Source organism: Daucus carota, chromosome 2, assembly GCF_001625215.2.
Source record: "Daucus carota subsp. sativus chromosome 2, DH1 v3.0, whole genome shotgun sequence".
NCBI lineage: Eukaryota > Viridiplantae > Streptophyta > Magnoliopsida > Apiales > Apiaceae > Daucus > Daucus carota.
In genome coordinates this window covers 46,325,901-46,387,087 of record NC_030382.2, presented here as the reverse complement: position 1 = coordinate 46,387,087, position 61,187 = coordinate 46,325,901, and the positions used below count along the sequence as shown (strand labels likewise).

The window sequence follows — 61,187 nt, the reverse complement described above, 5'->3', positions numbered from 1 at the left end:
TACTGAAGTGGGCATTTCCACTTGCCAATAAAGTTCGTCATGTGAATTTGAGAACATACAATTTGCACTACAATCACAATATCCTCCCTCTGCAGTATCCAGGTTGCTCACATTTTGTCTTCACTAAATTCCTTATATTTTCTTATCCAATTTTCATTCTATTTTACATTTGTTTTATTAATGTGCCATTCCAACCTTAAAATACACTCCCTCCATCCCCGAGTTGTATACGCCGGGGACGTGACACACATTTAGTGCTCCTCTAAAGTATACAGAAAAGCATTAAAAAAATCTTAAAAATAAGCTATAAAGCTATATTTTATAAGAATGTCAAACTGCGTGCCGAATAGTAAACATATAGATTTAAATGAGACGGGTACTCATTATTGAAATAATGCCCCTGTTTGTTTACCAGAAACGGAAGCTACTTCTAGGCTTCTGCTTTGTGTAAATAAGTAAAAACATTCCTAAGAAGTTAAGAATGTTAGCTTTTCTCTCGGAACTTCTATTTCTTTTTCAAACACTTTGTTAACTTATTTACTTTTCACTTCTAATCTACTTCTTTACTTTAAGCAAGAAGTCACTTTTCTTAAGTTTGCCCAAACGGCCCCAATCACCTGACTATAAAGTCTTCAAAAGTCAGAATAGATGAAATGTGCACAACAAAATGCGAACTCTATTATTCTCCTATATTGCAAATGCTGGTTATGGAAATTTAATATTACAAGTTCAAATATTGAACCAAGCATGACCATACATGATGCACATTACCTTTACTTCATTAACTTTGGATATTATATAACATATATTACGCTTTTTTACAACATAAAATTACTATTTCATGATCGATTCACCCAATAGAATACTACAATTATGATATCTTGAAGGGGAAAAAAAAAATCTTTTAAGTCCTACAATTACGATTATTGAAAAAAAAATAAAAATCAGGGAACAAGAATGTCTCAATATGCACACATATTTCATATATTGTTTGGTTTGACTCTGCATGGTCCACACCAAAGGGAGAAATCACCAAAATTTTCCTATTTCTCAACATTTCAGCCTGTGAATATACAACTTGCGGAGATCCCTGCTGAAGGTAACAAAGTAAAAAAAAATAAAAATAAAAAAATTCATCTATGACATGAGATCTTTGAATGATGTACTAGTGTAACGTTTGTCGTGGCATGATTTTGCTTCTTCTCTTGTTACAAAACGACTTCCCATCTTGATCTTGTTATTGGAGTCGTACTGATAACATTACCTTCTGTTGCTGACAACTTAACTTCTATCCTAACTTTTGATTCGTCACCAGAAAGTTTATTTTCTCCCATGCCTATAGCAGCTACCACTTCTCCCTGGTAAGTCAAAGATGTAACAATGGTAATTAACAATTTTTAAGGAATCACAAATTTAAATTAGTTCCAGTAATCAATGTGTGTGTGTGTCTACATATATACAGGCAAATGATCAAATAAAAAATAAAAACCATCTAAATAAGAACTAAATGAAAACCAAAGGAAACTCCCTCTATATGACATTACTCACCCGGGGCCCACCCTCGGCCCTACTCAATCTATCCCAGGCCCACTAGAGCCTCACCAAGGCTCCAAACAGGCCAAGAGTCCCCGCCCCGATCCCAATAGACTCCAGTCCGGCTCCACTACGCCTAACCAAGGCCCACCTTGGGGTGCATCCAAGGGCTCCACAATCCTTCCCATTGAACAGTATCCCGATAAGAAAAATAACTATCTAAGGAACTGCTAAAATAAAAGACAGCATCTTTGAAGGAAGCATGATATAAATTGAATTTCTGCTCCAAAAAAATAATGAACTCTTGCCTATTTTAGATTTTTATGTAGATGCTGCTGATCATCCTTCCGAAAGCTTCTATCACTGGAATTTTCATCATCTTCCGTCCTCCGACTTGAAATATCCTGATTTTCCTTGAACTCTTCGGAGTGATTGTCGTTTATAGAAGAATTCTCAGTGGCCAACAAAGCATCAGCATGAAATGATTCCATTTTCCTATCTTCAAACTCAACTGAATTAGTTTTTGTCTCAAGTTTGCCATTCGTTACTGAAACATTATATTCTGCAACTATATCAGCTTTCATTGCTTCTTCCTCTCTTTGCTTTCTTTTCCTTGCCTCTTCCTCCTTTAACTGTTTAAATCTAGAAAAAAAAACACCTGCAAAGTTAACAGCTAACACATATCTGGATATTTAAAATGTAAATACTGTTTCTGGGGAAAAACTATTTACCTGTCACCAGGTCGGGGTCCTTCTGGAGTTTGCTTTTTTTCTTCTTTGATTGCCACCTTGGTTGTGGTCGTCTCAATTGCAGATATCTGATCTTTCAATAGCTCTTTTGTGATACTATCATCACTGAATTGACTCGCAGGGTTTCTTGCCCCTCCCAGTTTTTGAAGATATACTTGTTGTGCTGTGCTCAATATATTGTTTGTTAACCTGAACAGAAAGATGGTTTCTAATTCTTAAAATCAAAAGGAACAGAACCAACATATGAAAGGAGAAACAGTAGCTTATAAGAAGTGTATAAGCAGGACGAATGTTCTACTAATAACAACAGAGCACGCCCGTATTAACTACATCTATGCAAATGATAATTAGAGCAACCATAAATGGTTTCGACTTTCGAGGTCTTTTTTAAGAACATCTATTCTGTTACCTAGACATGATTTAGCTCCTTCCACTGATTTAACATTTCTGATTCATTTTTTTGCTAATTAACATTTCTGATTCATACATGCAGTGATGCAGAGAATAGAACCACTAACCAGTAAAGGCTTAGCCCAGAAGGAACTGAAAGAGCAAAATAACCAATCATCAAAGGCAGAAACTTTGTTATGGCTTGAGAAGTCTTCAGATTTGGGTCGTCACTCTAGAAGCATTATGAGAATGGCAGGTGGTCAGACAGAATCAAGTAACCAGCCTTATTAAAAAAGTGCAGTTCTACAGCTACATTTTGTGGAACCTGAATTGTTAAAACAAGCCAAAGGAATAACCTGTGATGTCTGCATCACTTGAACAGATATGTACTGAGAAACTACTAACAGGACAGGTAGGACAAGATACGCAAAGGTATCTGACCATCCAAGAGGCGGATGACCATCCTGTAAAGAGATTCAAGCACCTAAAAATGAGATAGAGATATACTTCCAGTGTTATACATAATTATATTTTTTACAGTGCAACTAATTTAAAATCAATTTACTGCACAAACCTTTAAAGTTCAGGAATGTCTCCCACATTTTTTTTTTGTCAAGGTCTCCCACTAAAAATTAGATGTTCATGATCTAGACTACTTATACACTGTAAAGACGGTGGCTTGCTATGCTAGTGAATCCAGTGTTAAAATATAATGCCTGTGTGCGCATCTCACACGAGATCTTTATCCAATAAATATATGTATATGACAAGATTACTGATCCCTAGTTGAAGATGTCAGATTAATAATGACAATACTCACTATGAATGGCAAGAGCCAAGAGATCCCACTTCCGTTTTGTCGAGCAGCAACTGTTGTTGGACCGGCAAGGGATGGTATCCAGAAAAAGCCCTCAGTCAGGAGTCCCTTCATATAAGAATAACCGTTCAATAAGAATCGCGAGATGACACCAGCATAACAGATTAAAGTAAAAGAAATGGCGTAACATGATAACATGAGGGACATACTTCATCAGCAACATTTGAAAGAGCTCTATATAGTCCTATCCATACAGGGATGGTGGCAAGTGTTGGAAGGCATCCTGTAAACAAATATTAGCAATTACTTATTCCCTACATTATGATAAAAACGAGCACACTATAATATAATAAGTGCATCTCCACAAGTCTGCAAGATGAGTTGAGCAATAAGAACAATTTGATTTTAGGGAGTTCATAATCAAAACTACTGTAAGGGCCAACTTATAATCTGTGGTTAAAATTTGCAAGTACATGATCACATAGAACATTTTCTCCCTCTTTAGACAATCTCCAACCCATGACACCATTTTGCACCTTTTACGCTATTTTGGTGTGAAAAATTACACCATTCACAAAAACTACTCCAACCGACTTGCACTATATATTACACCAAAAAGAGCCTTTTGTCTATAACTAAATATATTCCTTCGAAACTTTTCAAAAAAATTTGTATTGTTGTGATTTAATAAGATATAAATGGGACATAGATGGAACAAAACTGTTTCATTAACAAATATAAGGGTATACTTGGTATTTTGAAAAACTCTAAAATGGTGTAAAAATTACACCAAACGAACATTTGACATCAAATTTGGTGTCACACTATTCATGTAGTGTAATTTTTACACCATTTTGGAGATGCGTTGGAGTATTTTTTACACCAAAAGTTAATCCTTTTAAAGTTTTGGTGTTGGGTTGGAGATGCTCATAGAGGAAATGGTGCACAATCGTAGTGTTACAAAAATTTCAATTTAATTCATGATAAAAAATAATGGATAATGGATATTAGAACTCAAACTACTTATATGACACAATCAAAAGAGCCAAGCAAAAATGATCTAATACTATCACGTCGTCACCATTTGGATTGGTAATAACTACTCCTTCCGTCCCGCCAGGAAGTTTACGTACACCGTTTGCACGTATTTTGAGACTCTTGTAAAGTATAGTTCTATAATGTATTTTTAATTTTTTCTTTTTTTGAATAAAAGTTTAAACTTCAAACTTTTTTTCAGGAATTTTTAAAAAAATATATACAATGTAAGTATACTTTATAGGAGCTTAAAAATGCGTGTCAAAAAGTAACGTAAAAAAACTGGTGGGACGGAAGGAGTAACATATTAGGATTCAGGGTCATTGATTACTTTTAAAAGCATGACAACCAACAAATCTAATTTAATAACGACCAATCCCAACTATTTCCTCAGATTTCCCGTGCATTGAGTGGTAATGTTTCCATATGTAAGTGGGGACTTTAACATCTGGATAAAAAAAGGGTAATAATCTTACCTGCCAGGGGATTTATCCCCGCTGATTTATACAATCGAGCAGTTTCAATCTGAATTTTCTCCTACAAGAAGAAAAAAAGTAAATTCTTTGACTTTCAATGTCGAGAACTAACCAAACAAGAATTTTATTCATGACGTATATTTGTCCATCACTTAGCATAAAACACCAACCGAAGCACAGACATAAGCTTCTCGTGTGATTAACTAACCTAAAGTAAAGCTAAACCATTTAGGATCCATCATTTTAAAGAACCCTTATAAGGTATTTCTATATTTTCCAGATACACTCCTTTCAACTTGTGCATGTTTAAGTGACTAATGTGGTGCAAGCCTAAAGATCAAAAGAAAAAAAATAATAATTTCAATAGAAAACGAAAACAGAAAGTAACCTGATCACCAGCATACTTTTGCTGAATAGCTTTAATCTTAGGTTGAAAAGACCGCATCGCCATTGCAGACTCCACCTGTAAACTCGTTTCATATAATCTTATCAATAAACCTATGAACAAATAGACTCTACAGCATATTCCCGCAAAGCACTCTGAGGATCTTTCAAAACATTATCCACTCTTAAACGACGCAAAACGAACAAACAACCCCAAATTATGAAAAAGACATACCTGTTTCTTGGTTAAAGGAAAGGTAGCTGCTTTAACAAGTACAGTCAACAGAATGATTGCGAAACCATAAGCATAAGGAGCATGCACTGTAGATAGCCCACCTTTCAAAACCTAAATTCAGATCATTCTCACTAGTCTTAGATATTAAATACCTTAAAATCACATTTAAAGATTAAAAAAATAAAAAAAATTCAAGAATTAAGGCAAATTACAAAACCTTGAGAACAGTCTCCATGTAATTGCTAATCCCAGAAAACCAATCAGAGGTTTTGGATGACGTAGTAACAGGATCAGTGGTAGCCGGAGAGGCTGTAACAGCAGCATCAGCAAGTGTGTAAAGAAAGCCTTCAGCTTTGCCAAACAGGCCCTTAATTAGAACCTGAGCTGTTTCCGGGTCGGGTAGTTGACCCAACCCGAACTGAGACACACAGATAGTGCCGCGAGGAGAGGGTCTGTAAGGCGAGAATGACCCGAAACGGGTCCGGTGAGGGAGAAATGGGCGGATAGCGGATCGGGTTAGGGAAGTAGTGGGGGAGAGAGTTGGGTTAGGTTGAAATGATAGAAGAGATGTCATTTTGAGTTGATAAAATTAGGGTTTTTGAAAATAAATGTAACAAAATTGGGATTGTGAAAGGGGGGTTTTATTGGCAGCAGCACTAGAAGGTGGTCAAGAGTTGAGTGTTGTTTAGAGGAAATGGTGGAAGGCGCCTGACCAATAAGTTAGGTGATGTTACGCTTATTTTACTCCTGCCTGCAGTGTTTTTGTTTGATGATGTGCAGTTGTGCACGTTGGCGTTTACGATTTTAAATATCGAGGAAATGGAAGAAAGAAAAAACCGGCAGCTGTAGGATTAATAGCTCCGTCCCTGCCACCCGACACGAATTTTAATAAAATATAATTTTATAATTTATTTTTAAAATTATATACTTTACAATTAAATAAGATAGAGAGAATATTGAATTTCTGTATAATCATTCACAATTATTTTCAAATGAATATAATCTCAATTTAGGTTTAAAGGCTCAAAAAGATTAAAAACATACCTGGTCAGAATTAATCACGAAGTTGTGTTTAGGAGGAGAATAAAATTAATGATATTTATTCATTCATTCATTCGTTTGATATTTGAAATTCAGTTTAAGAACGGGTTTATGTGCAGCTGATGTGAGAAATATAGATTTTGAGTGATTTGAATATTTGATCGTCTTTGTTAGTTATGCACTATGCTCTTTAATGATTATTTTTATAAAAGGATTTTAAATCAATAAATTATATTTTACGAAAGATTTATAATACGAAAATTTATCATGGGGGTGATCGACTTCTACCCCCTACTTATATTTGCACCTTCCTAAATCTTGTTAGTGAGCAATTCCTTCCCGGTGAACTTCAAGTTATTTTTTAACATCAAAATTTTAATAATTTTATGTGCTTTGCCTTTTATATTATCAAGTCAAAAAATGAGAATGGATATTTTAGAAATGTGCAATGAAAGATTTTTTCTAATTAATTAATAATGAGATTATTTTTTTTTAAAACACAAATATAAATGCAGGTAATCACAAAGTTCTATGTTTCGATTTCCATAAAACTTATTAATCATAAAATAAACACCTTCTAAATTTGACATATATGAAATTTGATAAAACTTAGTAAAGTCCATTCTTATGTCATATTATAAGTTCGATTTTCACTCCAATTTATAATATTTAAGATATACAAGTAATTATTTAAAAAATCTTCGAACATTATAACTATCATAATAGTGTTTATTGTTTAGGTAATAATTTTAAAAATAACTTCGAACATAAAAATCATCCCACTAGTGTTTATTATTCAAACATGCAAACAAAATTTTACTTATCTTTACGCTTATCGAACCCGAATAACAAAACTTCGTTAACACAAAGGGGAATAGAACATTACTCTCCTCCGACTAAAGATTAGAATTCGAATTAGAATTAGTATTGTATACAATTACTCAACAGGACAAGCAACCAAAATGCTTTCAGATTAATCATGATTATATTAAACACTTCTTTTCATATGACTCAACTGCCACTAATCATATAATTTACCTCTACTAATTGTCAATTCACTCTACCATCATAATTCACACAACATTTGTCATGTTCATTCCATATCCAACAAATTGCAACACGCCAAGTGGCCTCTTGATATAGCATCATTATTCCTTAACCTCCTAGATTAAGGGGGCGCTAATCCACATCTAATCACCAATGTAGGATCTTTCCAGAGACAAATTCCAAGCCTTCTCTCCTCACCTTTAATCTCAACCAAAACTTCACAAACAAGAACCACTACTGCCTTGACTCCTCCTGCATGTCCACTTCATATTAGTGTAAATCTGTTCATGGAATGTGTATGATCATGCAAATGTTGCAGGAAGCATGAAACCGAATCAATCGAAACCGAAACCGAAAATATCCAGATGCTTTCTGTTTTCTCTTCTTCTGTCTTTGTTTCTTCTGTTTCTTGTTTCTATTCAGTATCACAGGCAACCTGAAACTCTGTTAGCTTTTACTTCCACCATTACAGGATCACAAAAACAGAATGCCACCAATCCTGATATACGGATCCGACCTGGATACGCCTCGTATGATGCCTATATCCAGCGTCAGCTCAACAAGACACTCAACCCTAAGCTCAGGAAGATATGGACCACTCGTGACTGGAACCGCAAGATTAACGTCTTCTCCAACTTCTTCTCTGAACTAAGAGAGAAGGGGTTCTTGTCCAACTCCACGAAGGCGCTCTGTGTAGGGGCTCGTGTCGGGCAAGAGGTTGAAGCTCTGAGACGGATAGGAGTAAGCGACTCAATTGGTATCGATTTAGTACCTTACCCGCCACTGGTTATTCGGGGAGATTTTCACAAGCAACCATTTGATGACCAGGTTTTCGACTTTGAATTCTCCAATGTGTTTGATCATGCCTTGTATCCAGATAAATTTGTAGGGGAGATCGAACGTACCTTAAAGCCAGGAGGGGTGTGCGTATTACATGTTGCATTGTCTACACGGTCGGATAAGTTCTCAGCTAATGATCTGTATAGTATTAAAGGGTTGATATCTTTGTTTCGGTCCTCAGAACTGGTTCATACTCGGAAAGTAGACGGATTTGGGTTGGATACAGAGGCGGTTTTCAGGAAAAAGAAGCTGAAACAGAGCTCATAAACTTTACTTTCTTCAGACATCCTCTTAGCTTGCTAAAGTTCATTAGTGATTTCAATTTCTAGATATTTGTTGTCCTGCTGTAAATAATAGCTCGTGATAATAATAATATATATAGAGATTAAATGCTCCTGGACTTTTTAAATATATATACATCCTCTAGTACAAGTATAACTCTGAGTATCTTAGCTGAAATCTATACCAATCATGTATATCTTGATGTTACCAACATGACAACATCTATCTATGTACTAGTTAAAATAGATATATCTGTGTCCTGAAGAATAAGAAGCTGGTAACCTTAAAGAAGATGTAGCACAGAGAGAATCATCCCGCAAAATCTGGAAATCCTGCAGGGGGGACTCTCACTTTAGGAGAATGGGGCAAACAAGGTAAGCTTTGTTTTCCTCGTTTTTCACCGGAGCATGGTTGCAAGATCCAAAAACAACAGACTGCCAGTTGCTTTGTACTTGGTGAAATGCAACAACTTTAGCTTGACCATACATGCAGAATCAATAAGCCACTTCACTCGCTCCAGGTAATAACAATCTCATAAAGGGAGTATTAGCAGCTTGTATATCTGAACTTCATACTGATGAAAATTATAATATCATTATAATATTCATTGTAGCTCTATATTACCACTGTGTTGATGAAAAGGATCATCAGTACAGTGAACAGAACTCAGTCTTGGAGAGAAATTCCAGCCATGCAACTGTTCTGATTCATGGTCAACTGTTTTCATGTTAACTTCTTCTCTGAACTTCATGAAGAACATTGATGACCAATAATCTCTTGCCAAATTCTTCAATTGTGTTCGAGAGAGTTACAATTTTTGAAAATAAAGAATATGATTAGATCAGAGATTTTTATGTATATCCTTAAATTGATAGCTAGGGGGGAAGGAAATAATTTATTTAGTAATACTAACCATTTTCATTAGCTGAATAATCTCATTGAGTGCATTTCTGAAAAGATCAGGGTGTGCCAGATCAGCAGTAGTCAATATATCTTGTCGGCTTCGGTGAGATATGTTCACCTCCATCGATGCACCTACAAGCGAAAGTTTTGTATATTAGCCTAATAGGGTAAGCAGGGTAAGCACCTATCATCTGTATACTCGTGAGATAAGGCAATGATCAGTATATTTACCTGCTGTTATATACTTCTGGATTATATGACGTGCCATGTAAATTCTTCTTACAGTATCACTAACAGGAATCTTATCATGTTGTTGCACTTCATCGTAAAAATGCACACTCTCACCAGCCATGCAGCTACATTATAAAGAGATTATAATATGTACAACAAATAATGAAGTATATAAAATTCATATATACAGGCAAGCAATACCTATCTGCAAATGCCATGAAAGACCGTAGGAATCTTTTGTCCAAAAGAAGCTTTTCTAGAGGTTCATTAGGGTCCAGAATTTTTGCTGGTTCCCTATACTGCTCAGTGTCAGGTATACCCAAAGCCCAACCCATAGTACTGAAATCCTGGTTTTCTTTGTTTTTCAAGCTCATGACCGCGACAAGTGGTTGAGAACTTGAAATAGAGAAGAAAGCCAGTACAAGTACACCTGCCTGTAAAAGAACAATCTGATGCGATCAAATGCTTACAACTAGTCGCTCTAACTTGTCTGCAGACTGCATAGAGTATGAGATGAAAGAGAAAAATTTGGGACTGGGAGAAACTGAAAATAGAAGACAAAGTGAGAGGCACTAAGGGAAATGTTGAGGAATGGAAGTAAATAATGATGCTAAGACAAGAAACAACCGAGGGAAATCTACTCTTTTGGGGAAATTGCAATACTTTAATAGCTTAAATGTTTGGCTACTTCGTAATAAATATGCAAGTCTATAAATTGCTCTCTTAATTACTTGTCCGTGGTGTGCTGCAAATCAGTAAATAATAAAATATGTCAACTCTTTTAAGTTAATAATCCCTCCATTCTATTCCTATATGTAAGAAATACAAGAAAAAAAATTATGTCTCAAAAGTATGTCATTTTAGAGCCAAAATTTTAATGTTACTGTGTTCTAATTTTTCACCAGTTTCCACGAAATAATAAACAAGAAGACACGTGATACAAATACTTCATCATACACACTTATACATAGTTAAGTACTGGTTTATTCCAATTTCCATACAAATAAAACTTATTTCTGAAATGCAAAATGCTCCACTGAGTTCACCAACCCATTCAGGATAAAAAAGATTTATTGATTCAATTTAATGGTTGACATTTAGTTAATTGTACAGGCCCGCACTTTTCTGTATCAATCTGTACTTTCAAATTTCGGAATATCAGTAAGTTGCATTACTAGAAATTGAAAATCATACCGACAATAATAGCATAAATCTGGATGTCACTTGAAGCCATTCAGTTTCTTCAAGGATCTCGTTTAAAACGTAAGAAACTATCCAGATTGCTGAAAGGGAAGGAAGTGGAGTAGAATTAACAAGCTGCAATGATAACGAAGTACATATGTAGACTATGATCAACCATCCGAGCTGGCCTAAAATATAAAAATAGAAAATAAAAATACTCCCTCTGCTTTAACATATATTATCAAACTGAACAATTAAATTGAAAAACAAAATCACTGCGGTCCATCATGTTGAAAAGGACTCTATTGATAGTTTGCCTTATTATTTTTGAATTAATTAAAACTAAATTATATTTACAGTTTACCTTATTTTTAATGGAAATTATTACAAGGGCAAGAATCTCCTACTTCACCCCCTAAATTTAATGTAAAAATATAGCTCCTAGTAAGTTAGGACATTGGTTAATGTGTCAACTCGACAACTCCTGCTTTCTAAACTTGCTCTTAATTTATATTTTGTTCTTATTCAAACTATGAGAAATAAAAAGTTAAGGAAGAATTGTAAGTAATTAATGTTTCATTGGTAAAAAATAATTGGGAGCGTCAAGGAGCTCTAATTTTACACTAGCTCTTTATATTTTAACTTAAGGGCTTGAATAAAGAGCATTTTGGAGAGCATAAATAAAGAGTATCTTAGAGATGTTATCATGCTAAGGGATCAGGTGCATTATCCTTAATTGAGCTACATTTTGAGCAACAGCTAATTAATCTTTTTTTTGTAGAGTTAGACATATATATTGGATTATATTTTATTGTTATTTTCAACCTTTCATATACGGATTTTGGAATGTATTATTAATAATGAACGAAACATTAGATGGTATATTCACTGGATCACAATTCAGCCAGGGACAGAGCATAATAGGGAGTAGGGACCAAAGGGGGCCGTGGGTACCCCTGAGGTTCCCATAATATCAATACAATTTATATTTTTATGTATTCTTTTGTTACAAGTTATATAATTTTAATTTTTGGCCCCCCAACAATTAAATTTATCAAATATAGGATTTGGTTCACTTTTTATAATACTGACACTATAACAGATGATTTTGGGGATTTCGGGATATAAAAGTAGGGCATTATTTTGATTTATATTTAAGTTACTTTATATTTCGGTTTTGTATCATATAATTTCAATATTATTTTGAGTTGGCCCCTGTCGAGATTGAGGTCTCGGTCCTTGAGTTCAGGTAAATATTTACAAATACTATATGGCTTGACGGTCAGGTGGTTACTTGCTATCCTTCAGCCAGGTCATGGAACTGAACTCTAGAATATGAAAAAAAAAGGGTAAAGGCTGCATACATCAGGACCTTCCAGACTCCACTGATGTGCACTAGGAGAGAAGAAAATCCCCTTTTTAAATTTTTTTTAGCTCAAACAGATGTTACATTGTCTAGTCAAACTAAATAAGATTTTAAACTACTATAAGTTCTAAGATCAACCTGTCACAAACATGAGAATTCACTTGCAAATAGAACATCAGAGGTAACTACAAGATTTATATTATTAAGACACTGGATATACCGATAGAAGTTGCGGAGACTAGTATTCCCCGCCAAAGGTCTTTGAGCTCATGAAATCTAAATTCTATGTGATGGATGGCTCCTGTGAAAGCAACCAAAGCAGCAATATATAACCCATGAAGGCTCATGCTTGGAATAATATAATTGACTCCCATATGGCATCGACCATTCAAAGGTCTTCTCAAGTGTATAACTACAAAAAAGAAACAAAATTAGCGGCATGTAGCATTCTGGAAGGTAATCAGGAAAAGGAAAATTAGCATGTAAGTCTAGACCAAAAGGCAAGAGCCTACAATATAAATAATTTTTGCACATAAGGAGATATCCCTGAATTATATATTCTCACATATAATCCAAAATTATGCTCGCAATCCATGTAACCAATTGTATAAATTCCTATGTAATACATATTCATTAAAAATATAAAAATTCGGAAAATGGCATATATGTCCAGAAATAAAAACATATGTGCAGAACAGCAAGATTAAAAGTGAAAAAGTTATTAACTCTATGATCCTTACATGCAGAAAGAGCGACCCAAGGCAAAAGTAATAATGGTAGAAAAATGTATGACCTAATAGGTGGTAAGCGTCTCCTGTGGAAAAAAAGTTGCAAGGGGTGACCACCATGTAAATAACTCGATAATAAAATTCCTGTACATAATAAACAAACCAATAAATCTGGTCCCACTTATCTCAGTTATTATATATTAAAATATTTACTTACCTGAGAAATATATGATATAGTTGAAAAGCCTGGGTAATGCGACTGCTCAATAGCAGACCGAATCCAAGTGGCCCTTCAAACCAGACTAATATGACATAAACGTAAGAAAAATGATTTCAGCGATCTTAATTAGTTAGAGTGCAACCAAACACCAATCCCAAATCACCATATATTCAAAAATTAAGTAACCTGCCCAAATATAGCATGACCGCCACCAATGCCCAGATGTATATTTGAAAATCCGAAGGGACATCTGAAAATTAGTTGGCAAACAGCTTAACAATAAAAGGCTAAGAAAGGCTAAAACAAAAAAAAAAAAAAACAGATATCATGTGAACTTATCCTAAATTGACAGCAATGAAATAAAAACACATAATTTACCACAAGTGACAGTAGAAGATCGAAGCTTGCTAATAACTGAATTGCAGGGAGCCAAAAGCTGCTGCCTTTAGGCCGACGAACCTTGTGAATATAAAATGGGGATGCAGCCCGAGCAAGAAGTCTGCAAAACCAAGCCCCATATAACCATACAATTCTACAACAGGACTAATTTTAATTGAATTTTTACTTCAACCACATGCTTACAATTTGAAGTCCATAGGAGATGGCATTAAACAATCACACATATAAAATCAGCATCACAATCAAGAAGTGCTGATAAAACAAAAAAGTGACTGAAAAAGAGGCAGAGACTTACAAAATGAGGGAAATAACAGAGACAGACAGAGCCACATAGTCACTGGGACACCCTCCAACCTCTGCACAACTACTTGAACACCCTCCTTTTGCACACCCACTCTTGCCCATTTTCTTGATTTCAGCTGAAACTCAAATACAATTTACAGCAATTCGATTCAAATTAACCATTCTTTCTCTTTTCTGCAATTAAATAAAGGGTAAAAATCAAATCTTTTTACCTTATATCAGCTCTTGTAACGATCTGGGGTAGAGTGAGAATGAAGAACAGGGTCAAAGATAAAGCATTTATTCATTGAACTTACTTTCCGTGCTTTGCTTCTAGACTTGCTTTTGCTGTATCGGCTAATATCAAGTTTAAATAATTGTGAATAGCAGACTGTCTGCACATACAAATACTACAAACAAGCACATAGCGTAAAAAAGAGAAGTCAACAAACTTTGCTCAATGTGTGTCTTGGGTCTTCGCCTCTTGGGCAGCCGGAGACGTAGACTTATTTAGCCGTTGAAACTCATTTCTTCATAAACTTTTTTATGTATTTCATTCTATATAAAATATATAATTTTATAATTTATTTTTAATTTTTTTGTAAATATTAAAATTTTATTATAGAAAATAATAACTTATAAATTATATTTGATAAGATGTTTAATGCACGTGCGAAACCCGTCCTCAAAGTAAATAAGCCAGATGAGGTGAAAAGTATATTTTTTTGAAAAAATTAATCAGCATCAACGCGGTTGGTTTGTTTTAATGTTTGTCAATTACTTGCATGACAAAAATGCTTCAGTTTATGAACAAATAACTGCAAATGTTTTCTATGACAAAAAAAAAAAAAAAAAAAAAAAAACTGCAAATGCTTTCTATGCATAAGAAAAATGCTCCTTCATACGTGTTCATGGACTAATCTAAATACGTAATGGGCTTGAGATTGAAATATAGAATTGTTTGCAGAGTGTTTACAATTAATTAAAGACCAAGAATTCACATGACCCATGGCCATATCATAACTTAACCGTTGTAGTATATAATGCAGTTGTCTTTGCTTCACATTACCCACATTTTGTGCATAAACAGAAAATCTAGAGCATAGGTGTTAATTAAAATCACCTCTGTGGCTGAAAATTTAATTTTTGAAATAGAGGATTCTGATGTGCAACATATATGACCCAGATGCCCAAAATTATGAACTTCACATATACTGGACTTTATTGATGACCAGTGAGACATATCGAGTATATTTGGTTTGGTTGTAACCGAAGGTGTCAGTATTAGGATATCCCTCGTTTATTTTGGTGACTTTGATGTGTAGCGCCATATGATGCCTCCTACTAAGTTGTTTGCTGCGTGTGAAGCCATGGGAACGATGATGCTGGAGGACAAAATTGTAGCATAACCATAGGCAAATCCAACAAATGCTGCCCTACAGAGAGTTCAGCAGTACATTAATATTCATCATTAAGTCACTTTGGTTTCCTATATTTACTCTGCGCAAATACATTGTTGCGTATAATTATGCTACATAAATCGTCCAAGCTATTCATCAAGTAAAGCATAACATGTACCAGACTGCAAAAGAATATTTTCGGCCACTGCCCAGGTGCAGGACTCCAAAAATGATTCCAACTATTAACGCACTCTTCCAGTTGACTCCTATAAGTGGAAGCATTGTACCGCGGAAAAGAAGTTCCTAAGCAGTTTACACATGCATAAAAGTAATTCAGACAATAAAATTGAAATAAATGGTAATCAAATCAAGAAAATTTCTGTTTTTTAATGCTCACCTCACTAAATCCTGACAGTGAAGCTACAGCCAAGTAATCTAAAGGCTGCAGTGAAGAAAGAACCTACAGAAAAACCAAAGCAGTGTCATAAGATCTTTTAGTGCAATCTAGTTTAATGTAAAACAACCAAGATGGAGTATATAGATAATTAGATATCTAATGAGTTCGATCGCAACTAAATTGTAACATACAGACATCCCGCTGAGTCAATAGTTTCCAAATTTGTATGGCTATACCTAGTAGAACAGGTAGACGGGTAACAACAATAAAAAAAGCCCATGAAACGTTCTTGAGAGTAATGCAGCATATAGAGAGTATCAACCTGTTGATTGGCTGCTTCACTTGACTCAGCAAAATCAGGCCATGTCTGCAATAGCAAATACCGGCATGATGATACCAATACAACCAGCCCTGTAATTAACTCAATATGCCACATCTGGAAACCAACTGTCAATACATAATGCCCTTAGTGAGCTTCCATATGTACCTCACATAGTCAAGTTATCAGATATCAGATTTCTAAAGGTTATGTAAAATGATTTACAGGATGAATTTTGGCTGGTTTTAACTTTAAAGAGAAATGTTGGTGTAATTGTTTTTGTTCCCCATATCTGCGCAGACTGGATATGAAATGTAAGTATGAGATTAGTATTTGTGAGCATTACATACATGATATGTCCGTAGAGCAGTCGGCAATAGGCCATCCTTCCATTGATGCAACATGAGAAAGCTGCAAGATAATAAGAAGAATAATATTGTTATTAAGCAAAATTCTTACAGAATGTGTAAAGTAATAAGCAAGGTAATAGGATGGCGTAATCAATATCAACAAGTCCCAACTCTAAATAATACTTGGGATGGCCAGTGACAAGCTTTAATAAATCAGGCAAATTTGCCAGGATTCAGCAACCACTGCTTGGTAGCTAATAGGCCAATGATTTTCCACCAGCCATAAGTCAGTATCTAAAGGACATGATTATACCTGTCGTATGGTCACTCCTAGAGCAGCTATCAAAATAGAAGTTGAAGTGCAAGCCTGAAGAACAGAAGTCCTGGAAGGTAAGGAAGTTGACATTGTCGAGTCCAGATTATCAGTAGACATCATACTATTGTCTTGAACAGAAGCATCTTTTGACATCGACTCATCTTCAGATCCAGCTCTATCAGATGCATTAGCATTATCAGGGAGTGCAGTTGCATTCTTTTGGGCGTCCCCTTTTCTTCGGAACTTCTTAGTGGATTTCTTGCTTGCAAATACTCGAGTCCTGGCTCTAAGTTTCTACAAGGTGGTTTAGAATCTATGAGCGGAGAGAGGGGGAGGGACATAGGTAAAACTGCCAAATGATTTAAATACCTAATTGCAGTCTTTAAAACTTACATTGCATGACTCTGCAGGTAACAAAATCGGGGAACTGTAGTGAACGCGTAATTTCCTACCTAGTCATATTTGATATCAGATAAACCTATTATAACCATCAATGATTTAAATTTAGACAAACATAGATCAAAATAAACTCGTATATACACATGCCAGCAATAGTACAGGAACCAAAGAGCGTGTGATTGTGTCCACACCCTTTACAGGCGAGGTCGAGGCTTACAGCTTTGTCGAAGGCAAAATGAGTGTGTGATTGTGCTCAATTAGCCAAAGAAACACTCTGCTGCTTTCTCTATCACCACAGTAATGCAATATAAGAATACAAAGACTGGAAAACAGTGCTTGAACATATTAGTTGCAGCAGGTGAGAAGCTGCATAATCAAACTATATTCAAGAATCGAAAAGAAAGCATTTTTATTGGTTCTCAATCCTCAACTTTTAAACCTAACTAAAAGATGAGAAAACCCAGAAAGCAAATTACAAAAGAACAAGAAACACAAAGTAGATGGGTATAAATATATACCATAGCTGAGGTTGAATGTAGATAGAGTTCCTCCAGCTTTAGAAACCCATGAACAATTCATGGTGAGCAAACCCATCATCCCCCAAGTTGTATCTTTTGATTAAATTTAACAAAAAAGGGTGAGATCTTATTAAGTGGACACTCCCAGTTCAAAGATTATGGTCCAAAATTAAGGGGTTTTTTAAATTTTGATAAGCAAAAATAGTTTTCTTTGTTGGAGTAATATTTAGAAAAGTAAATTGAAAATTATTAAGGCAGAAGACCTCTATACATATATACTGTATTTCATTAATTTTATTCCTTTTGGTATGCATCTGATATTACACAATTATTTTTATGATTTTTATATTAAAACACAAAATATCCAACAGTATATTTGTCAAATATAGCAAAGCCAGGTTGAAAATTAAATAGGCTGACATGTGACACATTTATCAATATATATTTTCTATTGAAAAAAAAAAAACTACCTTGGTTACAAAACTAGACTAATGAAACTCTGCAATCATCTTAGATGAAACAGATGGAGTAGGAGAGACATCTGAGTTAAAATCTGCCTATAGCCCGGCAAAATTTATGAGATCAGTGTTCAAATGAATAAATGATACAAGAAAAGTTTTGAATCACTACAAATCTACAATGTAATGGCTATCAATCGAATATTGAATGAAAAACATGTACAAATCTGCAAAATGGATTATATGAATATGAAACACTAACAATGTGCATGTTTAAATATGTGCAGTGCTGGAATTTACTATATTAACTATCTATGATACAGTTTGCAACTGAGAACTGGCATTTGATTTTCTGGCAGGGTAATCTTAGGCCTTGTTACAAAATACTGCCCAGAAGCCATAAATTCAAGAAGAGACAATATAAAATTACACCAATTCTTGCCTGTGGACGAACCATCAGAGCTCGGTCACCAGCTACCCTGAATTCAATTAGAAAATCTAGGTTAATACTTTACTTGTCTTAAAAACTCGGTTCTAATCAACATTATAGTCTAGATAAAAGATGTTAACACTATTTTGCATCCCTGACAACTCCTGTCAAGAGTTTTACAAAATTTCCGAGGTGTGTTTCAAGATTTGCGGCATTTCTGGTTATTTATTGATTTTCTTAAAACCGAAATTAAAAAAAAATTAATATATTATTAGCACTTTACCAAATTCCGTCTATTCTATCTGCAATTGTCCTCCCTTGTCTTGGAACCAAACCTGATGCTATTAGTGACTTGAATACATAACCTGCAATACAATGAAGCTTAATGTATTTCCTCTGGAACCAGACAGAATAAGATAACCAACAGAATGATTATTAAGAACCTAACCTTTCTCTTCAGCCGTATCCTTTTTGCTGATCAGACGATCAGATTCTGAGTCTATATCGATTGCTAGGTGGTCATTTGATCCCTTTCTTAAAGTTACATTAGTAGATGAGGCTGCAGGTGGAATGGGTATGTTCACAAGTGGTCCCTGCATGAGGTCAAGCGTAGTATTCACATTAATCAAAAACAGTACTACATTCCTAAATACTAGTAATGGAGTACTGAGCAGGGCTTGCTAATTATCTCTTTTATCTACATTCAGATATTCCTTCTTCTTTAATGGAGTACAAACACTGACATGCTAAAACATATACTAGCATATCTCAGCACCCAAGACTAAAGACATATTACGAGATTCAAAACAAACTAAAGATGTAACTAGACAATTTTAAGTTTTTAACCATACAGCCATCAGGACATAACCAAATGTATTAATAAAATTTGGAACAAGTAAAACACCTGACGAGAAAGTTAACCAAAGTAACTGCATTTTGAGAAAGAGAAAGTGTTTTATCATTGGTGAAGTAGTCGATATGGTATATAAACAGGTATTAATAATTACCCCATCTTCGATTTCAGATATTTCTGAACGAGTAGACAATGCATGAGCTTCATGATCCTCTCGTTCTTGAATAGAGTTTGTCAAAGCTCCCCTTCCCTTATTAGATTCTTCAAAGAATTTGACCTTACTTGATAGTTCATCCACAACCTCTTGAGTCCGCAAAATCTTAGTGTCAAGCTCTTGGGCTTTGGATCTTGAATTCTCAGAATCCCAAATAATGGCTGTAACGAGCTTCTCCAACAATGGAAGTTGTCCAATGACATCAGCAGTTCTCTGTGTTTCAGCCATCTCATTACCTCCTAACTTATGAACCATGTTCTTTAATCCTTTTGCCAGTTCAAACAGCTCATGTTCCATTTTCTCATAATTCTGCTTGTCTATAATGTGTTTAGAAACTTCCTCTTTCAGATGTTCAATTTCAATAGCTTGATCCTTAACAATTGTTTCTTGTAATTCATTGTTGAATGACACGGAACCTATCTCATGTTGCATTCCACCAACCCAATCAACAATGTAATACAGCTTTTTAATAAAATTGGAATCATGGGGCTCTAATTCCTTTACTTCAAAATCTGTGGGGATCTTGATTCTATCTATCTTCCTGGAGAGAGATTTCAACTGGGGTGCTGATAGGAGAGTGTCTTCTGTGAACCAAAAGAAAAAAGACGTAAGTGTTATAGATAGGTACTATTCAACCTTGAAAGTTAAATGCTATATCAAATTAAACAAAATATGGTACCTTTTTCTTTCTTCAAGATGTTGTACATAGTCATAATTTCTTTTTCTCTCTCCTGCCATTTGCCTTCTTGTGCTTGATGCTCCTTTAGTTTATCATTAATATTACTGCATAATATTTTTGACGCTTCTAGATCAGCTTCCAACTTGGACACCCTACTCTGATAGAAATCCCTTTCTCCTATGGCTTTGCTGAAAGCAGCGCTACTTTCTTTCAAATTTCTCCGCAAGTTTTCCACAGTTGTACCCATATGTTGTAACTGTTCGATCAGTTTCTGAACAATTTTAGCACCGGATAACAGCTCGTTAGCAGTCTTGATATATTTGCTGCTGACAAGTGTGGCCTGATGCTCAGGATCTGTGCTAATTGTTCTTACATCTGAAAACAGGCTATTATCTAAATCATCAATCCCAGGGAATGAACCTGATTCTAGCAAACTATTCTCATCTCTAAACTTCAGTTCTAGGGTTGCATCACAACAAGCAGACAATAAAATTGCAATATTATTCTCCAGCATCTGCATTGCATTTTCTTGTGCCTGCTTATTATTTTCCATATTGTTCATAACCTGCTTTAAAGATTTAATATGCTCCCATCTAACAAGAGATTCATCTCTTGTTGCTACTAATTTTTTTGATAAAGATGTGATCATCATATCCATAAATGAAGAAGAACTTTCAAATACTTCGACGATAAATTTGTTTTTAAACTGGAGATTGTCCACTGTTTTTCCAATACATTGAGTAAAACTGTCATCATCTGCAGTATCCACCTCTCCATCAAACATTTCAATGATCTTAAAATTGTGAAGACCATCTGTGAATCGATTCAGAGCAAAAGAGTCTTCCTACAAGGCACACAAAGGAAAGTTCATCAAAAATGTTCTACAAAGAATGAAAATTTTAGATTAAAAACTAAAAGGTTCTGTACAGAGACTATGAGGAATTTTCTCCGCGGTATAGTTGGAGACTAAAGTATGCTGTGCAAACATTACAGGAAGCAAGGGTGAGAGAATGTGATATGTGGTATGGAACTTCTCAACTTCTCCAGGGAAGTTGTACATGCTCTGATAGCCTTTATTGGCGTTTAACAAGTTATTCGTACATGTCATCTCCACACAAAGAAAAAAATGAGTAGGTTTAGTATTACAGCGAGTCATTGACCAATAGATCAACCAGTGACTACATCAAACCACAAATATTATAATTAAAAGAAAGATTGGGTATTATGAAGTAGAATGAAAAAAGATTAGGAGAGAGGCATTCAATAATGATTTTTTAGAGATTCAACAACCCCAGATGGCTGTCATTATAAAATGTGTTGCCCTTCTTAGATACACAGATAATTCAAGCAGGGGCTTTTTTCCACTTTACTTCCATGTTCTACTAGAAGTTGATGCTTGTATTTAATTGAAAATCCAAAAAATTCAAGGCATAACAAAGTCTTAGGCATATCGTGCATAAAAGCTTTTTCATTACGGTTACTGATAAGATCATAATAAAAGGATTACATTTCACCTCAGAACTTGGTAAATTCTGCCACTTATTCACGTCCTTTTCAATGAAATGATCCATTATGTCTTTAAGGATGTCATCAATATCTTTCAGGCTGTCAAATTTCTTTTGAAAGCTTTCCTTCAGTAGGCACAACATTAAATCATCCTTCAGAATACATTGAAGATTAGTGAGGTGACCATAGAGCTCATGAGACCCAATTCTTTTGGTGGCACGGGGTCCCGCCAGTTCTTGCATGCATGCATTTAACCGTGACTTGAGATCTGCAATTTCTTGCTCAGCATTATGCTTGTCACCCAACTCTTTCATACATGAGTTCAATTGAGATTTAAGATCTAAAATCTCCTGTTTAGCAGCTTCCCTTTCACCACTAATAGCAGATATTGTATTTTCCGCTTTCCAGATTGTTTCTTCGTATGACTTTATACTGATGGATGCATCTTCAAGCTTGCGGACTTGCAAGCCAACTTCTTCTTTGAGCTTTTCTATCTCAATCTCCAAATTAGTCCTACCAACTTGTGCCGTATAATTTTCATCGGCCAGAAGAGACATTTTCGTCTGTACTTGTGATATTGAATCTTCAAGGGATTTTATGGTTTTCTGGGCCTCAGCTAGCTCACTTCTAAGATAAGACGCCTCCTCTTTGACTTTATGGAGCTCCGTTAATGCAGCAGTTCTGGAAACTTGTAAATCTTCTTTCTCATCAATGATCATAGTGATTTGGTTCTCAGCAAGAGCTAAGTCATTAGACTTGGTAATAGATTCCTCTTTTACTATCTCCAACTCGCGTTGTGCCTGTGCTTTAGCAGCTTCACACTCACTAATATACCCAGCAAGCCTTTGCACCTTTTCTGTAGGCTCTTTAACAGCTGACCCATCTGGAAGTCTGATACTCTCAATTGATTCAATCAATCTTTGTAACATTCCATTCCTCTCAGACAATAACTGCTCTAGCTGATCTCTCTGTTCTTTTATAGCATCGAGATCCATCTCCAACCTTGGAACACAATCAGCCTCAGTTGACAATTTATGGTTTGCATTCCTGTAGTCATTTAGAGTAACTTTTAGTTGCTCTAATTCAAGAGTTATATTCTGTATTGATGCATTCTTTTCATCCAGAATTTTTTTCAAGTTTTCCCGTTCTTGAACCAGTCCTTTGCCTTTCTTAACTGCCACGGATAACTTTTCCCTAAGAAGGGCAGCTTTCTCTTCAGAACGTGAAAGATCATTCATTAGAGTGTCTTTCTCATCTTTTAGATTATGCAGTTCTTCAGAAATGACTGTTATTTTATATTTTAGTTGGTTCACCTCTGATTCCTTTAGCATCTCCTCTTCTAAAAGTGTTTCGAACAGCATAGCTTCAAAGTCTCTTATGTACAAAACACATTGAAATCTTTTGGCTATTTCACTTTCTACCTGAGAAGACTGAACAGAGGATTCATCTCGTGGCTTTAATTTTTGGAAGCATTGATCAATGATACAGTCCAAGTCAGCCTGCATCTCTTCTGGATTATTTAAGGCTATACCTGATGCTTCCTGCAACATCTTGACCAATCGGCCCTTGTCCAATGAAATCTGATGCTCTTTCTCTACTTTTTCTTCATACTTGTACTTCGAAGTTTCAAACATTTCTTTGAAATAATGCTTTTCTTGTGTTTCTGTGAATATTGATAAAGTCAGTCGATCAATCTCATTGTGTGCAGCTTCTCTTGTTTTATCCAGAAGCTGTTTCATGTCCTCCCACTCTTTAACAAGTTTTTCTTTTTCTTTAACCATCGAGGATAAGTTTTCCCGCAAAATAAAGGTGCTTTCTTCAGAATGTAATAGTTTATTCTGTAGAGTATCTTTCTCATCGTTCAAATCATGTAGTTCTTGAGAGAGCACTAATATTTTATTAGCCAGGTTATTCACCTGAGATCTATCTAGCATGTCCTCCTCCAAAACATTTTCGAAAAGAATAGCCTCTTGATCCCTAATGTACAAGAGACTCTGAATCCTATCAAACAGTTCATGGGCCACCTGAGAAAACTCAGTAGAAACTCTGGCTTTTTCTCGTAATTTTTGGAAGCAAATGTCCATGATATTGTCCATTCCAGATTGTTGCTCTTCAGAATCAGTCATTGCTATTCCAGATGCCTCATGTAACATACTGACAAGCCGATTCCTTTCTAGCATAATGTGATGCTCTCTATCCACAATTCCTTCGTACTTGTACAATAGATCTTCAAGCTCGTCCTTGAGATAATCTTTTTCTTGTATTTCTGTTAACATTAATGCAGTAAGTCGATCAATCTCATTATGTGCAACTTCTCTTGTTGTATACAAAAGCTGCTTAGCATTTTCTCGCTCTTGAACCAATCCTTTGCCTTTTTTAACTGCCATAGATAATTTCTCCCTCAGAAGTGAAGCTTTCTCTTCTGAACATGAAAGAGCATTCTGCAGAGATTCATTCTCCTCTTTTATATTACATAGTTCTTGCGAAATCACCTCTACCTTATTCGCCAACTGGTTCACCTCTGATCTAGTCATTATGTCCTCCTCCAAAACTTTCTTAAACAGCATAGCTTCCTGATCCCTCGTGTACAAGAGGCTCTGCATTCTTTCAAATATTTCCCTTACCACGTGAGATGATCCAATAGAAACACAAGTTTTCTCTTTTGTTTTTCCAAGAAATCGGTCAATCATAAATCCCATATCACTGGGCAGCCCTTCTGCATCGTTCATAGCAATTCCAGATGCCTCGTGTAACAGCCTCACTGTTCGATCCTTCTCCAATGAATTCTGATGCTCCTTCTCAACCATCCTATCGTATCTGTATCTTAAATTCTCAAGCTCCTCTTGGAGACAATGCTTCTCATGTGATTCTGCCAATGTCAATGCAGTAAGTCGCTCAATCTCATTATTTGCAGCTTCTGTTGTAATGACATGTTCCAACTTGCCTATGAGTTTGTTGTTCTCATTTGTAAGCCATTGCACTTTCCCTAAAATATCCACCAACTTAAGTTCCTCGGGCAAATGACTCTCAAACAAAACTCTCTCACAGTTATCAATAAGGGTAGTCTTTTCTGAAAGCTCTTCCTGCAGAAAAGCAGCTAAAATTTCACACTTAACCAGCTCTTGCTTACATAACTCGGCAGCTTCCAGAGCACTAGATTTCTCTTGAATTTCAATAGAACATCTCTCAAGCTGATTTGTCTTATCAGCAAGTGACAGTTTCAGTGAATCACGTTGCTGGACCACCGCCTTTCCTTTTGTTACGGCTAAATTAAGCTTTTCTTTGGTATTATTACACCTTGCCTTCTCATGTTCAAGCTCTGCTTTAATTTTTTCAATATTTGCATTTGCAGTATCAATGATGACACTACACCGTTTGAGTTCTTCTCTCATTCTCCAGTTATTCTCTTCCAACTCTGTTACTCTCTGTGTGAAATCTACTTCTTTTCTTCTCAGCTCTAACAGCTCTTCACGCGCAGAAAGAAAAATTGACCCCTCATCTTGCAAAATGTGATCCGACCTAACATTTGTTATGCACTGCCCAAGTAGATTCGATTCAGAAAGCAAACTATTATGCTTCTCAATCAAAAATGTGATGCTTTTTTCAATATGGAACATTTTTTGGGTGAATGAGTTATCCAACAATTCTTCTTGATTAGGCGCTGACGTGAGACAATTTAACACCCTGTCTGCAATGGCCTCAGCATCATGTTGTACTGAAGACCCACTTATTCTAGCACTGAGCTCGTGAATTTCATAATCTTTCTTGTGTAGGATCGAGTAAAGTTCACTGAGAGTGCCTTGAGTCTGGGAGCGTTCATCCAGAACATCCTTAACAAACTTGGAACAATTATATATCATATCCTGCAATTGTGCATCAGTAACCACAGACTTCTCACCCACCCATATGCCTGAGTCATAATGGTCAATAAACCCCCCATTATTTTCATTGACCAACGACCCTTGTGTGCTCAAAGCACTGAGCTGATAATGGAGATTAGCAAGTCCTTGCATAACCGATTTTCTTTCTGCCTGCAAAAAAATAATTGTAATTTTTTTTAATTAAATGGGGAAAAGAAAAAGAAAAGAACTATCAAGACTTAGCTCATAGACCTCGTATTCCTGTGCAAAGCTTTCTTTCTCAGCAACAGTTTTTCCAAGCATTGCCCGCACAGATTCCAGCTCACCTGTCGAATCCTTCCCATTGTCTGATTCATTAAAATTGGTTTTTCCAATGTCGCTATAGCCCTCAAACCTTTCATGGGGTTCATACGTTTCCATTCCTTTACTGTTATCAGCAACATTAGCTCTCCCATCATAAGATACTAGTTCATCAGGGCAATCAACAAACATGTCATCTTTTCCCCCATCCTCAGTACCTTTTCCTTTATTTTGGCCGTCTAGTACTCTATCCACCCCATTATCCTGGTCTATACCTTCTACCTGCACCAAGTGGACTTGCTAAATTATTTTATGCGCACACAATTAAAATCAGGGAAACAAACATGATTTAACCGAATTCTCAATTTCTGACCTTAATAAGATTTTGCAGTCTCGAGTAACAAATTCGAGCAAGATTCATGAGAAGTACTAAACATAGAAGCTAAAAAAGATTTAAAATTATAATTGGTACCTGAGTGGCAGGGCTGTGCTCACCATCAGTTTCTCCAGCTGAAATATCTTCTGGAGAAGCATCTACCAACTCATCAGAATCATAATTTCCTGACATTTTAATCTCTCATAATCTGTAACAGTCCAAACTTCTTTAGAAATAAATTAACACATATTAATATATATAATAATATACATGTAAAGACATGTGCATGTTATATACATGCATGCATTGATGGATGTAATTAATTCAAGAAACGAACGATAGAAAAACCCTAATGAGATATGAAGTATAAACAACATAAAAGATGGAGTTTTTCTAATTTAAAAAGACAGAATTACCTCAAGAATTAAAATAGTACATACAATGGATCCGCTAATTGCACCGCAAGGAACACAAAATTTTGCCTCTGCTTTCAATAACAATGGTTTCTGTCCGGCTTCAACGACACCGTACTATGCTGTTACTATATAAAATAAATAAATAAGTTCAGCGGAAAATACATTATGAGAATATTTGGAGGAGCAAATATTATATATCCCCTCGGTCCCAAAATACACGCCACTTTGAGGTTAAATTTTTATTAAAAAAAAAAAGTTTAAAAAATAATATGTAGAAGTATATTATTTTTGCATCTCAAATTACGTGAAAAAAAGTTAAAGTGACACGTATTTTGAGACGGAAAGAGTATCAAAGATCTCTTGTTAAAGGCATGATCCGGTAGCGTCTAAACGAATCACTCCTATAAAACTAACATTGACAAAAAATAAAAGAAATTCTCAAGGTTACCAACAGTCATACAAGTTAGTACTCCTTCCATCCCAAATTAGATAGCCCCGTTAACTTGGGCACACAATTTAAGGTTCATTGACCGCATAGATACGTGACTTATTTTTAAAATTTTATTTTTGCAAATAAAAATTAAAATATGAAATTTTCATTTATAAAAGAAAAAATAAATTTCGGAAATAGACGGTCAATGCACCTAAAGTTACGTGCGACATTTAATTTGGGATGGAGGTAGTATTTTTTTTACCAGTTATTTAGCTTCGTTATCTGATTTAAGACTTCTGAAGTTACAAATCTACCATCTCTACAAACTTTAAACATGGTCGTATCAGGGTCTGAAGAATGGCAACCTTTCAATAAACATTACCTTCTCCAACTAGGTGGTTACCCAAAAATCTTTGTTCAACACTAGATCCCCAATACGTTTGAAGAAAAAGAAAAAAAGAAAGCTGGTATGTCCTCGTTAAAGATGCGATTGTGGATCAGAACTGTTGAAACTCACTTGCGTAAAAAGAAAACCTGAGAAGCAACCAAAGTTCCAGAAACAAAAGGACTGACATTAACCATGACAATGTATCGCTTGGATACTTATTGACCACCCACAAGTTTAACACGAAACAACAACGAGGTTTTTGTGCCGGACTCTATGTACACCTATGAGTCGGCTGTTCTATCTATACAACATTCGTTCCACTTTTGAATCAAAACAGGTATTCATAGTACATGAAGAAAAGACCATCTGGGATATCTTTTGGGAGGCTGTTGATGTATAGGTAAAAGCGCAGCAAGTCTTCCTTTGAAACGGTATCATTGTCTATCACGTCATTGCCACAGGTGAGAACCCACAAGTCTCCTGACCTGACTCTCTTTATGCTACCACGACAAAAGGGACATGATTCTGATCTGGCATTCCTGTCAATTGTCAGAATTTCCATATTAGGAATCGGAAGTAAAAGATACATCTAACCTAATACCAGATTATAGGTACTTAATTACCAATCACGATAGCAGTTAATGCACATCGCATGACAGCAATTAGGCAAGACAATTTTGGTACAAGGCTCCAAACATATGCCACATTCATCTTCTCTCTCAAGATCAATATTGGAGAAGCTAGTTTCCGCTTCTAGTTTCTTCTTGCTAATGATTCCCAATTCTGGTTTCTCATCCTTAATGTTAGTTAGCTCCAAGTCATTATGGAGTCGCCGCAGAGATGGCAATATAACAGCTGAAATTGTTTACATCAAAGTAAAGCAAAAACAGTCAAGAGCAATTACATTTACCACATTCCACAAAACTATTTTAGTATTAAGTTTCTTTAAAACTAGATATAACAAACCATAGAAGTCTTTAATGGTTGCCTTTCTCCCACGTCCAGATATCTTCGGTTTTCCATCTCTTTGAACCTACAAAAGGCAAAATAGTTTGAAAAGTAATTTTTATAAGAAAAATATTCAAGCAATATTTTCAAACATATCTAATGTACGTCAGAAAATTACCAAGCTGTTACTAATTTAGTTCATGATTCCCCTTCCTCCTTTTTTTTCGTTTTCAATTTTTCAAATATTTAATAAAAATATTGACACATCCCTTTGTCATTGTATTATTCTATCCGTTCTGTGATCTGCGCAAATTTATGTTATACTTGTAATTGTATAATTTGTATGTAGAAAGGGTCAATTTGCCAATATATATAAGGTATGTCAAAAGGGTCAACTTGCAGATAAGGTACGCAGATTGTTTAAATCATAATACCAACCTTATATACAAGCACGTGGAAAAGATTTAGATAATTCGGTAGTAGACACGTGCATGAACAGTCAATCCACTGGAGCAAAAAGAGGAGGAGCGGTGCCAAGTGATTGTACACTAATTTCATTTGAAGGTGAGAACCGCCTTTTCCTCTTGGAATAGAAGCAGCCCTACAGCGCAAGATATAAGTTAGATGTATAAATTAATCGCTGAATAAGAACAAAACATTGTACGGATAAACTATAATAGAAGCAGCCCTACAACGCAAGATATAAGTTAAATGTATTAATTAATCGCCGAATAAGAACAAATCATTGTACGGATAAACTATAGCCATATAACGACATATTTTAGTTCAACCATAACACGACAAATATACGTCAGGTTAACGAACAACTAAACTGGACTCCATACATCTTGTAGAATGATGCTCCAATCAACTTTCAGTAATCAATACAGTTATAAGTTCGTGATCCATGCCCCAATCTGTCTAAAAGAACCACTCACCGCAACTTATATACATGACTACATCCACTACCAGTCTATCAACATATCCCTACAACATAATAACCTCAGTACTGTTCACATAAAGAACTTCTTAATGCAACATATCTACTTGTTGAAACATGAGAATTTATCATCATCCTTGACTTAGCATTAACAACAGAAATAGCAGCAAATACAAAGCTATGAGCTAGCCCCTTCCGAAACAAATAAACACTAAACACTTCACAGGGTCCTCCCAATTCTCATATTCCTGCCCCCAAACACATAAAAATCAACAGCCACCACAAAAATTCCAATTTGAGTTGCATAATTCTTTAATCAAATCATCACTATGTTAAACAAAGTCACATGATCACAAAACTTACACACATGACACCCAAAACCAATATGATCACACACAAACACTTAAACATATAACCTAAATGCAATCAATTAAGGTCTAAAAAAATCATAAAAGTAGTTTTTGTTATAAAAAACTCACAGAGAATTAGCATGTTGAATATCAGCCTCCAAGACCTTCAAAGAGTCACCACAAGAATACCTCCCAAGTGGGTAATACATCATATCCATCCCTCAACCTTCCTCTAGGAACAAAGTTTCAATCTTTGACACTTTTTTAATAGTTGAGGATGAAGATAATGAAGAAAGTGAATAAAAATGCAATCTTTATCAAGAATGAGGTGAAGGGTAAGTAGCCAAATTGAAAAAGTAAGCCTAATAATACAAGAAAAGTGTATGATTATCCAGTAGAGCAAGGAGGAGGAGAAGAACAGAAGCAGATAGGATGATGAAAGTGATAATAAAGAGGGTCTGGGAATTGGGGCGGCTTCTTTTGTGTCTTCGTCTCTGACGTAATTATTATCATAATTCTTGCTCGATTTCTCTTTTCATTTCATTTCGTTTCGGTGCTGCTAGTGATATTATCTTGCAACAATACATATCTGGTTGGGAGAGGAGTGAATTTTTGGGTGAAAAAAAGATGGGTTATTTTTCATGTTTTGACTCAACCACCACTAAGGAATACAGTAACTGCTAGATAATTGCTAGATTTATGGTGAGCGCCGATTGGAAATGAGTTTTGTGCTGTATATTATTTATTTTATTTTTTATTTTATATGTGAGGAGTGCTGCATATTGTAAATTGCGATGGGCATATTTGATTATTAAAAGATTTGGAATCGTTGATATGAATTTTTTGTGTGGTAAAATGGAACTGTTGAGTTATAGGTTTTTGAGTTGTTTATTGAAAAGTTAGATGGACTAGTATAAAAATAAAAAAAAGTTCGATGGACTAAATAATTTTAGTACATCATTGAATGTAGATATTAATTTATATTTGGAAAATGTATTACTTTAGATAATAATCATGTATAGAAGGAATCAAAATATATGATTAAACCCTTTCTTCCTATTCCATGATTAATGAACCCCTTACAAATATTTTAATACTAAATTAACAATAGTTGGATATCTCTACATATATGTTCATTATAATCTAAACATAAATATTCCCTCAAAAAATTATTATATTTAATGGTGTAATTATTAAATTAGAAACGGCGAGAATTTGATTTCTTTCTATTATTGGATGAAGTAGATAGTAGGCATGTACGCGGTTCGGATTGGTTCGATTGGAGGGTAATAACCGAACCAAACCGCAACTTGCGGTTTTCTAAAATCTCAAACCGCGACCAAACCGTTGGTTAAAAAAAACCAACCAAATCCACCCACGTAATTGCGGTTGGTTGCGGTTTGAGTTGCGGTTCAACCGCTAAAATAGTTAGACAAAGAAGTTCTATCATACTCCGATATAAGTTTCCATTTGGAGGATGAAATAAATTATAGTCATGGACACATTGACTAATTTATATTGGGCCTTCCTCAAAGAGTCCAATTTTCATTAATTTAGTAACTTTTTTTTATTTATGTGAATATCTATATGTAAATATATAAACATATATAATAAAAATATTTAAATTTATATAATGTGCGGTTGGCGGTTGCGGTTGGTTTTTTGCGGTTTTAAAAAAAATGAATCCGCAGCCAAACCGCAAATTAATGGTTATTAAAAAATCCATCCGCGACCGCCCACATTGTGCGGTTATCCATAATACACGGATCGGTTGCGGGTGGTTGTTGAGGTTGATGCGGTTGAGCGGATTGAATGTACAGCCCTAGTAGATAGTGTAGTGCAATGATCTTGATTAAAAATGATGGGCTAAATTGGTATGTAAAATCTGTTGTATGTGTACGAGATTGTGCCGAAAATACTGACTATAATTATTAGTTGTATTTTAAAAGTAATATATGATTATTATTTTATCTTTTTTAATAAAAATTATTATTTTTAATATGAAATATAACATTTTAGATATCCAAAGATTGTATAAATATAGCTGATATACTTGTGGATAAAGATTTTGTACTTTGGGAGATACTCTTGGCCCAGTTAAATGCATAGACCCTCGACGTGGACCAGAGCGGTGGGAGATCCTCTTGGAGCAGCTAAAGCCTAAATGGATGGACCGTGGACGTGGAACATGGATTGAACATGTAGATTGTTGTGGACTTTCCCAAGTTTTTTGTGTATTTTTTTTTCCTTTAAACTTTGGACTCTCACAAGTTAAGCTCCCAGCTGACCCTATTGGCCTATTCATTCACAACTTCCACCTCATTTCACTCATAAACGAGAACATAAGCCTCAACTTAAGTTACATATATAACAGTTTCAACCTTATGTCCTGATCACCATGACCAGATCCAAGTCAGTAATCAGCAGACTACACCATTAAGCAAAGAGAGGGACAGAGTGACAACCACCAAGTCAAACACCCTTCTGGAACCAAATGTAGGAGCCAAAGCATCAGAAAACAAATTCCTGGATCAAGTGCATTTAGTAATTTCAAGGGCTGGATCCATTTTAATTGAAGAGCCCTATGGCAAACTTTAGTCCTTCTGAGCCAATTATGAGAAGTACATGGAGCTCAAAGAATACAATGAATTTTGTGACTGTAACAAGCTAGAGCTTATAAATGGACCTCTTTTCTAGCTGCTTGCACAAATAAGTTAACAAGAAAATTAGTCTCTCACAAAGAAATAATCAAATTTTGTACACTGGCAACCTATCTTTATAGTGTCTATTGTGGTTCTATGACTAACACTTATGAAGGTCTGAATGGACTATGATATCTTACTTGAAATTGGCAAAATATAGCACTCTTTACATTATAATCTGAAAGTGAAATATTTGAGCAGGCTTCTACACCAAATTCTTTCTTTGGCAGTCTGACGATTATTTGAATTCATTTATTCTTTTCTGTAACATACTTTGAGCTGTTTCTTCGCTAAGGATTCCAAACGAGGTCGTGCACTATCAGATTCCTGTCCTTGTCTGGGAGCCGGTTTCCTTCCAACTTCTGGTGAATGAGACTGCAAGACATAACATGAAGCAGTTAGGTTTGTGCTGCTGGATATAGAGGAAATTGTAGGGGGGAGGGAATGAATTTACAGCAATATATATATATATATATATATATATATATATATATATATATATATATGCATAGCCGCATAGGTTGTAGTCTGCCTCAGAGATGATAAAAAAAAAAGAAGGGATGTCCAAAGAAAAGAAAGAACATGTAAATATTCTAAGCTGTGGCTGACATCAGTGCAACAGGTTAACGTTTCAGTTGTTTGCCCCGGATTGTTTCGTGGTGCGCAAAGAAACAAATAGCCGGATTACAGAACAAGCAGAAATGTAGCATCAAATGCTACTGTCAACCAAGCATTGTGGACTAGAATTTACTTGCAGACTTACACATGCAGAAAAATGAGCCAACACAGATAAATTTTGACAGTTAAGCTGTAACTGTTTTTCATGGGCAAGACTACCATTTCAAACAAAAGAACAGTGAAACAGAATTGAATTTGCAGGAGCGAGGATCAAACAGCAGATGTGTATAGACATACAATATGTCAAAGCCAACATGAAGTGGCAATTTTGTTAACTTATTTCCTTCACTTAGTTTCCACAAACATTAACAAATAGTGGTGATATGAAAAGCAGATTTTAGTTATATTTGGGAGATCTGAGTCTATAAATCTTTACTCTCAGGTCTACACAGGCTACTAGTGATTCTCAATCTGATCATTTTGACAACTATTTCATGGAAGAATGCCTCCTTCCTTGACTTGAAAGTATTTTAGAGTGCCAACTAATATTGTTACATAATACCTTAGATTTTGTTTGCAGTTGAGCCTTCTCTTTCCCTTTCATGTTAAGCTTGTTCTCTAGCTTCTGGAAGCCAAGTTACATATACGAGATCAGAATAAATAAAGACATTCAAAGTGTACAATTGAGGATGACTTGTATTGGGTTTGAGCTAACCTCTTTATGTCTTGCTCCTCTTTCATCACACTGAAAGCTCAAGGATGAAAGTACAGTAGATGAAGGGTTTGTTCTTCCCGCAGTTGAAGATTGTACGCAGCTGAACAGAATATTTTGAGGAAGGATCAGTAACAGATAACTGAAAGCGCTCAGGGGCATATATGCATACTTTGGAGGCTTTATAAGAAGGTACCTTATGTTTTCCTGATGAGGGGTTTCACTGTTACATGTTGCTTCTCCATGCACACGCTCCTGTAGATTAAGAAAAAAGGTCAGCTATAATTTGTACTAATATAAGTTCAAATTTAAATCCAGTTGTAGTGTGTTAATATGTTGGTGATTCTTGTGCAAGTGTGCATCTGTTGCATATAGGTGCTGATCACAAAGAACAGGACATACCCTTGTTAGAGCATGCTTAGTTCTGCTGTCCTTGGATGACTTGCCAAAGCTTTTAATGATTCTTAAATTTCTAATGCTGTCAAGAATGGGGGAGGATGTCTTTTTGGCTTCACTAGCACATGAATCATAACTTAACGGCTTATGAAGTGAGTCTAATGGAGGTGGCCTTTTCACTGTAGCATCTCTTGCAGCCTTGTCACTATTAGGAGTTGAGTTATTTTTCTTCCTAGGGGCAATGGGAGCTCGGAGCTTGGATGTACCACCAAATATTGATGCCTTTGATGGAGCACTTGCAGACTTTCTTGTGATTGACGCTGTTACTTCTCCTTCCTCCAGGGCATTTCCCATGTCATATGCTTCTGCAACAACATTGAAATGCTTAACAAAGTTAGGAAACAACACCCCGCTACTAGATCATTTTTTTCTGTCACATAACAAAACACAGTCTTACTGAATTTAGCCGAATCTGAAACCATCTGAGATTTCTTGTGAAACTTCATAACACTGGTATCATCAAAATCACGAGGCACTTCATTTTGCTGATTTTGCTGATAAGATGGAACCACTGAAGACTTTTTATTAGCAACCCTCTTATAACGAGCTTCAAAATAAGCTTTCATCGCGGCAACAGTGCCAGGTTTGGAGAGTTTCTGAACTTCTTCCAAACACCGGTTTTGAGAAAAGCAAGACCATTTTCCCCATTCCAGGTCTGACTCGTATCTCCCAAATGAATACGACGGTGTTAGGGCACGATAGCAATGCTCCTCCTGTAATGAGTTAACGTCAAAACTTGATCACTGAATGAAACTATCATAGTTCTTCTAGAAAATTCTACGACTAGAAATTTAGCAGCACTTCTGAAATTGCACAATGTATACACAAAATCTTGAAACTTCGATCAAACAGTTAAGCTTCAGTTTTCAACAACTGGATGTTTAACAACAAAATGAAGAAAATGAGGATGTGAAAACAGAATTTATTCACTCACCTCCTGGTTTGCATAAGAAATTGGTTGACTGTATGTTCGAGCAATGCAAGGTGATGATGAATCCTCCATGTTGATGCAATTCTATGAAACCTAAACACTATCTGGAGTTCTATACCACCCCCTGAAACTTAAGATTTATTTAGGAAATTTCTCTAAAGGCTTTGTTTTTGAATTTTATATTGTCAAATAAACATTCTCGAATTTGGACAGAATTGATGAGCCAGATAGGAACGAATCTTATTTGCCCAGTGTTCTAAAAATCCCCGATTTAATCGATTAATCCCCGATTAATCTCCTGCAAGGTCGGCCACCGATCCGATTTTTGAAATCCGATTAATCCTTATATATATTTCTTAATTGAAGTGTATATGATAAATTATTAGAATTAAAATACTATATTACTTTAAATATGAGTAATTATAAAGTTTATGAATATTGGTAAATATATTAGTTACTAAATAGCTAATATAATAATAACTAAATATTAAATAATATTTTAATATTAAAATAAATCCGATTTTCACGCCGATTAATCCTTCCGATTAATCCCCGATTTCCGATTAATCCCTGAATCGGTAGCTGAACCGATTAGGTCCGATTCCCGATTTCTGTAACACTGTATTTGCCTAGTCCAGGAACTCCACAAATTATACTGGCGAAAGTAAGGATTTTACGTAATAAGAGATACTCGTAGGGGTATATTGACCGAAATTTTTAAGAAATTTTTTAACATTGGAAATCTAAATATATTCTTACTTGTTGTTTGGAAATATGAAATTCATTTGAAATCCAGATTTTCAAATCCAAGATTTAAATTTCACAATTTCAATTTCAAATTTTAATTGGTTTGATAAAAATAAAATTTCAAATTCAGATTTTAAATTGAACTTTTATGTGAATATTAAAATGTATTGTGAAATTTTTTCCTTGTACACAAATTATTGGATGAAAAGCTCGAAAAAATTATCAAAAATGAAAATTTTTTTGAAAAAAGTTTTTACGGAACAATTTTATTAAAAATTTCTTGGAAAAAAAAAATTTCCTAGGAAATATTTTCTCAGGAATAAACTTCACTGAAAAAATTTCTAAAAAATACAGTGATGAAAATAAAGTATATATGGCAGACAATTTGTTTATATATATACACACACACGACTTTACAACAACTCTCTTTACTTCTCTTATTTTACGACTCCTCTAAATTTATACGGACTCCTCTTAACTTATACCCATATTCGTACATGTAATCTTGACTCATAATAATGCTTCATGCTTTTGATTATGAATAGCGAACAAATTCGTGTTTAGTTACGAAACTCCTATACTTCTGTTTTTCTTTCTAGGTATGGTTATAAGTGTAATTACTTACTCCTCTTCAATATTTCTTGTCTATTTTTTTATGAATTATGAGTAGGGATTTTGTTAATGCAGTTGAATTGCTTATTATCTTTTTTTTTTTGAATAAATTATAATGCTAACAATTGTATAACGCTACAATATTTTTTATATGACATATTTTTATATCCTCCTTATTATTGATTAATAAAAAAGGAAACTTATTACATGTTCTACTTATATATTATGAGGAAAACAAAGATGATACTAATCTTGTCGATTTTAATTGACAATCCACTCGAATATTGTTATAAAAAATAATGCAGTTTATATAATTGTTAGTGATACATGTGATTAGCCAAACGTGGCTTGGCAATTGCCTTAAATGGCTCAGCCTTTGGCATTGTCATACCATAAACCTCTCTTGTATCGATATGTTCATGTTTTAACCCATCGGTTGGGCTCCAGTCAAAGCAATGAAAAAGTCGAGCCAAAGCCATTAGTACAAGTGTCACTCCGAGGGGTGCTCCGGGGCACTTCCTTTTACCTGCACTAAATGGCAATATCTTGAAATCAGCTCCATGGCTTATCTCAACCCGGCTCCCGTCAGTTGGCATATGCCTCTCCGGTTGGAACTCATTGATGTTGTCCCATAATTTTGTATTTTGGCCAAGTCCATGTGTGTTGATGAAGACACGCGTCTTTGCCGGGATGTCATATCCATTAATTTTGGTGGCACGTGTGGATTCATGGGGTATAAGAAACGGTCCTGCGGGATGCATGCGAAAAACTTCACGGACGACACACCGTAGGTAATTTAGTTGGGACAAATCAGATTCTAAGACCATTCTATTCAGGCCTACAACTGAATCGAGCTCTTCCTGAATCTTAAGCATGACACGTGGATGCTTAGTCACTTCAGCCATAGCCCACTCATTGGTCACCGCTGAAGTATCCGTAGCAGCAGCTATCATGTCCTATATTAATATAAAAATTACATAATAATGACCTTATTTACATAACTTACGTGTTAGCGTGTCATATATACAGAGACCATAAATGAATCATGCACTATAATTAACATCTATCATTTTTTTTAGCTAATAAATTGGATGATTGTTGCATGAATTAGATGAACCCATTTAATAGTAACAAGAATGATTATCATGACTGTTGTAACTATTAAGAACCAAAAATTAGATTGAATTGTATATTAGCTAATGGTATCTATAGATTTCCTGCAATATATCACATATAAATACTTTTTAAGACAAAGGAAATTACCTGAATTAGTGCCTTGATTTCAACATCATCCATGTGTTGTTTACCATTTTCTCCTGGTAAAGATAATAAAACATCAACAAAGTCCATATCTCCATCATCTATGTGTCCTTTAATTTGTTTTCTCGTTCTATGTTCTTCAATTATTCTCTTATGAAAATTATCCACTCTTTTCTCTACTTCCCTCATTTTCTTCTCACACCCATAAGGGTCTACCAATCTCCATATTGGTAGATAGTCGCCCAGGTAAATTAGTCCCAAAAGCCAAAATAGTTCGTGAGTTATGTGCATAAAATCTGTGGCTTCTTCTGGGCCTGCTGATCCAGCCCCGAAATATTGTTTTCCCAACAACATCCTAGTTACATTATTCATCGAAAAAGCGCCCAAAACTTCTCGCAAGTTCACTATCTTACCAGTTTGAGCCAAAGCCCATACATCATGAACAAGATGTTGGGCTTCATCTGCTCGATGCTTAGCAAACGAATCGAGCCTTTTTGTTGTTAGTAAGTTTTCCATACAAATCCTTCGCATCCACTTCCACTTTGGGCCAAGTGGCGCCAATGCAACATCACCACACCCATAGGCTAGATGAACAGCAGCTAGGGTCCGAGGCCGTGATGCAAAAACATCATCCTGTCGAAGAAGTATTTCACGAATAATATCAGGATCATTGGTGGTAATGGCATCAACAGTACCAAGACGGAGATACACGAGTGGTCCATATTTCTCACAAAAAGAAGCAAAATTTCTATGAGGTAATTGGCCTAACTGGAATAGGTTACCAACAATGGGCCATCTTGGAGGGCCAGGGGGAAGTTTATACTTGGTTTCAAGTTTGAACTTCTTAGTGAGCCATATGGATGTAATTTTGGCTACCAAAATTGAAGAAAAAAATATTGAAGCTAAGAAGAAAAACTCTGCCATATTTAGCATTAATCGAAGTACCTATGAAGGAAGAATATATGAGTTTAGCTAGTTTAAGGAAAAATCAAGTCACAATATCAACATGAGTTTTGCTTCTTGGTAATCTGAAGCTCTAAAATAGAAGCGTATTAGCTTAATCATATTCTTGGCATGCTAATGATCATAGATGATTTAGATTCATACTTCTTTTGTGTCTTAGAAATTAGGTATAGTATCAACCAATAAATAAGCAGTTGACAATTTTGAACGAACATGAAAATGAACACTTTTCTCTTCAAACATTAAAGTTTCTTGTTTTTCAATTTTTAACAACTACTCAAACACATTAGTTCTATTGTGTACTCCCTCCGTCCCTTTTTACACGTCCTTTTTAGAAAAAAAACACATACCAAGGAATAATTGATTGTATAAATTTTTTCATTAAATACCTTTAATTAATATCTTGAAAATGGTGGAATACCCCTACTTTATGTCTTGAAAACATGAATTCAACCAAGTTTTAAATAAGTCAAGTATTGAAAATTAAAATTATAGGGATATATTTGAAAAACTATCATTAAATTAGTTTTGAAAGTATAAATGGACATGTAAATAGGGACAAAAAATATTTTGAAAATAGACATATAAAAGGGGACGGATGGAGTAATATATATTGACCTTTCACGTAGCACTATTGTGTGTGTGTGAGAGTAGTTAGCACATCACATTTGGAACACTAATAGTCCTAAACTTGGTGTCTACTTGTTGAACACTAATGTTGATGTTTGTATCGGATGTCAACATACTTGGAGGTTACACTTAAGATATGACCATATTGATGCTTATTTCATGTGATGTGCTCATATTTAACATATTTCTATGATATGAATTAAAATGAAATTGACATTGATAAATTCAAATGTTTTTTCATCATGATATTTTGAGCATGTTTGATAGAGTAAATTTTAGAAAAATAAAAACTTTTTTTTGGGGGGAGGGGAGGGGGGATTTCATATTAAAATTATTTTATTTTTTAGCTATGTATTTATTAAGTGTTTCATATTCATTTTTTGCATAAATAAGTCACTTATTTTTAAAAAATTCTAAGTTCGCCACTATTCCAAATCCAGATTGGCTTTGAGGTTTCATTGGGTTTTCTAATCCATCTAACAACTATTCTTTAAATTATTTAATCTCACTTTTTAAAAAATATTAATCGGTTTCGGTGGAGTTGCATATGATAAAACTTTAAGTCATATATTTTATAAATTCATCATATGTAACCGTAATCCAAGTATATAGTTGTAAAAAATATATCTAGGTATTTGATTTTACAAATTATAGATTTTTTATAAATGGTGTGTCTCGCTGGTCAAAAATAGTTTTCACAAGAGGTTTTTCTGTTATTTTTTCCTTAAATCCAACAGAACAATCATATAAAATTTTCATATTTTCTTAGTGAGCGAAAGATATAAGATATATCAGAGTCCAATCACAACAACTGAATTGATTATCTTCATGCATAAGGATACTAGATTGTCTAGTTAGATTTTAAAATCATCACGAACCTCCCCTTTTCTTTTCTATTGCAATTTCATGGATATTTTCTTAGGGAGTGAAGGATATGATATTATAGACAGTTCCAACCACGCATTCGCATATAAAATATTGTCTTGCTATAAAATGTTTGAGCAATTTTTTTGATGAAAATTGTTTTATATCATATATACATGTAAAGAATAAATTGAAGAAACCCTGCTAATACATGAGGAATTATGCCGCTCTATGGTGACATGCCCTGCTATGTTTCAACTTATGAACAAGAAAAATCTTTAATCTATCATCAGCACCAATGAAGGGTAACAAGCTGACACTCACTATAAAACTTGTTTTTCTTTTCAATTCCTAACAACTTTTAAGTGTACCTAGTGTATCCATTAACAATCTCAATACGAGAACTCATGACCTCTCAGTGATATATACTTTTTGACCCATATGGCAATGTCCTCGGCGCATGCCTCTGCTTGAGGTGTTTTGAGGAGTACATCTAGTGTCGCAAACTCATGCACAGCATCATGATAATCAAGAAGGGGAGCGTCGACATTGATTTTCCGAAGCTCTTCTGAGTAAGAGATGGCTCGATCTCTCATCCAGTCATGTTCTGCAACAACTGTTAATGTTGGTGGTACGAACTTCGAAGGTATTCCTCTTTCAGGAATGACAATCAAAGGGTTGGCAGCTGGGTGATCAAGATCAAACTCTTCTTCCGGTAAAAAGAGTTTCCATGCGTGAACAGCCATTGATTTGTCGTAAACATAAGAGTTTGCTAATTTAATCTCAGAATGTGTGGGAATATTACCAATGAAGAAAGGGTACATGAGAACTTGTGCGACCACTCGAACAGGATCTAAAAGCTTGCCAGCCTCAACAGCTTTACGAGCTACATAGTTTGCAATATTGGCACCAGAGCTAACTCCAAGGAGAACACACCTACACAGATATATAAAAACACTTAACAAATCTGGATTTTCTGCATTACAAACAAACGTGAAAAACACTAACATCACAACATTACTTCTCTGAAATCATTGATAATATTAACTTCCCTCATGTAAAACATGTTGCATACTTGTACCATACAAACAATTACTCGAAAGTCCAAACAAATTAGCTATTTTAATACGGTATCAATGTGCCTTAATAACAACAAGAAAGCATAAACAGGGCAAAAGGATAGCAATGTCAACACCGGCTCGAAATTGAAACTAAAACATAATTTACCTAAGCATGATCCGATTGAAAAATTTCCATTTTTTTACTTGCAGATTCAAAAACACATAGCAAAGCCCGAAACAAACAGTATGAAATGAAGAGAAAACAATACCTAGAAGGATCGGCATGAGAAGCCAGCCAAGGCTCAACCATAGAAGCTCCGAAATTATCGACAATTTCCCAGCTGTGATTAATACTATAACTCTTCCCAAGTAACTTCCTACATTCCGCTAAATTGGCTTGCTTCCCTAACCAATTCAACACCTTAACTCCATCCTCAAAAGCCGCCGGAAACCTATTCTCCGGCGCTAACCTGTACCCAACAGCCACCACTATAGCATCACACATTTTCGCAATTCGCCTACAAAACAAATCATTTGCCACCGAATCATTACTCCCACTCACAAACCCACCACCGTGAAACTGCAAAATCACCGGCAACTTCCGACAATTCCTGTCCGCCGGCGGCAAATACCCGCCATAACTGCCGGCCTGTTCCACCGGAAAATCATTGACTTTTCTACCGGTCAAAGACAGTGCCGTGTCAGGGAGAAATATTCGTACAGATAGAGAAGTAAGAGGGTCGATGTGAATGTCTTTCGTCGCAACTCCGTCGGAGAAAACCGGGTTCGCGGCGGCGATGGGCTCGTCGGTTCTCGAAACGACGCCGTAGGAGCTTTTAACGGGGGTTTTGGATTGTTGTAAAAGGGTTTGTAAACGTCGTTTGAATAAGAACTTGAAGATTACACTGTAAAGCTTTACTGTTAAGCTTGGCATGTCTCACAAAATATAGATACAAATTACAAAGAAACTGAAAATAGATACAGAGAGCAAGATGGTGAATGAAATTAATGGTTTTGAGACGGCTTTGATAAATCAAAGGCCAAATTGGAATGGGATTGAATTGAATTGAATAAAATAGAATAGAAAAATTCAATTTTGTGAGGCGCGTGAAGACTCGGACAAGAAACAGAGGAAGAAGGTTTGAAGATTGAACACATGTACAGAATGTAATAAGAAGTTCTGTTTGGAGATGACATGGCAGTGGGTCCAGTGATTATTTGTCATCTGGTATGGTCTGAGCTGGCGCTAAGCTGGTCATCATGTGCTCTGCAAATAATGCAATTGTCGTCCTCGTAAAATTTTGATGTAGCGAATAATAGTTGGCCTCAACAACTATATTAGTGTGGTAAAAATTGGGAATACACAATAATAATTAATTATATAAATAAAAAGTTAATTCAAAGGAATTAAAAGAATTGTTAAAATTAATTTAATATCATTTGTTACATTATACATCACTAATTTATCATCTAGTATAAATTTATATTCTTATAAAATCAAAAATAATATAAACTTATACATCACAAAAATATTATTTTTTATATATACAGATAATATTATTAACAAAATAATATGTCGTATGTATTTTTTAAGTTGTTACACAAAACATTACATCTTCATATTACTTTGTATTCTAATTAAAATGATTTTTCATTTTTTATTAAATTTTAATTTTTATAATTGACGATTTTTGACTGATTATACTGATCTTTTATCGATTTTCTGAAAAAATGATATATAACCCGATTGATGATTAATCGAGATGAAATTTGTCCTAACAACAATTAATTTCGAGTAATCGTCAACTTTTAGAATACCGATATTTATGATATAAATTTAGAATAGCATATAAAATTAAAATATTAAATAAAATAAACATCAACAATATGAAGTGACGGCTTATCCAAAAGGTGACGGTGTGGTGGTTGATGGTCTCATACTCTTGTTGAACTAGTGGTAGTGGGGGGCTTGGATTATTTTGTGCCGACAGAAATATTCTACGATAAAAAAATGTTGTGCTGCATTATTGTTTTTCTCATGTTACTGCATGTTAATGCGGTATGAAGTGAAAATAAAGCTAGCTAGAATATTCCTAACTTAACGTAAGAGCAGCAGTGCTTTAAGCTCAGTTTGTAACTTACTAAGGGTCTGTTTGGGGGTGCTGTTAAAAATTGCTGTGCTGTCAGAAAAAGTGCTGGTAAAATAAGTGCTGTTGTAGAAATCAGATAACTGTTTGGTAATTTTTTGATATTTACTTATTTTGAGTTATAATATAAAAAATAATAATGATTTTGGTGAGGTTTTATAATGAAATCTATAACAGCATTCTGCAAAAGCTGAAAAGCAGCTTTTTCTAAAAGCATGGGAGGACCTGCTTTTTCTAACAGCAGCTTTTCAGCTAAAAGCTGCTGTTCGGGAAAGCTGCTTTTAGATTTACCAAACAGTTTTTCACCTGCTTTTCAGCAAAAAGCTGCTGTTGCTGTCTGCAACAGCAACCCCAAACAGTACCTAACTTGTGTTTGTAACTTAAAGTTATTGGTTTTAGGCAGTCCTACATTCGGGAGTATGTAGCTTTGTTTCGCCTCAACAAACAGCCCCTTTTTGAAATTAATTCAAAATATTTCACGCACAAAATTGGATTAAAATTTTTGATAAAATGAACGATGATGTCAAGAGCATTAGGCTTGTTCCTCTACTAACTCACATATGCCCCCCATCGAGGTTTACTCTGCTCTGTTCTGCTTACCAGAATTCGTGGTCAGCCGGCAACCCTCGAATTCCATTTTTTCCCCCACCCAGCCATATTGTAGCATTATTGTCAGGGGTGTCTGCTCGAGGTCATAGAATTAAAAGCGCGGTGAGCGTCATTAAGATGGTTTTCAGATTAATTCTATTGCTTCAGTCGATCCTCGTACCGGCTTTTATAAGAACATTTTGTATCCAAATATCGTCCTGTATTATATATAAAAAAAAATAAACAAAAGGCTAACATTCATTCCTCCAATCTGATGGTTTCACTCGGCCTCCTAGTTTATTTCCCTGGTGAGAAACCAAGCCAAACTTTTCATGCGTGTGCACTAATTGATGAGAATAGATGTGCTAGCTAGTACCTGGACTGGACTAATGTATATTTTCTACTCTGCAAAATGAAAATATATGCACACTTCAGTGCATTAATGATGCCGGCAAAACTGTAGTAGTTAGTAGGGGAGAGCGGGTGCGGGTTCGGTGCGGTTTTTGGATAAAACCGCAACCGGAACCGCATACCCTCGGTTTTAAAAATCAAAAACCTCAACCGCAATTTCATCGTTGGTTCCGGTTTCGGTTTCAAAACCTCGGATTCGGTTTCCATCGGTTCGGTTTCGGTTTAAAAACCGCATGAAATAAAAGATATTATATATATACAATTAATATTATATACTCATATAAAATTTAAAAACTCTTTGCAGCAAACTTAATTTCTTTCTCCTTGCAGCAAAGTTCATTCAGTGAACTCTTTCTAGTATTAGAGTAGATGTTTTTCAAAAGACAGTATCCAGATCTATGTTGACAAAAGCTTACAGGTAATGGATACTACTTTGTAATCCACTGATTCTAAGAGAGGTAATTCACTCCCAAATAAACAAGTCTGTGGACTAAAACTTCAAAACTACAGCATCTCAGATATCATGCATAAATGAGTAATCATTAACTATGTTCCAAAAATGACTTGACCTTTATAAATAATATATCATTAACCAGTAAATTAAAAAAAAACACTATATTCATCGGACTGTCCAACTTAATTAAAATTCTAACACATGTCTAAGTCCTAATTATATAAGAAATTCTAATTCGAGTAATTAATATAAGTATTCATTTTAAAATTTTAAACTTTCACATAAATTACAAATAATATATAATATTTATTTTAAAAATCGGATCGGTTCGATTTTTTGCGGATCGGTTCCCAGCTATAACCGGAACCGAACAATCGGTTTCGGATTCGGTTTTTAAATTTTCGGTTTCGGTTCGGTTCGGTTTTTGACGGTTTTTAGCGGTTTCGGTTTCGGATTTATTCGGTTTTTTGCTCACCCCTGGTAGTTAGTGTGTGGAAAGACATTTTATTATATGACCACAAAAGATTGTGTGTTTGAGAGTAGTAAGTAACATCCAAGGTCCAGAGCCTAATTAATATTCCCTCCATCCCAAATTAAATGAGTTTTTTGAGAAAAAAATTCACTCTAAAATATTTGAATTTCTCTCTTTTCAATGCATATTTATCAATAATTTTTCATGTTTACCTTTTTTTTTTATAATTTTCAAGATAGTATATAGCTACTACAATTGATAGTCAGCCCAATAAATATGAGTAGAGATGGGAAAAAAATCATTTAATACTTCTTAATACTCCCTCCGTTTTGAGATATAGGTCGCTTGACTTTTTGGCACACACTTCTAAGTTTTTTGACCGGATAGTAAAAATCATTATTTTTAAAAATTTCTTTTTCTGAATTATAATATTAATCGCATATTTTCATTAAAAAAAGAAAATTTTAAAAATAATAATTTTAACTATGCGGTTAAAAAACTTAGAAGTGTGTGTCAAAATGTCAAACGACTTATATTTCAAAACAGAAAGAATATGTGTGAAATAAGCAAAAAGCTCATTTAAATTGGGATGGAGGGAATAATTGGGTCTTTTTGATGTAAGACCATGAACACACAATATCAAGAAGGGGGATGATAATAACATCGAAAGCAGCACTGGACCAGCATTAATAGGAAGAGATTGTGGACCAAAGCTTTAAGCTCAGTTTGCAGTTTTTGCAGATCACAAAGGACTACTTGGCTCACAACTGAGGGTTGCTGCCGGAGTGTTGAAACATCAATACAAAGTGGATTTAGTTTAGTACAGTATGTTCAGTTTTATATTATGTTACATCATATGTAGCGAAAACTTTCGCATGGGAAAAGATTTTGTGGGAACTTGCTGCTGCGGTTTGGACGGATTGGAAGGTTTAAATCAAATCAAACCGAAATAATCGGTTTTTCAAAATCTCAATCCAAAACCAAATTATTATGTTTAAAATCCAAACCAAACCAATCCGTTTAAAACGGTTCGGTTCGGTTTGGTTTCGGTTTAAACCGTTTTTTAAATGTAAAACAAAGTTAGCAACAAAATTAAATTTTAACTTGAAAAATAAGAAATGAAAAATTCAATTTATATTTTCTTTATAATCATATTTAAAGAGGATACAATAATATATTAGCTTGATAAATAAAAGAGACGGAATAAAATAAAAAAAATGTGATTTCGTATACTTTTATAAAAATATAAATAAAAAGAATGGAAACATAATACATACATCAAAATTAATATCATAAAATAGAATAAATAACTTTTTTAAAGAAAATCTTTACTAGGATACCTTTTATATGTTTAATATTTTACATTTTTTTGTATATTATAATTTTATTTTTAGTAATACATTATTAGTTATGTATATTAATGTTTAAATCTACACATTCGGTTCGGTTCGGATTTATCGGTCGGTTTGGAGATAAAAACCGAAACCAAACCGAAATAATTCGGTTTTTAAAATTTGAAACCATAACCAAACCAAACCGTTATTAAACCGTTAAATTCGGTTTGGACGGATTGGATCGGCCGGTTTGGAGAATTTTTACTCACCCCTAGCAACATCTATTCGAGTATCGGACCTCTTGATCACTAAATATGCATGTCACTTTCCAATTCGGTGTTTCCTCGTTTAGATATTTACACAATTACCCAAGCATAAAAAATGAATATACCCAAAAATTCCGAAGTTAAAATCAGAACCCAGATTCAAAATCTGAAAATTTAAATTTATTAATACTTAGATCATTAATCTTCAAATGCAATTTTCTAATATGAAAGATTATACATCATTAACACTTAAAATATAGAAATTCATATTTTCAAAAATATATATATATAAATTTATAACTATTTTAAAAAAAGAGTTACATTACGCACATATAATCATGTGTTTATCATTGTCTTACTTATTTTCTAGTGCTAAGTGGAAACCAATTATTAATTATCCCTCCGTCTTTGCTTTTTTTATATGACGCTTGACTTTTTGCACACATTTTCAATGTGCTTTGACTGGGCCCTTAAAAATATTATTTTTTTAAATTTCTTTTTTTAAAATTTAAAAAATAATATATTTAAGTGCCCGGTCAAAGCACATTGAGATGTGTGCAAAAAGTCAAGCGTCATATAAAAAAAACAGGAGGGAGTAGTAATCAGTAGACAAAGTTACATTTTAAAAGTAGAATAAATGTAGATTCTAGTATTATATTTTTCATACTATAATGTAGATTCTAGTATTATATTTTTCATACTATAATGTAGATTCTAGTATTATAATTTTTCATAATTTTTTCTAATTGTTTTATATATGTAAATTTAAGTCAAAATTTCGTCAATTTTACCATAAAAAGTCAAACAAGACAGGTAAATTGGGACGGAGGGAGTAATAAACTTATAATGTATTATAATTCATAATACTATGTATTCGAGATGGCATATCTTGGAGTTAATTATTAAATAAAAGTTATTTTATGAAGATTAAATAACATATAAATTAGAATATATTATAATGTATAATATATTATTAAACTTATATATAGTGTAATATATACTATAATATGTAATAAATAAATATTATATATGTGTGTATATTTTTGGTTTTTTTCCATATTCCAAATACGCTTCAGGTTGGATTATATTTCAAAATTCGAGTCGGGTTTCGATCTGCACACCGTAATATTTAAATTCAAAGTTAAATTTTTTTTAAAATTAATCGAATTTGGTAAACAAAATTTCAGATTTAATTCAAGTTATTTCACAGATATAAATAGAGGAGACTCATTTTAATCAAAATTAATATATAATATTATATTAAAAATTTATATCCTCTTGGCAAAAAAACAAAATAAATTTATATCCGATTTTACATATTCACTATTTTCAATTTTACGTATTTAATATTTTCATTTGCGGAGGATACGTGTTTGATAGCTGTGTGCCTGTGCCCAGCAAACTTGTCAAGAAGGCTATATGGCTATATAGATTCTTTTTTGAAGATAAAGGATTTTATTAATTAGAAAGATGGCTATATAGATCTTGTTAACACAGAAAGGAAACATGTAGATTTTGATTCTTAACGAGCAAGTCTTTTCTGACTTTTAAAAGTAGCTTTGAGTTGCATATTCTTTGTTAAGAAGCCAATGTGAGAGAACTCATGGCCTCATTCAGTGACATATAAATAATATATAACAAATTAAACAGCTTGATTTTGTATTATTGTTCCCTTTGGATTTTTTTCTTTATTTCTATAAATGAGAAGTATTAAATATTTTTTAGATATTTTAGATTAAAAAATTTCAGTGTTGTAAAAATAGAGACCGGACTTAATCAGTGAAGTCACAAAACAAAAATTAATCGAAGATTAACTGAATTGATCGGAGATTAATCGAATGATTAGTTAAATAATCGTATATTTAATGAGTTCGGTGAGTTACGCAACCGATTTTAGAACAAAGAAAAATTTATACAAATGTGATTTTTTTGGAGATAAATTCTTAATTCTTAAATAAGGAGGGTCAAACATATACTATCTGCATTGTATCTATTATGTCAAGACGCAAAAACTGTTACAATACGTTCAAAACTATGTGTATTTTTAATCTGTTTATAGTTAATTTTTTCTCACAAAAGGAATTATTAATTTAGTTATATTATTTTTAAAATATTAAACTAAAGTTATTAGTATCAACCCACATATCCTAAATTGTATCTTACTATCAAAAAATTAATTTAAAATAAACACCAATTTAAATTACTTATACAAACTGTTATTTTTTAATAACGATTCAAATTCATAATAAATTTAAAACACGAAGATACTCACACAAGAATAGCCCAACACTAAACAAATCAATAAAATCTCATTAACTAATACTGCACGTAAAATAATGTGGAAGCATTTTCCAACTAGAACATCCCATCATATTCCACCACAATTTCCAAACAACTACCCTCCCTTTCTATATTATCATAAGATACATATTCTTGCTGGTTACGCTTTTCTTGTTTATATTAAAACAAGTTGATTAAGACTGTTATAAATGGACTAATTAATTATTATACCAAACCAAAAGGTCGAAGACTATCATGAAATCCTCATGAGTTCCCATTGCTTTGAATTATCGTGGTACCTTAGCCTCTATTTTCAAAATTTTATCACTATTTAAAATTATTTACTTTGTATTTGTTTAATTATCAAATTAATCAATTTTTGAGTGGAATTTAATACTCCCTCCGTCTCACGATACAAGTTTTTTTTAGAATAATTTTTTTCCCCATAATACTTGTATACTTTTAATTTCCAATGGAAATATATTGATATAATTCTAAAATTACTCTTTTTGAAAATTGTATAACAATTAATGACGGTTGTATAATAGTTTACATTCATGCATTTATTAGGGGTACAAGTGAGAAAATATTATTTTAATGTATTTTAATATATAATTTGTGATGTTTTATGATTTGAAAAACAGTTACGATAGATATGGTAACTAGTTACGAATCTGGATTCTACATGCACTAAATAAACATTACTAAAACCAAATAAATTAATATTCGGTAAATCGCAAGGAAAGAAAGAAAGAAAAGCGTAAGAGTAGGACGCAATTTTGCTCCCGCCACACTCTACACCAGAGGATCAGCGCCTCTTTATCTCATATACACACGTGTCACTCCTTTTTATTCTCTCTCCTCTCTCTAAATTTCCCTCTCCTTATTTTCTCTCTCATTTTTTATATCCTCTCTCTCTCATCTCTCTCTCTCTCGACAACAATTTGGTTTTGGGGTTTTTTTCTCTCCTCTCTCGCACGCGTAATTGGACTCGACTCACTCCGATTATATATAAATACAACTCGTATCTATATATATCTTGACAAGTTGATTGGATCATCGTATTGATTGCGGTGGTACTTTTCAGATCAGGGTTTCGTTTATCTTCATCTGGGGTAATCAAAGTTTCTATCTTTTCTATCAGTGTTTCGTTTCTTTCATTATTGTGATTGGTTTCATATTCTTTCGTTTCTTGATTCAGTTATTCTTATCATTCAATTTGATTACTATGTAATCTAGGGTTCCTTTTTTTTTTTTCTAGCTCTGTAACAAGAAATTTGGGGATTTTTGTTGGGTTATTGTAATTGGGGTTATCAAGAAAAGAAAAAGGGAGAAATTGAGGGGTTTATTGCTGATCTTGTAGGAAAATTGTGATTGGGTCATCCAATTGTAATTAGGTCATCAATTGTGATTAGGTCATAGAAAGGGACAAAGGGGGGGTTGATCTTTATTGTAGTTGTGGTTAGGTCATCAAGGGGGGAAGGGTTTGATCTTTGTCTGATTTTGATTGGTTTGGGGTCTTGGTGGGATTCAATTGGTTAGTAGGATAAGAATGGCTTTGAACTTGTCGCATAGGCCTGTGTTTCCGGGCCATATGTCTGATCATATGTCAGATGATGGGAGAGATAGAGACATTATTGATCTGTTGCCTCCGGATCCGTTTATGATGGATATAAGCACCACTATTACAGCCATTACGGGGTGGTTTGAGGATCTTGAAATGGATTATGATGGATATGGAAAGAAAAAACCTGGGGCGGCTAAAGAGGATTACAGTTTATATGCTGGTCTTAATTTGATATTGGACCAGGCGCTGAGGTTCCAGTCGTTTCCTGGGAATATGTTTGATGGTAAGCATGATAATTGTATCGAGGAGAGGGAGCCGCAGGGTGCATTGCAAGATGATGGTTTCTGGTTAGTGAATAAAGCCGAGGACAACCCGAGTTTTAGAAGTGGAAGTTCTAGTGCTATGATGGATGCATGTCCTGAATGTTCAGGATGCTGTTCCGATGCAGGGGGATCTCCTCATGAAGCTTTTCTTTTTACACTTAGTTATCTGGGATTGAAAGACCTTCTTTCTGTTGAAAGAGTTTGTAGCTCCTTGTATTCTATGGTTCGAAGTGATCCCTTTTTATGGAGAAGTATCCACATAGATAAGCCTTTAAATGAGAAGATTACAGATGATATTCTTCTGCATCTATCGAGCAGGGCTCAAGGCAATTTGCAATGTTTGAGCCTGGTTGAGTGCCCCAGGATCACAGAGGATGGTCTCAAACGTGTGGTTGACACTAATCCGAGGTTAACTAAGGTTTGTAATTAATTTTATTGACCATCTATCTCTACCTTTCTGCAGTTTTCTCTTCTTCTATGCATCATATAAATAGGTAGATAGATGCTAGGGTGCATTTATCTGGCATCTGGGTTACCTTATAAAGGTTGGGTGCTGAAAATCATGACTCACATGTTTTAACACACACACACACACACACACATAAAATCAACTCGTTTGTCATGCTAGTGATGCGATATAAGTTATGTGACTTGGTCGACTTTATGTATCACGTGAGAATGAAATGTGTTGATGAAGTTGCTATCACTAACTTTTTACCAATATATTCCTAATGTCTTCTACTTTGCTTTATACAGCTCTGTGTTCCTGGATGCACAAGACTCAATATAGAGGGAATTCTGAACATCTTAAAGGATTTTAAGTATAAGAAAGGTACTTCAGGGATAAAGCACCTGAGAATCGGTGGGGTTTATGGAGTAACACCTGAGCGTTTTGAAGAGTTAAAATTTTTGCTGGGAACAGATGGTCCAGTTCAGATAACTGGGCAAAAGCCACATTTTTTTCTTCGGGAGAACATCTATTTGTTATGTGATGATGAACGTGCCATTGATATTGAGATATGCCCAAGGTGCCAAAAATTTAGGCTTGTGTATGATTGCACACTTGAGGGGTGTAAAGCAAAAGACAGTGCTAATGACTTATGCAGGGGTTGCACATTGTGCATACCACGGTGTGCATATTGTGGCCGGTGCATCCGTGATGAGTATGAAGAAACATTTTGTTTGGAGCTAAGGTGTTCAGATTGCTCCAGCAAGAACCCTGTCTGCGAAGAGAACAGAGAGGATGATTTGATAGAGAATGTTGTTCACCCAGAGTCAAGTCACAATATTTGTCTGCATGGGTAAGTTTAAGAACACATGTACATTTGTTTCTTGATGGCGTCAGATTTTGAGCTGCAACCTTTTTGTTTTATTAATTGTTAAGGAATGACTTCGTGCTTTGAGAATGAGCATCTTCAAGTATCAGTTCCTGGAAGCAGATATCAGGAATTAAAAAAAAAAAAAACAAACAGTAGAAGCACAAAAAACAAAAAACAAATGTAGAAGCAGCTCAATGGAGTACAGTTTGTCTATATTAAGTTTCTGACAATCAGATTGTATGGTATCTAAATAGTTATTTGGTTGGGGAAGTTATTGGTTTAGTTAAGCAGCTAATTGACGTGCCTGTAGGGTCGCAGTATCTTATGTTTATTGAGGTGGTAAATCGATAGTGAATGTGAATTTGTTGTGTTGCTGTGGCATGTGGATATGCTGATGGCTTATGTTGTAGTTTAAGATATGTCACACTGTTGATGCAAGTAATTGGCCAAGTGGATTTTATGGTATCTACATAGTTAATTGTTCGGTCAGGAGATTTGGAGGTATATTACGCAGTTATTTTGATGTTTTTAGTGATACCTGCTTGTGTACAGGAGTTTTGGAGGTTTGATACACAGTTATTGAGGCAGTAAATTGAAAGTGAATGTATTGCTGTTGCAGTTTTTTTTGCTGATGGCTTCTTTTGTTGGTTGAGAAGATATGTCATACAGTGTTGGTGCTAGGGATTCGCCAAATGGATCATATGGTATCTGTAGATTCATTTGTTTGATCGCAAGAGTTGGAGGTATGTTATGCAGCTTTGCTGACGCTGTGCTGCAGTATCTTGTGTTTTATTGGCTTGAGTTGTCGGTTAAGACGATACACTGTTGATGCAAGCAATTGGTCAGATGGCTGTGAAACATGCTTGTGTGATTTGGAGATTTGGAAGGTTTTTTTGGGCAGACTTGCTTGGTGCGCTGAGCAGTATATCTTATGTTTGTCGAGGCAATAAATTGATAGTAAATGTGATTTTCATGTGTTTCTGTGTCAGTTGGTTTTACTGATGGCATGTGTTGTTGGTTAAGATATGCTGTCCGCTGCTGATGCTAGTGATTAGCCATATGGATTCTGTGGCATCTAAACTGCTGTTTGTTTGGTCAGAGATTTTAGAGGTTTGTTATGCAGCTATTTGGTGCCTGATGCTAGTGATTGGCTAGATGGATCCTTTGATATCTTAATTGTTGTTTAGTTGGGATATTTGGAGGTTTATTATGCAGATGATTAACTGCTGGTTTGTGCTCATTGAGGTGGTACATTTATTGTGAACGGGCATTAGACGTGTCGCTGTTGCAGATGGTTTTTCTGGTTTGTGTTGTCGGTTAATATATGTCATACACAGATGATGCAAGCGATTGGCCAGATGGATCAGTAGACCTGAGGAATGTGCTCCCTTGCAGAATAAATGTGTTCCTGCATGAGGCTCGATGTTGTAGAGGATGTGTAGTGAAAGGGTTGCATCTCAGCTCAGATTTGTATAAACACAATTTTCATTGCTTCCCTGAAATAATGGCAAAAAAATTATTAAGCCATCCAGGGAACGTTGCAAATTGAATTGTGATGCTTTGGCTGTTCATCGTGTGATCCTGTGAAGTGTCGCTTGCTCTGTGCTTGGTTTCAGTGTGCTTGGTTCATCGCATGGCGCTTTTTGTTGGAGCTTCCTTGCTTCAAGCCGGTTTCATTGAAGAGGCAAAGGAAAGCAGCAGCAGTAGGGATTTTCAGGTGGAGTACTATAGCCAGTACTGTTGTGCTACTTAAAATTGAAGTTGATGGTTACGCGCCTTGTTCGAAAGTAACCTGTACACAGTTGCCTTGTTCGAAGGCCTGTAATTCTTTGTTCCTAGACATAAATTTCGATTATGGCCACAAACTTTTGTCTAACATGTATGGTGGCTATTTTTTTTTTGTTGTTGTCCAGTTATATGGCAATACTTGTTTTAATCAAACTATTGTTGTATGTTATTCGCCGTCCAGTTATATTTCTGAATATTTCCCCCAAATGTACGTTTGCATGTTTCATGCTAAACTTTTCTCCCAGGTTTCGTTTTATCCTTTTCCCCATCTTTTTACAACTCTAATGTTCTGCAAATACAGGTGTGGGCTTTGATACTTTCTAGTTTCTGCTGATCTAACATGTTTTGAAATTTTAGCTAAATAGCTAAATATACATATGAAATTTTAGCTAAATAGCTAAATATACATATGAAATTTTAGCTAAATAGCTAAATCATACAGGACCTTGTCAATATTGGAGAAAAATTCTACTCGCTGAATCTATCATATCTTGTCATTTGAAACTTTAGCTAAATATTTATTCAAATTATAGGGGACCTGTCAAAACCCAAAAACAAAAACATAAGTTTGAAACTTTAGCTAAATAATTATTCAAATAATAGGAGATCTTGTCAAGACCGAAAAATAAAAAAATAAATATAATTATACTTGAGGGAAGTGATCGGAGGAAAATAAATTTTTTTAGTCTCATAATTTCATTCTTCCTTTACAAAAAAATAAATTAAATTGAGTTATACTTGAGAGTAAGTTGAGAAAAGAATGCTAGACTTTTTCTGCAATTAGGAACAAATTTGTCTTGAAAAAAGAATGTCAAACTTTTTCTATAATCACGAACATATTTGTCACGCTGAACCAATCTTCACTATTCCGGTTTCTTTTATTGTCTTTATTGTGCTTGAGAGGATATTCTTTTGAGTTCAAAATAAAATTGAAGTAACGCGTATTTAATTTTTTCGAAGATCTTTTGAGCTAAGATATTTTCTCAAAGTGTTAGATAAATTGTATTGGAAGAAAGAGTTGCAAGTTCTCGATCAAAAACTTTATGACTTGGAAATGAGCATTTAAAACACACTAACTAGCTGCTAACCTTCTTGTTAGCATAGTGGAGGCAGCAAGTTATGGTGGTCATTCTGCCTGTAGCACAGGTATCAATCACCACCGGAATGTTCAGAAGTGGTAAATGTTGAATATAAATCAAAGGTGGTGTTTGGGAATAGATTATAAGCCGAACTTCTAATATATAAGTTAGAAGTATTTATTTGTACCGTTTGTGTAAAAAGTTAAGAAGCACTTAAAAAAAGTTAGGATTACTAGCCTTTGTTTCAGGACTTCTACTTTTTTCCCAAATAGTTTAATCACTTATAAGTCTTAACTTGCTTCTGGCTTCTACTTCACTTTTTTATTTTAAGCAATAAGCACTTATTTTAAGATCAACCAAACGGCCCCAAAGTATGTCTCTGATTTGAGAATTATAACTAATGCAAAAATCAGAATCTCCGAAAAAAAGACAAAGTTCCAGTAGTTTTGCAGACATAAAAGAAGCTTAAGAAGGTTCTATAGCTAAAAATTGTTGCGATGGATAACATGAATCTAATTCACGAAAAAATACCAGTTATAATAGTTTGATCAATCTCAACATCAGCCAATTGATAAAAGTTGCAACATTACTAGATGAAACACTTAAACAACCATACATGGAATCACAATTCACCAAATCCATGGAGCAAACCTCAGACAGCCAGAAAGTCACGTAAAATTGAATAAATTTATGTTAAATACATTTCTGGTTTTGGTGGTAGATATAAATCTCAGATTATTAAGGAATACAATCTCGAGTCTTTGAAATCCACATCCACATATCAAACTATCCAAGTGATGAAATGAATATGAAATGCTACACACTGGGAAAGAGAAGGATGCCGATGTTTCACACAGCTAGTTCTGTGAAAACATGATGATCCTCATCAATTTTTATCGGACTTTTTAACAAGTTTTCTGACCCATTCGAAGCTCAGTTTTTTCTTCAGAGTCTTGTCCTTGCTGGAGTCATTCTTGCCTTTCTTCTCATTGGGGAGAGGTTCAGGGTCCCATTGATCAGCCCAGGAAGACCCCTCTGAGTTGAAGACATCCATCTCTTTTTCAGCTTTCACATAATTTGGAAGCTATAGACTATATATGGATTAAAAGTTTCAAAATTTAATTGAATGGTTAAATCTTTTATTCAAATAATTAGTGGTGTAATCAACTAAAGGCCAAAATAGATTCATGTCCCAGCCATTTAGCAGTTCTATTTATTTATTATTGGATTCTACTATTTTTGGAACATACTTTTTCCTTCGTCGGTTTTTATATGATCTCCACGTACTTCAACAATTAATTATATATCTCAATATTTTTTAAAGAGGTTCAAAAATATCCTCAAAATCTACCGGCTTTTCGCAGTACTCCTATATTCTCTGATAACAAGAGGTCAAGGGTAGGCTCATGCCAAAACCCCGCGTTCCTAATAATAAAATTTCCATGTCTCGCAACACATGTCATAAAGTTATTGTTATTTACTATCTTTCGATGTTTACTTATTGCAGCTTCTAATCAACTATGCTTACTATCAAGAGTATGTGAAATTCAAGTACGGAGAAGAAAAGCCTGAAGTTCTATGTGCATTGTGAAAACTCTCCCCAGGGCTGCATAACTGGTGATCTTTACTGAATGCTGTAAAATCCGGTTAGACATAATTCATTGTTGCAAATGTTTATAAGGTATAGACTGATACAGCTTCAGTGATGCAGCAGATGCGAAAATATCTGATACATTTCATTGAACTCAGGATCAACAAGTTAACTTACTAAGCATGAGTGCAAACTAATATCAACTCCCCTCCCTGTAACTAATTGATACTGTTTCCTGTATCATACATCATTTTTCAGTATTAGCCTACTCTGGATTATCTTGAAATGTCGATGCATGAAGCGTAAATTTAAAAGCGTCAAATAAATTAGTTGAAAAATCTTTCAATATTAACCAAAACAACTAATATTTACGGTTTAGGTTTCCTTCAAAAAATATTTACGGTTTGGCAGTAATTTTTTTACCGAATAGCGACAAAAGAAATATTAACTCACGTGAGATCTAAATTCATATTCTTGAGATAAAAATAACATAATATTTATAATCTTAATATAATATGTAATATGGAGTATAATTTTAAAAATGTAAAAAATGCGTTAAAGATTGCGTCGGAAATTAATCTTGGGGCCCTTCGAGTGAATGCAATTAATATTCACGGTTTTTAACATGAAACCAACATAGGTGTCTTCTTGACAAACAGGAACAAAAAACACGTTGCCTCACATGGATCTAAATTCAAATTCTCTAGATAATAATAAAATATTATTTATAATCTGAATTTAATATTTTATATGAAGTATAATTTTATAAGCAAAAAAGCACGTCAAAATTGGGACGGAAAGTAATCTCGGGGGCCTTTCTAATATGATGCAACTAATATTTACGGTTTCTAACATGAAACCGACTGGATGTGTTTTTAGCGATAACGACAAAGAATACATTGTCTCACATGATACTAAATTCAAATTCTCGATATAAAATAAAATACTATTTATAATTTTAATATAATATATAATAATAATAATTTTGTTTTTACTTTGAATTCAGTTTTAAAAATAAAATAACATTACCTAAAATACATTCATTTCCAATTACTTATATACATAATATGCAGTTTTCAATATATATACATGTTATTTTTTTTTATTCTGCTAAGAGAGTATATTTTAAATTATTTTTTATTTTTTGTGTGATATTTTTTTATTTGTGAAAAATGAAAAGTATTCTTTTAAGTAACTTTACTAAAAAAAATTATTGACAATTAACACAACAGAACAAAGAGCATATGTCAGAGCAATAAAAACAAGTTGAGAGTCTCGAGTGTTCATCTTCTTCAACCTCAACAAACAAAAGCTTTGAATTCAGCTGAATCACTCAAGAAAACCCATCAAAAATGCTTTACGAAAAGGCCCCTCAACCCCAACCAATCGATTTCTACAAAGACGAATCACAAACCCCCAATTCGATCCTGATTGAACACCCATCCTCCACCGTCTTGAACCACCACCAGCCCATGATTCTCGGTGACAGCAGCGGCGGCGATGAAGACAACCCAAAAGCCCCAAAGAGAAGGGCCGAAACATGGGTCCAAGAAGAGACTCGGGCTTTGATTAGCTTTCGAAGAGAGACTGATGCTCTGTTCAATACATCAAAGTCTAATAAGCATTTGTGGGACCAGATTTCAGCTAAGATGAGGGAGAAAGGGTTTGATAGATCACCAACTATGTGCACTGATAAGTGGAGGAATTTGCTGAAGGAGTTCAAGAAGTCTAAGCATCAGAGTAATGCTAAGATGTGTTGTTATAAGGAAATTGAGGAGATTATTAGGAATAGAAGTAATAAGTCTACTCCTGATTTTTTTAAGGCCGATTCTCCCAAAGTTGATACCTTTATGCAATTCTCCGATAAGGGTATTTGTATGTCATCTTGGTTCATGTGGGGTTTAATTTTCATGAGATGTTTGTGTATATGTGTGTGTGTGCATGTGAGTGTGTGTTTGTATGTGCTTTCACAGTGTATCTCACTCTATGTGTATTTTGTTACTAGAATTGCTCTATTTAAGTTGGTTTTTGCTTCTGTTATGATTTTCGTTGGGGATGTTTTATATAGTTCGATGAACTGATTTGTACAGTGTTCTTGATTTCAGTTTTGTTAGACTTATATATAGCTTATTGTATTTTATTAAGATGGATATGTTTTGCGTGTGTCAACTGTTAAGTATATTTTTTTTGTGTGGGTGGTGCGATGCAAGATTCCGGACTTATTTGATTTGTAAAAAGTAAAATACATGATCATTATGCTTTGTTTATGGTTATTGGTGTCAGATTTTTTCATACATGCCTTTCTTGCATTAATAATAGCGCTATTGAGGCTATCTGTTTACCAAAATGTCTTACCTTTGTTTACACAGGTACGGATGATACATCTGCTATAACATATGGGCCTGTGGAAGGTATGGTATAGTTATAGTCTATTAATATGTAGTGTTTCGTAACTTATTACTGGATTGCTGCTTACTTTTTCTGTCACTGATCTAGTAACTTCCAAACAACTCTTTTTTTGAAGTGTTATTGTTTTGAGTCATTGACATGTAAAATTGGAGGAAAGATATTTTAGGTTATCATGATGTCTTATTATCATATAGGCAGTGGGAGACTTACTATGTCCGCCGCTGTGCATAGATACAGTATTTGTTTACTGTATCAATCTATTTACATTGGTTGGAAGTCTGTGATTCAAGTTATACATTCTTTGTTATGAATTGACCTGTTCACAGACTCCTTATAAATGGCCTTTTTTTGTGCATATTAACTGTTCTCATTGTTTCTGCATCTCTCAGTTTCAGTTGAATAGTTGTTTACAATTTTAATTCATTTTTGTGCAGCTAAGGGTAGTGCGCCACTTAACTTGGAAAGGCAATTGGATCATGATGGACATCCTCTTGCTATCACAGCTGATACTATTGCTGCTAATGGAATTTCTCCATGGGACTGGAGAGGAACTCCTGAAAATGGTTAGTTTTGATTATAGTAGATATTACTGCGCCGCTCCCTGTAAAATTCAGTTGGCCATAAAGAATGATGTTTGTTTTAGTTACCACCTGAGTTTAAACTATGTTGTTTGCATCATCTTTCTTTCTTGTAGGCGGGCAGAGAAATTTATATGAAGGGAGAGTTATTGCTGTCAAGTTGGGGGACTATACAAAGAGAATCGGCATTGATGCTTCTGCAGATTCCATTAAAGATGCAATTAAATCTGCTTTTAGGTTGAGAACAAAGCGTGCCTTTTGGCTGGAAGATGAAAATAATGTTGTGCGGAGCCTTGATAGGGATATGCCTTTGGGAAACTATGTTCTTCATGTTGATGAAGGTGAGAACTGATCGTCAACTTTTTTTTTTTTTTTTTGCTAACTTGACCGTGTTGTCTTAATTGTAACAAATAAGATCGAGAATTCTGTAGCATTTACTTGAGTGAATCTGATAACGATTGTGTTTTCTTAATGAAACCTCGGAGGTTTTATAAACATTATAACTTGTTTCTGCAGAATCTGGAAACTACCAGGATGTTAATACCATTTCATTACCCATCATAATAATGCTTGTTTTTGTTTTCAGGAGTGACAGTAAAATTATGCTTGTATGAGGAGCCGGATAGTCTGCCTGTTCATACAGAGGATAAGACCTTCTACACCGAAGATGATTTTCGTGACTACCTGTCACGGAGGGGCTGGACATGCCTGAGGGAGTACGAGGGTTTCAGGAGTGCTGATAATATGGATGATCTTTGCCCTGGTGCAATCTACCGAGGTGTTAACTAGGGTCGAATGAATACCTATTTAGATTTTTGTTTCGTGAACCCTTGCAAAAATGAATTGCATTCTGACAATTCGAGAATGGTATTAACTATTAACTTTGTAAGTTCAGGTGGCCGTGTATATTGGCATCTAATTGTCTGATGGAGTCTGTCTTGCGATATATTTGAATGTTGTCTATAAATGGTCTTTGTTGCAATGTATTAATAAATTTACTTGTTTTGTCTATATATAACAAACTTGTTGATTACG

At 34.6% G+C, this 61,187-nt stretch overlaps 10 protein-coding genes across 16 annotated transcripts; 3 read left to right on the top strand and 7 right to left on the bottom strand.

Annotated features, from left to right (window-relative positions):
• Positions 1–958: 958 nt before the first annotated feature.
• Positions 959–6,440, bottom strand: LOC108209924 (ALBINO3-like protein 1, chloroplastic). Of its 2 annotated transcripts, none has more exons than XM_017381139.2 (11): positions 5,837–6,440; positions 5,620–5,730; positions 5,389–5,463; positions 5,001–5,061; positions 3,699–3,772; positions 3,493–3,597; positions 3,029–3,136; positions 2,801–2,904; positions 2,265–2,471; positions 1,842–2,175; positions 959–1,358 (listed from the first exon to the last, which is right to left on the bottom strand). In XM_017381139.2, the coding sequence occupies exons 1-10, from the start codon at positions 6,191–6,193 to the stop codon at positions 1,842–1,844; spliced, it is 1,536 nt and encodes a 511-aa protein (XP_017236628.1). In that variant the 5' UTR covers positions 6,194–6,440; the 3' UTR covers positions 959–1,358. The 2 variants fall into 2 exon arrangements, with proteins under 2 accessions (XP_017236628.1, XP_017236629.1); XM_017381140.2 differs by lacking the exon at positions 959–1,358 and adding an exon at positions 1,575–1,713 and having other exon boundaries at positions 5,837–6,344.
• A 1,254-nt stretch (positions 6,441–7,694) lies between these two features.
• Positions 7,695–8,814, top strand: LOC108210078 (uncharacterized). Its single transcript, XM_017381335.2, has one exon. The coding sequence runs from the start codon at positions 8,032–8,034 to the stop codon at positions 8,812–8,814; it is 783 nt and encodes a 260-aa protein (XP_017236824.1). The 5' UTR covers positions 7,695–8,031.
• Positions 8,815–8,908: 94 nt separating this feature from the next.
• Positions 8,909–14,648, bottom strand: LOC108210077 (regulator of G-protein signaling 1). Of its 2 annotated transcripts, none has more exons than XM_064087831.1 (12): positions 14,458–14,648; positions 14,154–14,335; positions 13,838–13,958; positions 13,646–13,709; positions 13,457–13,541; positions 13,252–13,325; positions 12,732–12,923; positions 11,158–11,246; positions 10,165–10,397; positions 9,964–10,088; positions 9,743–9,864; positions 8,909–9,616 (listed from the first exon to the last, which is right to left on the bottom strand). In XM_064087831.1, the coding sequence occupies exons 2-12, from the start codon at positions 14,261–14,263 to the stop codon at positions 9,434–9,436; spliced, it is 1,398 nt and encodes a 465-aa protein (XP_063943901.1). In that variant the 5' UTR covers positions 14,264–14,335; positions 14,458–14,648; the 3' UTR covers positions 8,909–9,433. The 2 variants fall into 2 exon arrangements, with proteins under 2 accessions (XP_063943901.1, XP_017236823.1); XM_017381334.2 differs by having other exon boundaries at positions 14,154–14,277; positions 14,374–14,646.
• A 436-nt stretch (positions 14,649–15,084) lies between these two features.
• On the bottom strand, positions 15,085–18,059 carry LOC108206419 (uncharacterized). Of its 2 annotated transcripts, none has more exons than XM_017376720.2 (8): positions 17,840–18,059; positions 17,316–17,374; positions 16,920–17,216; positions 16,607–16,667; positions 16,260–16,384; positions 15,938–16,000; positions 15,719–15,843; positions 15,085–15,571 (listed from the first exon to the last, which is right to left on the bottom strand). In XM_017376720.2, the coding sequence occupies exons 1-8, from the start codon at positions 17,916–17,918 to the stop codon at positions 15,346–15,348; spliced, it is 1,035 nt and encodes a 344-aa protein (XP_017232209.1). In that variant the 5' UTR covers positions 17,919–18,059; the 3' UTR covers positions 15,085–15,345. The 2 variants fall into 2 exon arrangements, with proteins under 2 accessions (XP_017232209.1, XP_017232210.1); XM_017376721.2 differs by having other exon boundaries at positions 15,085–15,576; positions 17,840–18,052.
• Positions 18,060–21,615: 3,556 nt separating this feature from the next.
• Positions 21,616–26,707, bottom strand: LOC108207654 (trans-Golgi network-localized SYP41-interacting protein 1). The gene is made up of 4 exons (XM_064086908.1): positions 26,612–26,707; positions 26,092–26,421; positions 21,988–26,010; positions 21,616–21,651 (listed from the first exon to the last, which is right to left on the bottom strand). Exons 1-4 carry the CDS (start codon positions 26,705–26,707, stop codon positions 21,616–21,618), a joined length of 4,485 nt encoding a protein of 1,494 aa, XP_063942978.1.
• Positions 26,708–27,915: 1,208 nt separating this feature from the next.
• On the bottom strand, positions 27,916–30,660 carry LOC108206459 (E3 ubiquitin-protein ligase AIRP2). The gene is made up of 5 exons (XM_017376764.2): positions 30,120–30,660; positions 29,139–29,301; positions 28,719–28,785; positions 28,376–28,607; positions 27,916–28,291 (listed from the first exon to the last, which is right to left on the bottom strand). The coding sequence occupies exons 1-5, from the start codon at positions 30,206–30,208 to the stop codon at positions 28,081–28,083; spliced, it is 762 nt and encodes a 253-aa protein (XP_017232253.1). The 5' UTR covers positions 30,209–30,660; the 3' UTR covers positions 27,916–28,080.
• Positions 30,661–36,927: 6,267 nt separating this feature from the next.
• Positions 36,928–39,033, bottom strand: LOC108208274 (cytochrome P450 703A2). Its single transcript, XM_017378793.2, has 2 exons — positions 38,032–39,033; positions 36,928–37,724 (listed from the first exon to the last, which is right to left on the bottom strand). The coding sequence occupies exons 1-2, from the start codon at positions 38,959–38,961 to the stop codon at positions 37,086–37,088; spliced, it is 1,569 nt and encodes a 522-aa protein (XP_017234282.1). The 5' UTR covers positions 38,962–39,033; the 3' UTR covers positions 36,928–37,085.
• Positions 39,034–40,590: 1,557 nt separating this feature from the next.
• Positions 40,591–42,702, bottom strand: LOC108206275 (probable carboxylesterase 16). The gene is made up of 2 exons (XM_017376522.2): positions 41,816–42,702; positions 40,591–41,421 (listed from the first exon to the last, which is right to left on the bottom strand). The coding sequence occupies exons 1-2, from the start codon at positions 42,478–42,480 to the stop codon at positions 40,878–40,880; spliced, it is 1,209 nt and encodes a 402-aa protein (XP_017232011.1). The 5' UTR covers positions 42,481–42,702; the 3' UTR covers positions 40,591–40,877.
• Positions 42,703–50,357: 7,655 nt separating this feature from the next.
• On the top strand, positions 50,358–54,664 carry LOC108209220 (F-box protein SKIP14). The gene is made up of 3 exons (XM_017380023.2): positions 50,358–50,613; positions 50,760–51,806; positions 52,145–54,664. Exons 2-3 carry the CDS (start codon positions 51,051–51,053, stop codon positions 52,691–52,693), a joined length of 1,305 nt encoding a protein of 434 aa, XP_017235512.1. The 5' UTR covers positions 50,358–50,613; positions 50,760–51,050; the 3' UTR covers positions 52,694–54,664.
• Positions 54,665–58,397: 3,733 nt separating this feature from the next.
• On the top strand, positions 58,398–61,185 carry LOC108205979 (trihelix transcription factor GT-1). 4 transcript variants are annotated; one of them, XM_017376124.2, is made up of 5 exons: positions 58,398–58,905; positions 59,535–59,576; positions 60,009–60,137; positions 60,269–60,493; positions 60,739–61,185. In XM_017376124.2, exons 1-5 carry the CDS (start codon positions 58,518–58,520, stop codon positions 60,939–60,941), a joined length of 987 nt encoding a protein of 328 aa, XP_017231613.1. In that variant the 5' UTR covers positions 58,398–58,517; the 3' UTR covers positions 60,942–61,185. The 4 variants fall into 4 exon arrangements, with proteins under 4 accessions (XP_017231613.1, XP_017231612.1, XP_017231611.1 ...); XM_017376123.2 differs by having other exon boundaries at positions 58,398–58,959; XM_017376122.2 differs by having other exon boundaries at positions 58,398–59,034.
• Positions 61,186–61,187: the final 2 nt, after the last annotated feature.

What these genes read in the sequence shown, in the direction of transcription:
- LOC108209924 (XM_017381139.2), bottom strand. Translation starts at nt 6,193, where the DNA reads ATGACATCTCTTCTATCATTTCAACCTAACCCAACTCTCTCCCCCACT. An exon ending in TTCCTTTAACCAAGAAACAG is followed by an intron (nt 5,464 to 5,619) that starts GTATGTCTTTTT and finishes ACGAGTTTACAG; the next exon opens with GTGGAGTCTGCAATGGCGAT. An exon ending in AAGTGATGCAGACATCACAG is followed by an intron (nt 2,905 to 3,028) that starts GTTATTCCTTTG and finishes TAATGCTTCTAG; the next exon opens with AGTGACGACCCAAATCTGAA.
- LOC108210078 (XM_017381335.2), top strand. Translation starts at nt 8,032, where the DNA reads ATGAAACCGAATCAATCGAAACCGAAACCGAAAATATCCAGATGCTTT.
- LOC108210077 (XM_064087831.1), bottom strand. Translation starts at nt 14,263, where the DNA reads ATGGGCAAGAGTGGGTGTGCAAAAGGAGGGTGTTCAAGTAGTTGTGCA. An exon ending in ATCTTCTACTGTCACTTGTG is followed by an intron (nt 13,710 to 13,837) that starts GTAAATTATGTG and finishes ACTAATTTTCAG; the next exon opens with ATGTCCCTTCGGATTTTCAA. An exon ending in GTCATGCTATATTTGGGCAG is followed by an intron (nt 13,542 to 13,645) that starts GTTACTTAATTT and finishes ATGTCATATTAG; the next exon opens with TCTGGTTTGAAGGGCCACTT.
- LOC108206419 (XM_017376720.2), bottom strand. Translation starts at nt 17,918, where the DNA reads ATGATGGGTTTGCTCACCATGAATTGTTCATGGGTTTCTAAAGCTGGA. An exon ending in TACCTGCAGAGTCATGCAAT is followed by an intron (nt 17,217 to 17,315) that starts GTAAGTTTTAAA and finishes ACCACCTTGTAG; the next exon opens with AAACTTAGAGCCAGGACTCG. An exon ending in CACTGTCAGGATTTAGTGAG is followed by an intron (nt 15,844 to 15,937) that starts GTGAGCATTAAA and finishes TAAACTGCTTAG; the next exon opens with GAACTTCTTTTCCGCGGTAC.
- LOC108207654 (XM_064086908.1), bottom strand. Translation starts at nt 26,707, where the DNA reads ATGTCAGGAAATTATGATTCTGATGAGTTGGTAGATGCTTCTCCAGAA. An exon ending in AGCACAGCCCTGCCACTCAG is followed by an intron (nt 26,422 to 26,611) that starts GTACCAATTATA and finishes CACTTGGTGCAG; the next exon opens with GTAGAAGGTATAGACCAGGA. An exon ending in AGAATTTACCAAGTTCTGAG is followed by an intron (nt 21,652 to 21,987) that starts GTGAAATGTAAT and finishes GGTTTGATGTAG; the next exon opens with TCACTGGTTGATCTATTGGT.
- LOC108206459 (XM_017376764.2), bottom strand. Translation starts at nt 30,208, where the DNA reads ATGGATATGATGTATTACCCACTTGGGAGGTATTCTTGTGGTGACTCT. An exon ending in ATTCAACATGCTAATTCTCT is followed by an intron (nt 29,302 to 30,119) that starts GTGAGTTTTTTA and finishes CTTGCGCTGTAG; the next exon opens with GGCTGCTTCTATTCCAAGAG. An exon ending in ATTAACTGCTATCGTGATTG is followed by an intron (nt 28,292 to 28,375) that starts GTAATTAAGTAC and finishes GACAATTGACAG; the next exon opens with GAATGCCAGATCAGAATCAT.
- LOC108208274 (XM_017378793.2), bottom strand. Translation starts at nt 38,961, where the DNA reads ATGCTAAATATGGCAGAGTTTTTCTTCTTAGCTTCAATATTTTTTTCT. An exon ending in AAATCAAGGCACTAATTCAG is followed by an intron (nt 37,725 to 38,031) that starts GTAATTTCCTTT and finishes ATATTAATATAG; the next exon opens with GACATGATAGCTGCTGCTAC.
- LOC108206275 (XM_017376522.2), bottom strand. Translation starts at nt 42,480, where the DNA reads ATGCCAAGCTTAACAGTAAAGCTTTACAGTGTAATCTTCAAGTTCTTA. An exon ending in TCTCATGCCGATCCTTCTAG is followed by an intron (nt 41,422 to 41,815) that starts GTATTGTTTTCT and finishes ATATCTGTGTAG; the next exon opens with GTGTGTTCTCCTTGGAGTTA.
- LOC108209220 (XM_017380023.2), top strand. Translation starts at nt 51,051, where the DNA reads ATGGCTTTGAACTTGTCGCATAGGCCTGTGTTTCCGGGCCATATGTCT. An exon ending in CTAATCCGAGGTTAACTAAG is followed by an intron (nt 51,807 to 52,144) that starts GTTTGTAATTAA and finishes TGCTTTATACAG; the next exon opens with CTCTGTGTTCCTGGATGCAC.
- LOC108205979 (XM_017376121.2), top strand. Translation starts at nt 58,518, where the DNA reads ATGCTTTACGAAAAGGCCCCTCAACCCCAACCAATCGATTTCTACAAA. An exon ending in ATTCTCCGATAAGGGTATTT is followed by an intron (nt 59,041 to 59,534) that starts GTATGTCATCTT and finishes TTGTTTACACAG; the next exon opens with GTACGGATGATACATCTGCT. An exon ending in AACATATGGGCCTGTGGAAG is followed by an intron (nt 59,577 to 60,008) that starts GTATGGTATAGT and finishes ATTTTTGTGCAG; the next exon opens with CTAAGGGTAGTGCGCCACTT.